Genomic DNA, 72,089 nt, shown 5'->3' with positions numbered 1-72,089 from the left:
ATTGTTTCAATTTTTAAATATAGCAGTGGTTAGTTCAAGTTCACTTCTAATACAATTGTCAATGACCGATTAAAGGTAACATCATATAAAGTTATCCAGAAAGTAGTGATAATTGTCAGTAAATCATGCACAATTATAAATATAGGTAACATCTGAATGAATATTCAAAAAGAGGTCAAAATTACTGAAAATGTTTCAATTTTTAAATATAGCAGTGGTTGGTTCAAGTTTACTTCAAATACAATTGTCAATAACCGATTTTAGGTAACATCATATAAAACTATCCAAAAAGTAGTCCAAATTGTCAGTTAATCGCGGAAAATTATTAATATAGGTAACATCTGAATGAATATACAATAAGAGGTCAAATTTACTGAAAATAATTCAATTTTTAAATATAGCAGTGGTTGGTTCAAGTTTGCTTCTAATACATTTGTCGATACATTCGAAAAAAATTATCATGTTCAAATGACCGATTAAAGGTAACACCATATAAAATTATCCAAAAAGTAGTCAAAATTGTCAGTAAATCGTGGAAAATTCTTATTATAGGTAACATCTGAATGAATATCCAAAAAGAGATCAAATTTACTGAAAATGTTTAAATTTTTAAATAAAGCAGTGGTTGGTTCAAGTTCACTTCTAATACAATTGTCAATGACCGATTAAATGTAGCATCATATAAAGTTATCCAGAAAGTAGTGATAATTGGCAGTAAATCATGCACAATTATAAATACAGGTAACATCTTAATGAATATTCAAAAAGAGGTCAAAATTACTGAAAATGTTTCAATTTTTAAATATAGCAGTGGTTGGTTCAAGTTTACTTCAAATACAATTGTCAATAACCGATTTTAGGTAACATCATATAAAACTATCCAAAAAGTAGTCCAAATTGTCAGTTAATCGGGGAAAATTAATAATATAGGTAACATCTGAATGAATATACAATAAGAGGTCAAATTTACTGAAAATTATTCAATTTTTAAATATAGCAGTGGTTGGTTAAAGTTTGCTTCTAATACATTTGTTGATACATTCGAAAAGATTATCATGATCAAATGACCGATTTAAGGCAATATCATAATAAATTATCCAAAAAGTAGTCAAAAATGTCAGTTAATCGTGGAAAATTATTAATATATGTATTATCTGAAAATTTATCCAAAAAAAAATCAAATTTACTGAAAATGTTTCAATTTTTAAAAATAGCAGTGGTTGGTTGTGTTTACTTCTTATACAATTGTCAATACATAAGATAAAATTATCATGATCAAATGATCGATTTAAGGTAACATCATAAAAAATTATCCAAAAAGATATATTTTTCAGTAGAATGTGGAAAAATTATCAATAAAGGTAACAACTGAATATTTCAAAAGTGGTAAAATTGATTTAAATTGTTTCAATTTTTAAATATAGCAGTGGTTGGTTCAAGTTCACTTCTAATACAATTGTCAATGACCGATTAAATGTAACATCATATAAAGTTATCCAGAAAGTAGTGATAATTGGCAGTAAATCATGCACAATTATAAATACAGGTAACATCTGAATGAATATTCAAAAAGAGGTCAAAATTACTGAAAATGTTTCAATTTTTAAATATAGCAGTGGTTGGTTCAAGTTTACTTCAAATACAATTGTCAATAACCGATTTTAGGTAACATCATATAAAACTATCCAAAAAGTAGTCCAAATTGTCAGTTAATCGCGGAAAATTATTAATATAAGTAACATCTGAATGAATATACAATAAGAGGTCAAATTTACTGAAAATAATTCAATTTTTAAATATAGCAGTGGTTGGTTCAAGTTTGCTTCTAATACATTTGTCGATACATTCGAAAAAATTAATCATGATCAAATGACCGATTTAAGGTAATATCATATAAAATTATCCAAAAAGTAGTCAAAATTGTCAGTTAATCGTGGAAAATTATTAATATATGTAACATCTGAATATTTATCCAAAAAGAGATCAAATTTACTGAAAATGCTTCAATTTTTAAAAAAAGCAGTGGTTGGTTGTGTTTACTTCTTATACAATTGTCAATACATAAGATAAAATTATCATGATCAAATGATCGATTTAAGGTAACATCATAAAAAATTATCCAAAAAGATATATTTTTCAGTAGAATGTGGAAAAATTATCAATAAAGGTAAAAACTGAATATTTCAAAAGTGGTAAAATTTATTTAAATTGTTTCAATTTTTAAATATAGCAGTGGTTGGTTCAAGTTCACTTCTAATACAATTGTCAATGACCGATTAAATGCAACATCATGTAAAGTTATCCAGAAAGTAGTGATAATTGTCAGTAAATCATGCACAATTATAAATATAGGTAACATCTGAATGAATATTCAAAAAGAGGTCAAAATTACTGAAAATGTTTCAATTTTTAAATATAGCAGTGGTTGGTTCAAGTTTACTTCAAATACAATTGTCAATAACCGATTTTAGGTAACATCATATAAAACTATCCAAAAAGTAGTCCAAATTGTCAGTTAATCGCGGAAAATTATCAATAAAGGTAACATCTGAATGAATATACAAAAAGAGGTCAAATTCACTGAAAATAATTCAATTTTTAAATATAGCAGTGGTTGGTTCAAGTTTGCTTCTAATACATTTGTCGATACATTCGAAAAAATTTATCATGATCAAATGACCGATTAAAGGTAATATCATATAAAATTATCCAAAAAGTAGTCAAAATTGTCAGTTAATCGTGGAAAATTATTAATATATGTAACATCTGAATATTTATCCAAAAAGAGATCAAATTTACTGAAAATGTTTCAATTTTTAAAAAAAGCAGTGGTTGGTTGTGTTTACTTCTTATACAATTGTCAATACATAAGATAAAATTATCATGATCAAATGATCGATTTAAGGTAACATCATAAAAAATTATCCAAAAAGATATATTTTTCAGTAGAATGTGGAAAAATTATCAATAAAGGTAACAACTGAATATTTCAAAAGTGGTAAAATTTATTTAAATTGTTTCAATTTTTAAATATAGCAGTGGTTAGTTCAAGTTCACTTCTAATACAATTGTCAATGACCGATTAAAGGTAACATCATATAAAGTTATCCAGAAAGTAGTGATAATTGTCAGTAAATCATGCACAATTATAAATATAGGTAACATCTGAATGAATATTCAAAAAGAGGTCAAAATTACTGAAAATGTTTCAATTTTTAAATATAGCAGTGGTTGGTTCAAGTTTACTTCAAATACAATTGTCAATAACCGATTTTAGGTAACATCATATAAAACTATCCAAAAAGTAGTCCAAATTGTCAGTTAATCGCGGAAAATTATTAATATAGGTAACATCTGAATGAATATACAATAAGAGGTCAAATTTACTGAAAATAATTCAATTTTTAAATATAGCAGTGGTTGGTTCAAGTTTGCTTCTAATACATTTGTCGATACATTCGAAAAAAATTATCATGTTCAAATGACCGATTAAAGGTAACACCATATAAAATTATCCAAAAAGTAGTCAAAATTGTCAGTAAATCGTGGAAAATTCTTATTATAGGTAACATCTGAATGAATATCCAAAAAGAGATCAAATTTACTGAAAATGTTTAAATTTTTAAATAAAGCAGTGGTTGGTTCAAGTTCACTTCTAATACAATTGTCAATGACCGATTAAATGTAGCATCATATAAAGTTATCCAGAAAGTAGTGATAATTGGCAGTAAATCATGCACAATTATAAATACAGGTAACATCTTAATGAATATTCAAAAAGAGGTCAAAATTACTGAAAATGTTTCAATTTTTAAATATAGCAGTGGTTGGTTCAAGTTTACTTCAAATACAATTGTCAATAACCGATTTTAGGTAACATCATATAAAACTATCCAAAAAGTAGTCCAAATTGTCAGTTAATCGGGGAAAATTAATAATATAGGTAACATCTGAATGAATATACAATAAGAGGTCAAATTTACTGAAAATTATTCAATTTTTAAATATAGCAGTGGTTGGTTAAAGTTTGCTTCTAATACATTTGTTGATACATTCGAAAAGATTATCATGATCAAATGACCGATTTAAGGCAATATCATAATAAATTATCCAAAAAGTAGTCAAAAATGTCAGTTAATCGTGGAAAATTATTAATATATGTATTATCTGAAAATTTATCCAAAAAAAAATCAAATTTACTGAAAATGTTTCAATTTTTAAAAATAGCAGTGGCTGGTTGTGTTTACTTCTTATACAATTGTCAATACATAAGATAAAATTATCATGATCAAATGATCGATTTAAGGTAACATCATAAAAAATTATCCAAAAAGATATATTTTTCAGTAGAATGTGGAAAAATTATCAATAAAGGTAACAACTGAATATTTCAAAAGTGGTAAAATTGATTTAAATTGTTTCAATTTTTAAATATAGCAGTGGTTGGTTCAAGTTCACTTCTAATACAATTGTCAATGACCGATTAAATGTAACATCATATAAAGTTATCCAGAAAGTAGTGATAATTGGCAGTAAATCATGCACAATTATAAATACAGGTAACATCTGAATGAATATTCAAAAAGAGGTCAAAATTACTGAAAATGTTTCAATTTTTAAATATAGCAGTGGTTGGTTCAAGTTTACTTCAAATACAATTGTCAATAACCGATTTTAGGTAACATCATATAAAACTATCCAAAAAGTAGTCCAAATTGTCAGTTAATCGCGGAAAATTAATAATATAGGTAACATCTGAATGAATATACAATAAGAGGTCAAATTTACTGAAAATAATTCAATTTTTAAATATAGCTGTGGTTGGTGCAAGTTTGCTTCTAATACATTTGTCGATACATTCGAAAAAATTTATCATGATCAAATGACCGATTAAAGGTAATATCATATAAAATTATCCAAAAAGTAGTCAAAATTGTCAGTTAATCGTGGAAAATTATTAATATATGTAACATCTGAATATTTATCCAAAAAGAGATCAAATTTACTGAAAATGTTTCAATTTTTAAAAAAAGCAGTGGTTGGTTGTGTTTACTTTTTATACAATTGTCAATACACAAGATAAAATTATCATGATCAAATGATCGATTTAAGGTAACATCATAAAAAATTAGCCAAAAAGATATATTTTTCAGTAGAATGTGGACAAATTATCAATAAAGGTAACAACTGAATATTTCAAAAGTGGTAAAATTGATTTAAATTGTTTCAATTTTTAAATATAGCAGTGGTTGGTTAAAGTTCACCTCTAATACAATTGTCAATGACCGATTAAATGTAACATCATATAAAGTTATCCAGAAAGTAGTGATAATTGTCAGTAAATCATGCACAATTATAAATATAGGTAACATCGGAATGAATATTCAAAAAGAGGTCAAAATTACTGAAAATGTTTCAATTTTTAAATATAGCAGTGGTTGGTTCAAGTTTACTTCAAATACAATTGTCAATAAACAATTTTAGGTAACATCATATAAAACTATCCAAAAAGTAGTCCAAATTGTCAGTTAATCGCGGAAAATTATTAATATAGGTAACATCTGAATGAATATACAATAAGAGGTCAAATTTACTGAAAATAATTCAATTTTTAAATATAGCAGTGGTTGGTTCAAGTTTGCTTCTAATACATTCATGACATTTGTCGATACATTCGAAAAAATTTATCATGATCAAATGACCGATTAAAGGTAATATCATATAAAATTATCCAAAAAGTAGTCAAAATTGTCAGTTAATCGTGGAAAATTATTAATATATGTAACATCTGAATATTTATCCAAAAAGAGATCAAATTTACTGAAAATGTTTCAATTTTAAAAAAAAGCAGTGGTTGGTTGTGTTTACTTCTCATACAATTGTCAATACATAAGATAAAATTATCATGATCAAATGATCGATTTAAGGTAACATCATAAAAAATTATCAAAAAAGATATATTTTTCAGTAGAATGTGGAAAAATTATCAATAAAGGTAACAACTGAATATTTCAAAAGTGGTAAAATTTATTTAAATTGTTTCAATTTTTAAATATAGCAGTGGTTGGTTCAAGTTCACTTCTAATACAATTGTCAATGACCGATTAAAGGTAACATCATATAAAGTTATCCAGAAAGTAGTGATAATTGTCAGTAAATCATGCACAATTATAAATATAGGTAACATCTGAATGAATTTTCAAAAAGAGGTCAAAATTACTGAAAATGTTTCAATTTTTAAATATAGCAGTGGTTGGTTCAAGTTTACTTCAAATACAATTGTCAATAACCGATTTTAGGTAACATCATATAAAACTATCCAAAAAGTAGTCCAAATTGTCAGTTCATCGCGGAAAATTATTAATATAGGTAACATCTGAATGAATATACAAAAAGAGGTCAAATTTACTGAAAATAATTCAATTTTTAAATATAGCAGTGGTTGGTTCAAGTTTGCTTCTAATACATTTGTCGATACATTCGAAAAAATGTATCATGATCAAATGACCGATTAAAGGTAATATCATATAAAATTATCCAAAAAGTAGTCAAAATTGTCAGTTAATCGTGGAAAATTATTAATATATGTAACATCTGAATATTTATCCAAAAAGAGATCAAATTTACTGAAAATGTTTCAATTTTTAAAAAAAGCAGTGGTTGGTTGTGTTTACTTCTTATACAATTGTCAATACATAAGATAAAATTATCATGATCAAATGATCGATTTAAGGTAACATCATAAAAAATTATCCAAAAAGATATATTTTTCAGTAGAATGTGGAAACATTATCAATAAAGGTAACAACTGAATATTTCAAAAGTGGTAAAATTTATTTAAATTGTTTCAATTTTTAAATATAGCAGTGGTTGGTTCAAGTTTACTTCAAATACAATTGTCAATAACCGATTTTAGGTAACATCATATAAAACTATCCAAAAAGTAGTCCAAATTGTCAGTTAATCGTGGAAAATTATTAATATATGTAACATCTGAATATTTATCCAAAAAGAGATCAAATTTACTGAAAATGTTTCAATTTTTAAAAAAAGCAGTGGTTGGTTGTGTTTACTTCTTATACAATTGTCAATACATAAGATAAAATTATCATGATCAAATGATCGATTTAAGGTAACATCATAAAAAATTATCCAAAAAGATATATTTTTCAGTAGAATGTGGAAAAATTATCAATAAAGGTAACAACTGAATATTTCAAAAGTGGTAAAATTTATTTAAATTGTTTCATTTTTTAAATATAGCCGTGGTTAGTTCAAGTTCACTTCTAATACAATTGTCAATGACCGATTAAAGGTAACATCATATAAAGTTATCCAGAAAGTAGTGATAATTGTCAGTAAATCATGCACAATTATAAATATAGGTAACATCTGAATGAATTTTCAAAAAGAGGTCAAAATTACTGAAAATGTTTCAATTTTTAAATATAGCAGTGGTTGGTTCAAGTTTACTTCAAATACAATTGTCAATAACCGATTTTAGGTAACATCATATAAAACTATCCAAAAAGTAGTCCAAATTGTCAGTTAATCGCGGAAAATTATTAATATAGGTAACATCTGAATGAATATACAATATAAGGTCAAATTTACTGAAAATAATTCAATTTTTAAATATAGCAGTGGTTGGTTCAAGTTTGCTTCTAATACATTTGTCGATACATTCGAAAAAATTTATCATGATCAAATGACCGATTAAAGGTAATATCATATAAAATTATCCAAAAAGTAGTCAAAATTGTCAGTTAATCGTGGAAAATTATTAATATATGTAACATCTGAATATTTATCCAAAAAGAGATCAAATTTACTGAAAATGTTTCAATTTTAAAAAAAAGCAGTGGTTGGTTGTGTTTACTTCTTATACAATTGTCAATACATAAGATAAAATTATCATGATCAAATGATCGATTTAAGGTAACATCATAAAAAATTATCCAAAAAGATATATTTTTCAGTAGAATGTGGAAAAATTATCAATAAAGGTAACAACTGAATATTTCAAAAGTGGTAAAATTTATTTAAATTGTTTCAATTTTTAAATATAGCAGTGGTTGGTTCAAGTTCACTTCTAATACAATTGTCAATGACCGATTAAATGTAACATCATATAAAGTTATCCAGAAAGTAGTGATAATTGTCAGTAAATCATGCACAATTATAAATATAGGTAACATCTGAATGGATATTCAAAAAGAGGTCAAAATTACTGAAAATGTTTCAATTTTTAAATATAGCAGTGGTTGGTTCAAGTTTACTTCAAATACAATTGTCAATAACCGATTTTAGGTAACATCATATAAAACTATCCAAAAAGTAGTCCAAATTGTCAGTTAATCGCGGAAAATTATTAATATAGGTAACATCTGAATGAATATACAAAAAGAGGTCAAATTTACTGAAAATAATTCAATTTTTAAATATAGCAGTGGTTGGCTCAAGTTTGCTTCTAATACATTTGTCGATACATTCGAAAAAATTTATCATGATCAAATGACCGATTAAAGGTAATATCATATAAAATTATCCAAAAAGTAGTCAAAATTGTCAGTTAATCGTGGAAAATTATTAATATATGTAACATCTGAATATTTATCCAAAAAGAGATCAAATTTACTGAAAATGTTTCAATTTTAAAAAAAAAGCAGTGGTTGGTTGTGTTTACTTCTTATACAATTGTCAATACATAAGATAAAATTATCATGATCAAATGATCGATTTAAGGTAACATCATAAAAAATTATCCAAAAAGATATATTTTTCAGTAGAATGTGGAAAAATTATCAATCAAGGTAACAACTGAATATTTCAAAAGTGGTAAAATTTATTTAAATTGTTGCAATATATAAATAAAGCAGTGGTTGGGTCTGGATTACTTCTAATACAATTGTCAATACATATGAGAACATTATCATGGTCAAATGACCAAGTTAAGGTAACATCATATAAAATTACCCAAAAAGTAGTCAAAATTGTTAAGTAAATTGTGGAAAATTATTAATATTGATAACATCCGAATAGATATCTAACAAGAGGTCAAATTTACTGAAAATGTTTCAATTTTTAGATATAGCAGTGGTTGATTCAAGTTTACTTCTAATACAATTGTCATTACTTATGAGAACATTATCATGATCAAATGACCGATTTGAGGTAACATCATATAAAATTATCCAAAAAGTAGTCCAAATTGTCAGTTAATCGTGAAAATATATTAATATATGTAACATCTAAATGAATATCCAAAAAGAGGTCAAATTTACTGAAAATGTTTCAATTTTTAAAAATAGCAGTGGTTGGTTGTGTTAACTTCTAACACAATTGTCAATACATATGATAAAATTATCATGATCAAATGATCGATTTAAGGTAACATCATATAAAATTATTCAAAAAGAAATTTTTCAGTAGAATGTGGACAAATTATTAATAAAGGTAACAACTGAATATTTCAAAAGTGGTAAAATTTATTTAATTTGTTGCAATATATAAATAAAGCAGTGGTTGGTTCAAGATAACTTCTAATACAATTGTCAATACATATGAGAACATTATCATGGTCAAATGACCGATTTAAGGTAACATATAAAATTACCCCAAAAGTAATCAAAATTGTTAGTAAATTGTGGAAAATTATTAATATAGATAACTTCTGAATGCATATCTAACAAGAGGTCACATTTACTGAAAATGTTTCAATTTTAAGATATATTGATTGATTGATTGATTGTTGGTTGCTTTACGCCGCATTAGCACAAAAAGGCTATATCGCGGTGAGAGCTAATTGGAATATTTTTACAATTTAAAGCATATTTTTAAAATAAGACAAAAGGTCCTTCAATATACTAAAATTTTTAGATATAGCAGTGGTTGATTCAAGTTTACTTCTAATACAAATGTCAATACATATGAGAACATTATCATGATCAAATGACCGATTTGAGGTAACATCAGATAAAATTACCCAAAAAGTATTCAAAATTGTCAGTAAATCGTGGAAAATTATTAATATCGGTAATATCTGAATGAATATCCACGAGGACATTACAGAGATTCCCTCTGCACCATCTCCACCTATAGAACACTGCCATATTCAGGAGACAACAAAACTTGTTTGTTTTGACTTTGAAACTACAAGTTTAGGTAAACATATAATTCATATTCAAATAATAAGTGATCAATGTTGGTAGAGTTTGCAAGTGTTTTGATTAACATCATTATTTCATCTTTAATATGCAACATTTGTACATGCAATCAGCATAAACAAGTTTAAAAAATCAGTGATAATTGAATGATACAAAAAATAAAACTAATAAAAAAAGAAAAACATTGTTGAAATAGTTATCAAGTACCAGGATTATAAAACTTGTTTATATTGACATAATCATATATGTCATATATGTAGTGAGAAATGTGCTTTCATGCAAAACTTTTAACTAATAACAATTTCAATAATCATAAAGAGCAAACTCCATTATCTTTGGTGCATGATTAACAAGAACAACACAAAGAATTAAAATAAAAAAACTGCTTGAACACACTGCAACAGTCACATTGTTATCTCGAACTAACATTAGTACGGACGCATTATGTTTTCCAGTCTGTGTGTCCCTCAATCAGCATGTTTATCCATCCTGTGTCAGGTTAGAGTTATTTTGTTAAAGTTTTTGGTCATAAATTTTTTGCTGAATTAGTTAATCAGTAAATCTACCCGAAACTAAGTACATATGTGGCCTATGATATGATCTTTCTAAATTCAATGCAAAATTAAAGAAATGATAGGTGGAATGGGGCATCACTGATCTATGCACTACTATTCTATTAATATGTCTCTTTTCAAATACAACATTTGATAAAGGAACAATCACAATTCTATTTACTTAAAAGTTCTTTTTTTTTTTACAGCACGTGACTCACACATCACTCAAATAGCTGCTGTCAGTGGGGACAATCATTAGAGCTTTTACGTAACTCCAAAGATTCCAATGTCAAATCAAGCTAGTAATATTACTGGCATTTCTGTAAAGAATGGCAGAGTTTTTAATCAAGGGAAACCTGTTGACTCTCCTTCTATTTCCAGGTTAGGAAGATTTTTTCAAGTTCATCAAAGGAGAAGGTGAAAATATATACCTTGGAGGTCATAACATTAAAACATTTGATTGTCATGTTCTGATCAATACTTTCAAATGTATTGGAAAATCCAACATTCTAAATACACATGTTCGAGGATTCTTGGACACCAGACTTCTTTCAAAATTAATACTCCAGACCTCAAATCTTTCTCACAAATAAATTTACTCAAATCTCTACTGAACTGTGATTATGCTGCACATGATACATTACAGGATGTGACTTTCCTTCAAAAACTTATGGAATCCTCCAAAATTGACTTTACTGATGCCATATTTTCTTCTGCAACTTTTACTGTTCCAGCAGCATTCCATTCCTTTGACCAATCAGCTTTATGCAAGTTAAATATTACCTTTGATAACCAATTAAATCTACCTACACTACTGGAAATTGTTGACAATAAAGTGTAAATCATTGGAACGGCATGGAAAATTGCAGCTTCGAACCTTAATAAGGCTTCACTTCTTATAGCATTTTCAAGAGGTCAGGAGAATGGATTACAACAAATTTTCTCTGAGGAATGTGGCAAAGGACCAAGAGTAACAAGATCTTCTAAAATATTCCATGTTGTTTCCAAGTATATTTCAGAACACTTAATTGAAAGTTTATATATTATAACTACATATGTATTTACAATCAACTTATTCATTCACTGTAACATACTGATATTATCAATATTTTGTGTTTGTCAACACTGGTCATCGCCATCAATCCAAGCATCACCACCCTTGCCAGTAACGGAAACAAATATCGTTGAGGAAATTTTCCAGGAAAACCAGGCTGCACTTGGAGTTGACCTTAAGTTTGATCTGCCAGAATCTCCGTTAGTATCAAACACCAGAACTTGCCTCACCAGTGAAGAACATTATAATGAGAGACCGGGGTATTGAGGAAGAGGAAAATTTGCTGCCCCAGCTGTTAGGTGCCATTAATCCTCCTGTTACACCTTCAACAAACCTGCCAGCAACGGAGTGGAATAGTGTTCTATTGAGCCAGGGTCCTGCACCTAATTCTTTGTCATCGTCATCTGGATGTTCTGCTCTAGGAGAGGTTAAGCAGTTGATATCAACCTTGCTGGAGAACACAGCTGCAGAGCACCCGAGGACGAGAGAGAGTATTGGCAAGTTGCACACAGTGATCGACAGTCTGGTATCTCAAGTACAGGGTTAACGAACTGTGGTGACGGAACAGGGAGATGAGACCTTGATACAGACTAATGAACGACCTAACAGAACAACAATAGTCAACCGATCGAGGATACAGCAAAGGCGCCGGACGCCTACACTCAGCTGACCATCTTCTAGCACCTGCAAAGAGGAGATAAACTTTATATATATGGTAGTATTAAATTTTTGGGTAAATATTTAGAGTGAAATGTGGAATATCATGAAATTAATTTGAAACTATATAAGGGAGAGTTTAAATGTTATCCAGTTAGGTAATGGTTTTATTAAGATTTATGTTATGTTATTGTAGACTGGAGCTTGCAGCAAAAGATGCTGGCAAAGAAGTCAACATGGCCAAAAAGTGTGACCTCTTCATGCTAAACTTGTATTTGTTCTATAGGTTTTTAGCATGAGTCAATTTAAAATTTGATTGAAAAAAAAAATTCAAAGAAAAATATTTATCTGATTGCTTTTCAAAAATATCAGAGAAATGGATTTTTAAAAAGATCGGATATGGGTCAATGGCACTATTAAAGACAACACCAACTCAATTAAAGATGTTTATGACTATTTTCAACCACACACGCAAAACAAAAAAAGAGCAATCTGGTGGAGCTGAAACTGGTTTTTGAAGGATCCAAAAACACACACACCTATATGCTTGTCAGAAAATGCATTACCAAGATATCAAAGTTATATACAATAAATACATTATCATTATTATCTAGTATTTGCCCTATAATTGTTTTAAGTCTTTTCAGTCACCGTTAGTGTATTTATTTGCTTTATATTAAGATATAGTCCATTGAACCGGTTCAACCTTAAGATAGCATTTAAAAGTATGGATAAAAAAATCAAGATACCAACACGTGTTGGTGGCACAAAATGGCTGCCACATACAGAGAAGGCATTAAAAACTCTACTATCCAGCTATGATGCTATAGTATGTCATATAAAACTGACATCCATACCAACAGGATCTGATATTAACTGGACTATAATGGTCAAAACATACAATTTGCAAATCAACGGTAAGTTTCCTGCCAATGCTGGTCAAGTAATTTTAGAATACGCAAAGAGCCGGGCATCAACACACAGACTCACAATAAAGAAAAAAGGAAAAGCTCGCGAGACTATCTACGAAGTATTAGAAGGGCAAATAACACGATATATAAGGAGACTAGTTAGTTTGGGACATTTCTCGATAAGAACTAAAATTATATCGTCTGTGAGTTCACTACTCTCTGTTATTACGAATTTTTCTAAAGGAAGTGGTAAACTTTTTGTACCGATAGATGTCAACAAGGCATCGGACACCCCATGTAATTCAATGTTGTTTTAAGACAGATATGGATAGTGATGGAATAAATCTAAGAACGTTTTATCTCTTATCCTCTCTCTCGTACCGATTGAAACTTTACGTAATCCAGTCTGACTTTAAAGGAACAAATTCAACGTAAGCCAGTCTGACTTTTAAGGAACACATTCAAAAACTCATCAAAATCAATCAGCGGAAAGCTATGAAACGGAAACATCCTCAGACTAAATGACTTCAATTTCAAATCTTTAATCCAACTTATCCCTCACACAGTTAGTAACAATTTTGTCCAAAAGGAACAAGTTTAGTGTCAAAATATCTGGGGACTACTTAGCATAGGTCAATAATGCTTGATATGATATTGCATTAGCATATGTTATTTTCATTCAGGTTGGTGAAACACTTCAAATAATATTTCTAATAATTCAGTCATCAAAAGTTTGAAAATTGTGTTGGTTTATGGCAAATACATAAGGGGTTTTATAGTGAAACACACATGTATAATGTCTACTGTTTGTCTTGCAATGTCTGGAATATTGTTTTTCAGAAATACTTTTTTTTGCCGCTTTACAGTTAAACATTCGTTACAGTACCCTTTTATCTTTCTCGGCCTTCAACCGAAAGTCTGTGCTATGCATTCTGTTACATGACCGTTTTGTCTCGCCTGCGATAATGGATATCAAATGTTAAGGCAAGGCTAATTTGAGTCTAGCTCTTTGGATTTCATTTACCTATTTGAAATGCTGCTCCATTTTAATTACTTTAAAATGATTTTAACTAAAAAAAAAAAAATCACCAGTTGAAAAGAGGATTTTTTTAAGCAACACTCAAAATAGAAAAATGTTAATAAAATTAAAAGATTTGCTTGTTTGACACTATTTTTTGTCTGAGAAAATGATCAAGTTGGCCTAACAATGAATTTGAAAGAAACTCAAATTAATTGAATTTCTAGAATGGAAGATCCTCCTTCACTTGTTATGTTCAGGAAATGTTAGATTATAAATAGTCCCTTAGTAAAGTGTTTCTTCATTTTAGCTCAACTCAAGAAGAAACTGTTGACATTGAGGAGAACCTATATGCGGAAGAGGCAGAAAAGGAGGAAGAGATGAAAGAAGACTTCGTGAGGGAGAAGTGCAAATTGCAAAAAAGGTTACCAGGAAAAGATGGACAGATGCTGAAGTAAAAGAACTAAAATGATATTTTTAATGAAATTTAGCAGTCAGACACAACACCCAAGATCTGCCTTTATAGACGAAGTGGAGAAAAAAAAAAAACCCAAAAGAATCATGGATGCATCCACTTGAGAGAAAATTATCTAATTATCAAAAAGATTTCTAATATGAATCATGATAAACGCTAGTTTTTGCATTGAATACTACTGACATACCTATTAGAAGAAAACTGTTTTATTTTCACAAGTGAGTGATATAGACTCTGTTAAGCATTTTGTTTTTATACGACTGCAAAATTTTGCCATATCTTTTTCTCAAATGTAAACCATCTGAAGTCCGTGTTAATGGTTACATAAAAACTGTGTTGGTAGCTTGGCAAGCAAATCATGATTTACAGTTTGTTATAGATGCATTTGCATGTGCAGTGTATATTGTTTCATACATAAGCAAGTCACAAAGAGGTATGAGTGCATTATTGGACCAAGCAGCAAAAGAAGCACGACGGGGAAATTTAGACTTGAAGCATCATGTAAGGCACATTGGTAATTACTTTACAAATTATGTTGAAACAAGTGCACAAGAAGCAACATACTTAACACTACAGATGCCTTTAACAAAAGCTACAAGACAAGTTGTATTCATTACAGGCATTCGAAAATAGTGGAATAAATTACTTTTGGAGTGTCAAGATGTTTTGATTTTTCTACCCTGTATACCACATTGCCTCACATTCTCATTAAGAAAACATTCACACACCTAATTAAATGGGCATTCAAAAAATCAGAATGTGAATATATATGTTCACACTCTTTTAGGTCATTTTTTAGTAAGAATAAACAAAAAAAACTATGTTAATTGGACATGCTTTGATACTATATATGCCCTTGAATTTTTACTAGATAACATTTTTGTTCGCTTTGAGGATTCCGTATATAGTCAGATTATCGGAATTCCAATGGTGACTAACCACTTATTGCAGACTTTTTTTGTATTGTTATGAGTTTCAATTTATGACAAAAATAAGCAAAGACCCATCAAAACAACATCTGATAAACAAATTTAATAATAATTTTAGATATTTGGATGATATTTTGGATCTCAATAATGACGACTTCAGTATGTATATTAATGAAATTTATCCTGCTGAACTTACTTCAAATAAACTAACAATGACCACTGCCCTTTCCTCGATCTTGATATCTATATCACTAAGGGAAAGCTGAATACTAAAATTTATGGTAAAAGGGGTGATTTTTCATTTCCTATCATTAATTATCCGTTTTTAGATGGTGACGTTCCATTGTCACCATCTTACGGTGTTTATATATCTTAACTTGTACGATTCGCTCGTGTATATAACAATGTTTTAGATTTTAACGAGAGAAATTTATGTATTACTCAAAAATATTCACATATACCAAGGTGAGCGACACAGGCTCTTTAGAGCCTCTAGTTTATGTGTTTTGTCATTTGAATGCAATGTGATTAGTGACTTTCCTCTGGGGTCAGTATTTTAGTGATTTTACTTTTCCCCGAGTCTCCAATATTTAAAAGCTATTCCCCAAGCTGCGTTCGGTGCAGTTCGTGTGTTTTGCAATTCATTGATGCCGAATATATATTGAAATTTGACAAAGATTTACCTGAACTTGTAGAATTGTGATTAATGAGATACATTTGGCGTTTCCGCGATTCTACTGGTATTACAATTTGATCGGTCTTTAAGAAATTAATTCGCCTCTCATGTTAACCCTAAAACATTCTGTTATAGCGAGTTTACTGCCGATGCTTATTTTGACACAATTCCACTCAGAAGAGAATTTGTCATTACATGGCGTGTTTTTATTATTATTTCTTGTGTTTGGTGTATCGTGGGATTGCGGATCCGCGTTTTCCAATGGCAATGAATGATGATATACCGCACTACCTAGCAATTTTCAAGTAATTTATGATTATAGACTGCATATTGTTTTTCTTTTTCCTAATCGGACCTACTGCGTTTATGCATAAGTATTCACGAAATGTTCTAACGCAAAATAGGTGAATGAATAAATAAACAGACAGACCGGAATGCTTTAAGGAGTTTTGGTCCGTATTGCTATTCAACTTCGAACTTTACCTGGCCCTTTTACCTTTTTGAATTCGAGCGTCACTGATGAGTCTTTTGTAGATGAACCGCGTGTCTGGCGTATTAACCAAATTTATTCCTTGAATTTATGATGAATTTATTTCTGTAATAAATAAAAAAACCACCAAAATATTAAATAGCACATATCGTATGGACGAAGACTATCGCAGTACAAACACGTGGATTGTTTCAAGTTTATTCCATTATCCTTTTCCTGATTTTGTTTTCATTACACGGGATATCTTATTTGAGTTCATAATAAAGTAAGATTCAGCCAACACTTATAGCTTTACTACCGGATTTTAAATTGCAAAGAACACAGAAAATTAATGAAGATAATTAGCGGAGGAAAATAATATTTAGCGAAGATATATAGATCTATAAAGTTCATAAAAATTAAAATAAAAAAAAATCGCTATTCGCGACCGACACATTGTAGGTTTGTTAAAAACTAATTCATAAACAACAATAAAACCTTTTATGATGAACTGGCATCTTAAAGCGAGCTTGTTTATGTGAAAGGAGAATATACTTGTATGGTAATTATTTTGTTGTCATGGCTTTAATAGATAACTGTCTGCTTGATAGAATACTATTTCATATCCTTCAAGATGTAGATAATAGAAGGCCACGGAGAAAACTTCCACTGCGGATGAAAGATTACGAACGGTAAAATGTTTATTTTGAGCAAGATTGGCCGGTAAATACTACCCCCGGTATTTACCAGTGGTATTACCGCCCCGGAAAATATTCCCAAAGTAGTCAATACTGGCAAATACTGGTCAATTGAAATTTTCGTGGTTGTTTTTTTTACTATAAATTGAAGTAAAAAATTGATAAAAAGTAAAATATACCTTAACTTTAATCTTTGTGCATGTGTCAGCTTATATAATTAATTTTCCCTCCAGTTTATATGATCCGTTCATCCTAAAGAGTTTATCTAAAAATAAGGGTACTTTTATGTGGCCTTCCAAGTACCGATTCAATCCCTAACATCACTGAAGAGACATTTATTGTCGAAATCCGGATCTGGTGTACTAAAATATATTGACACCGTATGTGGCATAACATCGCGGCCACAAGTTAAAAAAGTTTATTAAATGAAAAACCAAAATTAAGATTGATGTGATAATGTTTGTGGAGTATAGTGAGTGCCACACACTGTGTGTGGGTTCACCTGTGGGTTCTTCATATACTATTACATCCATCTCAACAAGTTGGGGTGTTGTATAACTAGGTTGAGGCAATATGAAATTCTCATTTAATTTTTCCAGCACTTTGGATAAAAAATATAACGCTTTTAATTTTTTATTTCAAAGTAAAATGTAGGCAAATAAGGTATTTTTTTAATTTGAAATATTTGCCACTGGACGTTAAGCAACCATCAATCAATCAATCACTTAAAACAAATTTCTTGATCAAATGACCGATTTAAGGTACCACATAAATGAATAATCAATTATGTGGTATAATTTACTAAAAATGTTACAATTTCATATAATGGTGTCTTTGGTTTTAAGTTTACTCCTAATACAATTATAAATACACATAAAACAAATTTCTTGATCAAATGACCGATTTAAGGTAACATCAAATACAATTATCAAAATTGTGGTCAAATTTACAGTGAAATGCAGAAAAATATCAAAATATCGATGGCAGGTTTGGTGTTACATTCCATACAATTATCTTAAGAATATAGTCGATTTAAGGTACCATCTGAATGAATTATTAAATATGTGGTACAATATACTGAAAATGTTGCAATTTCATATTATGGTGTCGTTGGTTCAAGGTTTACTTCTAATATAATTGTCAATACATACGAGACCGATTTCTTGATCAAATGACAAATTTACTACTCTTTGGGTTAAGCGAACCCCAAATTTCAGAGCAATATAAAGAAATAGGTTTGATCATGTGATCAAATAGATGTAGACTGGCAATAATTTTTGGATGTGAACGAGTAACATCTTTGCATAGTTAATAATAGCCTTTTATACTCTTTTTGTTCCATCCTGTCTCCCATGGGAGAAGACCCCTGAACAACAAATGGAAGTTTTTAACGACCTTGACTACCTATACTGGCACGGTCGGTAGAAGACCCCTGAAGCAGAAAATATAAGGCCTAAATACTTGTAGTCTGTACACATTCCAGTTGAACTGGAACTTTTTATATTTTACGAATTAAAAATCAAAGAATATTTGTATAACAATTGTCAATACATAATTACAGGGACGTATATAGTCCTTGATAATTATTAGAATCATTTCTTAAGCAAATGACCGATTTAAGGTAACATCAAATATAATTATCAAAAATGTGGTCAAATTTATCCTAGTACCTTTGATAACTATTTACAGTGAAATGCAGAAATATAGTAAAATACCGATGGCAGTTTGGCGATACATTCCATACAATTATCTTAAGAATATGATCGATTTAAGGTACAATCTAAATGAATAATCAAATATGTGGTATAATTTACTAAAAATGTTGCAATTTCATGTAATGGTGTCTTTGGTTCTAAGTTAACTTCTAATACAATTATACATACATATAAAACAAATTTCTATTTATATTTTACAAATTAAAAATCAATATTTTGATATTTTTCAACAATTATATTATGCTATTTAGCTATCGTCAACAAAAAATTTGTCGACGAGGCAAAAATATTTGCTGGTGCCACACAATGTATACTACTTATATATGTATCTGTTTGATTTGTTTTAAACTAGAAATTATAATGCCATTTATAGTTTGTTGTTCAGTGATTCAAGTGGACTTTTTTAAACTTATTGTTTTCAGCTTATGGCAGTATGAATACAAGTTTTAACCTTTTATACTTATTAGTTTTGTTTTACTAAAACAAAGTTCCATATTTAAAATTTTAAACCTAACATAATTAAATTGATAATATTTTATAAAAATACGCATTTTTAAAAATTATCTGAAATTATAATATTTTTGATGGAGTGACCCTGCTAATAGGGTGGACTTCCGAAAAAGTTTCAATATTTCGTGTTCAAGGTCGTAATTTGTAGTTGTCTACTTTTAATATACAAATTCTGAATTGAATGGAGAGTTGTCCAATTGGCACTTAAACCACATTTTTTTTTTCGAAAATATATATATAGAGAGAGAAATTTGAAATGGATCAATGAAAATTATATGATATTCAGGAGTAAGCCAATTTGACAAGTAAATTGCTTCAGGGAATTCTAAAAACGTATTATTTACCTGTTGAACATAAATACTTTGTGGGTTTACAGAATCAATTAACATTATGAAGCTTCTAAATTATTATAATAGTAGGATTTTTAATGTGTCTACTATCGATAATTTTCAGCATGAGCAAATGACTTTTGGAAATTAACGTAATGTATTTTTTGTACAATTCATTTCTAGTACTGAAAGTGTTATTAATAAAACCATACAAGTACAAGTACAAATACTTTAATGGAACAATGACAAGGTTGTTTATAGTGTCTGTCTTGGGATTTATGTGTCTAATTGTGTTACCATCCCCTGCAACATCTCAACTATTTTTAAATGCTTTTTCTCCAGTTGCATTATTATATGTCTTAACTGTTTTACCTGGGAGAATCTCCTCTCAACACCTTGGTTGAATCTTTTCCACGTGCCTATCCAATTATTCTCTGAAAAACAAATAATATAAATATATGATTTAAACAGACATATGCAAAGTAACACTTATCCAAGAAAACAGTTATATCGGTGTGTATGTATTTATGAAAGAAAACGCATATAAAATAACAATAAAAAATAATAGATGAATGACAATTATGTGATGTTCAGAAGTAAGCTAATTTGACAGGTGAAGTGACTCGGGGAATAATAAATTAATATTGTTTAAAAATATTCATCCAGGTTTCGGGATTTTGCGGATTGTCAACTTTAAAATTTTCAATCTTTAAGATGGAAGACATCTTAGATATATTCATACAAGGTATTGTCCTTGCTGAGATTTCTAATGCTGCGGTTGTTGCATATGTCATTGAAACTGGTGTAGAAGATGGGTCTGGAACCGTTGTTGCTGATGGCAAAATTTAAATTGCCGTTGCAGTTTTGGCCGGAAAGTGAGGCAATGTCTGAAAAACAGGTATTGGGAAAGTTATTTATGTAACCCTACAGTAGCAAAGAACTCGGGAGCGGTATCAAACAAACGTCGACTGAGCAACAAGGTGAAACGACTAGGTCCGATGGAAAGTTTTTAATTGATCGAAACTACAAACATGTTCATATGTATATCATTGTATAACAATGTGAATTAAAGTTATAATATGAATTGTAATGATCCAATTTACAAATCAAATTCGCCTTTACTTCCGTTATCAGAATTAAATCAGTTAAAGGAAAAGTTCAACTGGACATAATTTAGATAATCACATATTGATTAAAATAATTGTGGTCATCCGTATTTAACTGGGCATAATTTTGAATAAGTAGTTAATTGCAACATAAATTTTACATAGTCATTAAATCTCTCGCTGTAGTCTATAATTTATTTATATTTAAAATGATTATAATATGTATCATCCTTCTGGAACACGATAGTGTTACACTTACCGTCAACGGAGTTCCAAAAATAGAAAAAGATTAACAGTCAAAATGTTCAATTTTAAAAAGGCAGTATCTAAATTGTAAAGTAGTGCCTTTTTGCTGTAATTCAGAGGTGGTTTATCAGGATTTGTTGATTTCCATGTTGGTTGAAACATCCTCACACCATTCAATAATTTCCAGACTTTGGATAATGAAATAGATGGATAGATGATGAGATGGACACATGAACATTCTATGATATTCAGGAGTAGGCCTATTTGACAAGTTAAATGCCTTGGGGAACAATACAATTATAGCTTACCTGTACGAAGTCCATGATGTCACTTGGTTGCCGGAACGTTTGAAGACATAGTTGATTGCATATATCCTCTATACTCCGACATTCATAGTTCGTGATAATAAATACACTACGATATTGTACAGTGTAATTTATTTGTGAATATTTGTGAAATAAATTAGGTATGCATATATTTTTTTTCTTTTGGTGTTTTTCTTTAAAACTTTATTTAGTTACTAATAATCCCCATTACATGTTATAAAGTTAAATGAGATTAGATATTATTTTCAGGTATAACATTTTATAAAAACTCTTTATATAGCATGTCAAGATAACTTTATTTATATAAAGACATCAAATAATGGAAACTTGTGCATTTTATTACACAAATGTATTAAACAAGATGAATACAACAACAAATGTCTTTAGATATTTCAAAAAACATCCAACAACATAGACAATCATTGTTTAAATCCCATATATAGGTGTAATACCACCAAATCTTGGTGCAATGAAATGTTATGTGAAACTTTTTCTATAGAACTGGACAGGATAAAACTTTACTCATGCCAAGTATTTCTTTATTTGAAATAAAGATAAATTCTGCACAATTTTTTGAAAAGTGCAAATTTAACAAAGACTAATAGGGGGAAATCAATGGTGGTATTACACCTAATATGGGAAGCTGTACATGCACATATGGCCTTGTGAGTAATCTCATGTGTTAAAATTTCTTGCTATTTAAGTGAAATAATACAAAAAATGAAATATTCTGAGTGGATTGAGTCTCCAAAACACATTTTATGAGAAAATTGTCTTGAAATAGGACTGTACCATGAATATTCAGTTGACAGAACAAGCCATACTAAGTGCATATATTTTTATTTGTTTAGGGGGGTTCGCTTTTTCTCCTTATTTCTTATATTTTGCTATGATATAACATTTTCCTAGGTAATACTTAAATAAATATATAGTTATAAGTGCATGAAATTATTTATAAAGTTGTAACGACAAGTTATTCACTAAAAGAGAAGCATTTTATGTCCCTCCTTAATTTGGAATGCGGCGTAAATTTAATTTTTACGTTAGGACTTATTGAAACCTCCATGGAGACAGTAAACTTTTATATGGATTGTTAATTCTGCTAAAATGCTTCAATTACTCATTTCTTATAACAGTTCTACCACAAATGAGTGAAAGTTACCCCAATATTTTTATTTATCGGCCTGAAAAGTTGAAATTTTGAGGAAATGAGAGGTATAAATTGACCCAAACACACCTAATAAAGAAGACAAAGAGGTTTATAAGTGGTATTTTATCTTCCTAAAATCATCTTGTGTATCATTTTCAACTGTTTGTAGGCAGATAAGATAGATATTTGATCATTTATTTGTCCACACTCTATTCTATCTTGATGCGGCTTGCTTTGGATTTATCGAAGAAATTTTGCTCGAATCGCTGTAGTTGTCGTCATTCAATATACTAGATATTTCTCAAACTATTGAACTGATTATGACAAAACTTGACAGAAATGCTTGAAATAACCAGTATTTCAAAGGGAAAAAGTCACATTCAGTTTATTGAACAAAAAGGTCTTCTTTAGGTGTAATACCACCAAATCTTGGTACGTCACATCCGGTTGCATACGAAAGTAGGTCTAAAAAAAATATTCCCTTGAATTTGACCGTTGTAGGTAATTAATCCTACATTTTATTGCAGTAAAACTATTTCTGTGTCATAAACATATGTCTTTGGTATTTCAAAACACCATTATTTTTTATTTGTGATTTCTATAGAAAATTTTGTAATCTTGAGGTTACATGGTGACTAAACCTTGTACACAGATAGAATAAGGGGAGAAATTTAAAAGGTTAACTTCCAATGATGGTTATTTTCTTATATGCAATGAAATGTTATGTGAAACTTTTTCTATAGAACTGGACAGGATAAAACTTTACTAATGCCAAGTATTTCTTTATTTGAAATAAAGATAAATTCTGCACAATTTTTTGAAAAGTGCAAATTTAACAAAGACTAATAGGGGAAAATCAATGGTGGTATTACACCTATATGGTTTCTCAATTTTTAGCTCACCTGGCCCAATGGGCAAAGTGAGCTTTTCCCATCACTTGGCGCCCGGCGTTTATCGTAATCCGGCATCGTTAACTTTTTAAAAAATCTTCTCCTCTGAAACTACTGGACCAAATTAAACCAAACATGGTCACAATCATCATTAGGGTATCTTGTTTAAAAAGCGTGTCTAGTGGCCGCCATTGCTAAAAATAGAACATAGTGGTTAAATGTAGTTTTTGGCTTATAACTCAAAAACCAAAGCATTTAAAGCAAATCTGGCATGGGGTTTAATGTTAATTAGGTCAATATCTATCCGTCAGACGAATCGGACAACTCTTTGTTGGGTTGCTGCCCCTGATTTGGTAATTTTAAGGAAATTTTGCTGTTTTTGGTTATTTATGGAAGCTTCATTTTGTTCTAATGGTATTGTGCAAGATGTGTCTATATCGGAAATGGTTGCTAAAATAGTATTATATCTGATAAAATTTCACTGTCAGTAGGATTACAAAGTTTGAACATAGCTCTTCCTCGTTTAACTTTTACTAAACCCCTTTGTGCCATTAAATTCGCAGTTTCTAATTGTTTTACTGGTTTCAATAATATAACTTGATTTTCAACACATTTTGAAATTTTTACTGGAACATCAATCTGATTTAAGGCTTTATCTTTAGGTTCTTTTGTGATCTTGCCAAACCTTTGTTTTCATTTATGGTACATACTGTAGCTGTTCCGCAATATACTAATTTCTTTTTGAAAAATTCAATGAAACATCATATTTTTCCATAACATCAATTCCTATTATGAATGAATGGTTCAAGCCTTGTACAATGTGAACAGGAAATGTAAACTTTTTATCAGCAATAGCAATTGGTAGAACTATTTTTCCCAACAAAACTAATTGACGACCTCCTACTCCAGTGTCTATCAAAGCTGAGGTTTTTGAATTGCCTATTTTAATGTTTATCTTATTCTTTGCCTCAATTGATGATGTAAGATTTACATCCGCGACTCTGACTTTGTGCCTACCCCGAAAATTATTATCTAGGATAGGCTCGTACCCTTAGCGTGAATTATGTTGATTTTGATAATTCGGGTCATATGAAATAGCTGGGTATGATTGTTGTTGAATAGGATAAGTTTGTTGATAATGCTTTTGATTTCTTTGATACGCATTATTTGTATTTCTTGAACTCATGTTTTGTTGACCTCTATTTGATCGTTGCCCTAATCTACATGCCGAATCAAAATGACATATCCTATTACAATTATAACAAATCTTATTTTTAGCTGGACACCTGCTGAGATCGCAATTTCGTCTATAACATCTAAAGCAAATAAAATTTTAATTGGTATTTCTTGGCTGACTTTGAAAATTATTTTGTCTGTGTGAAGTGCCAGAATATCCTCTATTAATTGTTGAAATTGAAAAATGCCACGCTTAATTTTTCAGATAAATTTGCGATTTCAGCTTGCATCCCTACAATAGTTGCTGAATCATCATCAATATGCAATATCATCTGGTGATTCAGTACAATTAATAGTTTTTTTTCCAGCCAACAAAGTCGTTTCTCGCAACTCTGACTTTTAACAGTTGGAAAATTATAATTCACTTTTGGTGGTACATTGGTAACATTAGGTATAAAATTAAATTGATATTTACTTTAGAGTCTTGCTTCCAAACTCTACTCCTGCACCTTCTGTTACTGTTTCTGTTGTTTTCGGCACTGGCGCTGCAGCTCCCTGTTCTTCTGGTTGATCCAAGTTTTCACTAGTATCTGGATGTGCTTCCTCCGTTTCTTTTTCTGTTATACTTTTGAGTTTCTTTGCTATCGTCCCTTCTCCAACTTTTGTTCCGGTGCTGGTGATAGTGAGTGGAATCCTTGGAGGTTATTCGTCTTGTTTTTCCGTGATCGTCTGGGTGTCTTGCCACTTCAAAGCTTCATCCACCGGAAATGTTTCTTGCTCTGCACCACTTTTTATAGTTGGTTTCGGTGTTGTTTTGGGGTTTGACTAACTCGACTTGGTTTAGTGAGAGGTTGGATGAAACTTTGTATGATAGGCAGATAACCAGTACTTTTTATGCTGTTCGTGTTTATGACTTTATCATACCACAAGGGTTTCAGAAATAGTACCTTTAAATAAAAACACAAAGTTCTGTTCAGCTGGAATTTACAGATCTTGTTTAATTTTAATGGAATGTTTGAAATTTTCCTTGCTATAAACACAATTTGTTTATTGTATAATTCTTATTTTCCTTTCTCTTCTTTTGTAGGGTAATTACTACAAGGATTTCTCTTAATGAGGCTGAATATCTAAACATCGGATCCACCATTTCAATAATCAATAAAAAGTTGATGAGCGCTGATGTAAAAATCAAATATTTCCAACAAAGTTTAAAGGTGTTGCAAACACAAATGCTGAAAGACATGAGATTCAACGAGCTTCTTGATCAAAGAAAACAAGAACTTGTAAAACATCACGAGTCATTAATGCTACTGGTGACACAATTAGCACCTTAATAATTCTATTGAAGGACTGATTTTTCAAACATACGACCCTTAATCCAACGCTTCGTCGTCTATGTGCTCCTCCACTATGGGTTTCTTGATTTTTTTTACTATTCTTCTTTTCTTTAGTGGTAGTTGCGTTTCCTCCTCCTCCGACAATAAAGCAGGAAGATCCTCGTCTGTTTACAGCTCTTCTATTATTGTCGGCGACGCCGGCACATCTTTTGGTATCGTCGGGGGTGTTGTTGTCGACACATTCTTCTTTCCCTCTACCATCTGCAAAGCTTTCTCTTCCTTTGCTAATTGAGTTCTGCTCTGCTCTGAAAAAAGTGTTTTAATTTTAAATTGGATCAAGAAATCAAAGATGTTAAATCATATATTTTTTTAGAATAATAAACATTACAATAGACATAATCACTTAAAACAAGTTTGTATTAATATATATTATGACATACCAGAATACCGAAAGACTGACAAGAACCTACTTCTTAAAGGTTATATTTTATATTCTGACATATTGTGAAACTACTAGTAACTGTCATGGTGTCTTAACTTAAAGGTGGGTCTACAAATTGAAGATGTAAAAACACCAAGGTGAACATTCTACATTGTGAATGGTCGGATTTCGAACAGACTGCAAAGAATGTATAATCCATGATAGTAGTGCGTATTATCAATTACTTACAAGACAAACAAAATATGTTGTTACGAGGATGGTAGAGAGTTATGTTCGTGCAACGTTTTAAGCATTTCATTATGCGCGTACTCCTGTATTTTGATTTTTTTTTAAATTTCGTTGTCTTATGATTGCAGGGATACACGTGATACATATTTCATTTAATTCATCGATTGTGTTTCAGTTTATTTCTCGTGCATTAGAAATGATAGTTTAGTATAAAACAATAACTTTGTTAAAATTCTCGACTATACCATTTTGTTATATGAAAAATTAAAAACTTAATGCTTACCTGTGTTTCAAAATTGGAAGCCATCCCTTTCAATTTATCCAAATCAATCAACGTCACCATGTTGTAATATTCCTTTTGCGACATTGAAAAAGTTTTAAACCCTCCAAATTGGTTAGGTCTTTTACGGTGGAAGTATATGGTGCCACCATATGAGTTGATTCTTGTCCAGAAGTTAATGGGTTTGTTTGAAACTATTATAGAGCATGTCCCTTACTAATCTTGATGCTTGTTAAGCCAGAAATATTCTCTTCTAAAATCTCTAACGTGGTGTCCGGTAAAATTCTATAAATCTTGATTCTGCTGACTCCTTCTCCGAACAAAACATAGTAATTTGGTGTTCTAAATTTACAACTCTAAATTTCCGATGGGAAAGTTCTGATACATTCATGTGGAACATCAAATTGAACAAACCCGTCTATGGGAATAAATAGCATAACCAACAAGATAAACATTTTTTTTTATTTTCCAATCTTCTTCAATCGTCACAAAATGAGCATGTGCAAAGGTCAATAAATATGATACAGGATAAATTAATGATATATTGTTTCCGATCGAAATATCAAGTCGTTTAAATTTTTAAATATCTAAATGTTTGGTAAATAAAAGTGTTGCTTGGATTGTATTAGGATATATTAAAAAAAAAAGGAAGACTTTACAGATATGAGTAGATTTTCATTAAACTGAATTCTATTTTTCAGAATGATATATCCAAGACTACAACACAGAAAAGGAAGCAAGAATATGACATGACAAGCAGTGTCACTACTGAACAGATAGAAAAAACAGAGGTAAATAGTTTACAATTATGTTTAGACTTAGTATGAAACAACATAATACAAGATAAGTATATTGATTATGAGTATCTTATTACTATGTTTTATCATGTAAGATATGTTGGATAGGTTTATGTGTTGAAATTATCGATAACTTAATAAGTATCTCCACTATAAAATTAATTCTAAATCTGAATTCTATTTTTCAAAATGATGTATCCAAGGCCACAACACAGGAAAGGAAGCGAAAATATGACTTGACAAGCAGTGTCACCACTAAACAGATAAAAAAACAGAGATAAATAGTTTACAATTATGTTTAGACTTAGTATAAAACAACATAACATAAGAATATTGGTTATGAGTATTTTATTACTATGTTTTACCATGTAAGATATGTTGTGAAGGTTTAACTATTTGGAAAGGGGTTGTTTGATAAGATTTGTCTAGATATTTTTCATTAAAAAAATTATTCTACATCTTCTATTTTTTAGAATGATGTATCTAAGGTCACAACACAGGAGAGGAAGACGGGAGATGACATAACAAGCATTCTAATGCAGTCTTAACGTTTTTCTTAATTCTCATTGGTTAATCCCATAATTTGCATAGCATCAATTCCACGGTTGAAATGTCATCGGGTATTTGAAGCCGTATCACATATATTCCTACGCGTTTATTTACAAACAAAATGGAAGACCAATCTGAGTATTTGTACGATAGCGAGGAAATTGAACTTTTAGGGCAGTTGATTATGCCAGACTTTGAGCTGAAGTCAGATGTGTTGGAAGAAATGGAAATTGAAGCATCCCAAAGCGATGAGGAACTGGCCGAGGCAATTCATGCCATTGAGGAGACCGAAAGTCATGAATCTCCCGAAACAACAGCACTGTCAGCAGACGACGTACATGTATCTGTACCAGCCATGGAAATACAACAAGAAGTAACAAGCAGATTCGCAAAACTTGACGATGATGCGTTGGAAAAAATCATTTGTGAAACAGAGAGTACTTCAACAAAAAGACAGACAAAATATGGCGTCAAAATATTCAAGCGTAGGTGTCAATTCTAAAAAAGCAGAATCGTACAGTGTATGATCTGCACAGCTTTATCCCAAATTCCATATCCTATATCTTTTTCTTTTTATATAGCAAACACCTTTCTTTTCAGTCTCTCCAAAATAACACACATATAAATATACAAACCTAAAACATTTATTTCATAACAAGGCAAATAAAGAATAATAATTTTGTTGGACAGAGCAGTTTCTGAATATTTTTTTTAAAGACTGACATAAATACACATCTTGAGTTCTAAGTACTAGTACATGTACCTTCAATAGATTTTTGTATCAAGAAGGAAAGTTTTTACATGCAAAAATTCAAATTAAAACAAAAATTTTATGTATATCCAAATCTCGACAGAAAAATGGTTGTGCAGGGCCACTAAGCAATCTGCCCATTTTGCACCAGCAAAACCATATAACGCTTAGGCGGGGAATCGAACCCCGGTACACAACCTTTTTTCTGCATATCTTTTATATCTTTCAGTCTTCAAGGAACATAAAATCAGTTCTTTACAATACTGTAAATTCAGAAATTATTGCGACAAGTGCGACAGGGTTATAATCATAATAATTTAAAATTGGATTTTGAAATTCTTTATATGATCTCAACAGGTTTTTTTTCAATATCGCAAAAATAAGAAATGCATTTTAGTCTTAAATGATAAAATCGCAATTTTAAATAAACGCAATAATTTCTGAATTTACTTTATTCCAATATTGCCTTAGAGTTATAAGAAATAACAGGATTGTACTTTGAAAATTACTGCTGTTCAATTGCCACTTACACAGTCTTAAATTTAGGAGATAACTGTATTGTATTTTCAAGATCTGACGGCATCAATTGGGGATTTGATGGTCGCAAATTATGTTTACTGGCGAAGCGTTAGCGCAGACAGTAAACAGGTATTTGCGACCACCAAATACCAAATTCATGCCGTCGGAGCTTTAAATTTAGGAGATAACTGTATTGTATTTTAAGCTCTGACGGCATCCATTGGGGATTTGATGGTTGCAAATTAAGTTTACTGGCGACGCGTAAGCGGAGACAGTAAACGGGTATTTGCGACCATCAAATCCCCAATTGATGACGCCTGAGCTTAAAATACAATTAATTAATTATCGGTTGATAATTGTCTCATAATCATTAGCAATCATACTCGTTTTCTTATTTTTATATTAAAAGTGGCCATCAATTTGCAAAACAACATTGTAAAAAACTAGACACAGATATTATATAAACAGTGCTTAGGAGATAAAAAAGAGGGACGAAAGATATCAAAGGGACAGTCAAACTCATGAATCTAAAACAAACTGACAACGCCATGGTTAAAAATTAAAAAGACAAACAATAGTACACATGGCACAACATAGAAAAACAAAGAATAAACACAAACCCCACCAAAAGCTAGGGGTAATCTCATGTGCTCAATAAGGGTAAGCAGAACTGCTCCATACATGGCACCCGTTCTGATATCAAATCTGATAAATAGTCTTACTCGGTAGGTCACATTCATGAAAGGGAAGGGAATTGTAGTTACGACGTAAGGAACATATCTGATATCATTTGTGAAACTGTATTTTAATCACCAATTCATGCTGTCAGATTTTCTAAAAAAATTGTTATGTTTATTCTAATAAAACTTGCAGACAGAAAACAAAGTCAAATCAAGCACTTAAAATTTAAAAATACTGTTCTGAATATCAAGCTCTGACGGCATTAATTGGTAATTTGATGGTCGCAAATTAGGTGTACTGGCGATGCCTTGACAGAGACAGTAAACCGGTATTTGCGACCATCAAATCACAAATTGATGCCATCGCAGCTTGAAATACAAAGATCATTTTGATTGGATAACATCACAAATTTTGATGGCATCAATTAGGAGATAACTGTATTGTATTTTAAGCTCCCACAGCATCAATTGGGGATTTGATGGTCGCAAATTAAGTTAACTAGCGATGCATTATCAGAGAGTTAGCAGATATTTTCGACCATCAAATCCCCAATTGATGCCGTCGCAGCTTATATTGTCATCTCCACTCTAAAACTGACAAAAACAATGTTAAAACATGTATTTAAAACTTGTCATATGCTGTCTGTGGTTGCGTTCCATAGCATCAATTGTGTAAATAAGTGTTGTTATCCAAGCAAAATGAATTTTACAAATGTTGTTGCATTATAATTAAAATGGAATTAACAAACGACAATGTTGCACTAGTATACATGTAAATAACTATTAAATTAAAAATAGAATGATATATTTATCATTAAAAATCTTTTTTTTTCTTCTTACAGAATGGTTGACTGAAACAAAACAAGACTCAAACTTTGAGCAATTTTCAACAGAACAGCTTGATCATATTCTTAGAAATTTTTATGCAGAGGTTCGAAACACAGATGGTCAACTATATGCAAAGAGCACTTTTGTAGGCATAAGAGCGCAGTATGGTTAATGACTTTGTTCGCGCCAAATAGTAAAAACAGTTTTGCAACAGTTACGTCCCTTTATCGCCGTTGTTATGCCAGTGTCAAAATGGCCGCGTCTATCTAAAAATCTATCGATTTGTTATATTCCTGTGTTCATTTGAACATGAATCGTTGCTTATATGATGTAATATTTTATTTAATCAACATTTGGTGTAAGATTGTTAACCGATGTTTGAGTTGAATTGATATTTAACTGATAAATCTTCAGCGGTCGGCGATTAAGCCCCGCCCATCGATGCCCATATTTGGCAAATCATTGTCTCGAAAAAGCTTTCGGATGTTCACCAAGCACCTGTCGAAAATGTTATGCAACAACAAGTTTGCATTGAAAACAGTGCCTGTTTCTGCCGGGAAAGGCGAACGATTAGTGAATTATTCAACAGAACAGAACTCGGAAGAGCATTAATAGTTATACAAAAGGGTTTTCGATATAACAGAAATCTGCATTTGTTAAATTTAAACATTTAATGTGAGAAGTTACCTGTTTGGCCTGTTACTTTTTACCTGTCTGGTAGGTTCATCCTTCTCACATTGTAAAAAATATTTACCAAATCATGAATCAATTTGAACTTACACATCAAGTAAGATTAGTGGAAATTAATAAGTTTACCCTCTTTAAATAAATAAAGAATAATTAATATATTATTATTATTATACAAGCAGAGGCTTTGAGTAAGACTTGTATAAATAGTAAGACTCATTGGCAGTCATACCACATTTCTTTATTTTTATACTGTAACCTAAGTTATGGCAGACTGCTGTATCTTATCAGATACTTGTACAATTTTCCTCACTTAAGATTGTGTTATTTTTCTTAATAAGACCTATATACATTGTATATCAAAGTCAAAACTGGTTTTCCTGTTAAAACAGTAAGTATAGAAAATCAGTTGCCTGCCTACATGTTCCTGTCCTATTTTGTCAGCATGTTAGCAGAAACACAGGTATTTTTAGGCATTGGTCATGTCTACTGTGAGCCTGTACTTTACTCATAGCTTAGTCCGAGAATCCTCGGACGTAACAAATGTTTTGCCAAACAAGCTGGGGCCACACTTTTTTCATCATGCTTGAAAAGATATTGATTGATAATTGGTATGTAAGTTTTATCATGACAAGTTCCAGATCAAGTTCAAATTTTTGTTTTGATCTGAAAATTTTCTGCATGTTATGGTCCTTTGACTTAAAAATTCACTTATATAATCAGTTATTTACACTGTTTTAGTAACGCCGTTTTTTATTTCACGTTCAACATGTTTTTACTTTTTTATTTGACGTTCAGTCGTGCAAGACGGGTGCCTCGTTTAACGTGTTCTGCGTATTTAATTTTACGTGCATCATGATTTTCAAAGTCTTATTTTGTGTGCTCGGTATTTTTCAAATAAAATTCAAACAATTGGCAGGGATCTTCAAGAAATACTTTTTTAAACGCCGTAAACCAATTATAACATTAATGTGTATACTAAATCAGGAAAATCAAGTAAAATAAAGAGTTAATATATACAAGAAGACAGTGATTCAGTCATAAAAGGTTCACATAAAAGTATTTATTTTTCGTGCAACGTTCATTACAGAAATCATTTCACGTTCAACGTGAAATTATGTCTTATTTCACGTTTTTTTCGTGCAAGCAACCCCCCTTTACCACCCTCTAACATGATAATTTAATTTTTACCCGTAGAGGACTATGTATTGCCATAGATTGCAATATACTCTCAGAATGCTTGTTAATTTTTAATTTACTAAACATAATTTTGATAGGCCTTTAGGCACCCTTTGGCTTTTAGTCGCCCTCTGATGCATGCTTATCTGCCTGTAACATAGCTTCAAGGTGAATGGTGTTGTACAGTTCATCATATAAGTCATTAACCAGGCAACCTTACTACAAAGGACCTGGGGGTTCAGATAAAGAGGGCTAATACACTTTGTTGCATTGATCATGTTGATGAAGGAAATTTCCAAAACATGTATTGTATAAATTGTACATTATGTATGTACATGTACAAAGTCAGGAGCGTTTTATTCAGTGGTTGTTGTTTGTTGATATACAATGTATATTGTATTTGTGTTTAGTTTATTGTTTTGTACATAAATAAGACTATTAGTTTTCTTGATTGCATTCTTTTACATTTGTTATGTCAGGGTCTGATATGGTATAGATTTTTTTCATTGTTGAAGGACACCTGGTGACCTATAGTTGCTTCCTTCCATTTCATTACGTCTCCGGCAGAGTTGTCTTTTTGGCAATTATGCATCTTCAAATTTTTCATATGGTACATTTTGTACAATGTTTTATAAAATATGTTAAACAACAACAAGCATTTATATAATTAGCAACCATGCAGTTTATTTCCTGGTACTTTAAAACTACATAAATGTACATGTGACATATTGCAATATTAATACTAGCTTGGGTGAATTAAAGATATATATAAAACCAGAGCTGCTCTATCATGTTCCTATCCATAAAATTAAGGGCCGCAGGGGCACAGGGTGCCACCTGGCTTGCATACATATATATACATTCATGAGAAATTTTGTATCATTCAATAATGCGTCATTTATATGCATATAATGGTATATCTACTTTGAATATCATGTGTACCTTCTTTTCTCTGTGTATTTTCTCCAGCTAGCTTAGTACATGTACATATATACATTGTATGTACATGTATGTTTACATTCAATGTTTTTAAAACTATCAAACATTTTCCAGGTCTTGATGTTAAAAATAAAAGTTAGTTTAAATAACTTATTACCATGATGAAAGTATCAACAAGTTACATGTACATGACTGCTTAAATTATAAAAATAGAAAATTACCTTAAACATGTTAAAGATAAAAACAAGATAAAAGTTAACATTCTTGAACAAAAAATAGGATGCATTGTTGTAGGTAAGAGTTTTTTTTATGTTCCCTATTTTATTTTGACGTAAAGAGTATACAATTATTTTGAACGTCACAGAGTCAATAGTAAATCTTCAATACTAAATATATAGAACAATACATATTTTATTTGACCTAATAAACTGCAAGAATAGAAGCTATACACCTACATGTACATGGTGTAACAGGGAACACACTGTTTTAATTAACCAAACTGATTTCTTTCAACAAACATTGTCTCATAAAAAGGCTTTACCTTCACCAATTTGTCCATAAATATCCAAGTTCCAAATTGAAAATCCTTGATAGAATTGCAACAGTTTGAGACAATTTTAATGGAGTCTTTTTTCATACAAACTGAGTACGCAAACTCAGTAGAAACTCATTTCTCATATATATATATATATCAATTTTAGTTCTGAACTGTATATGGGTTTAGTAATGTTATTGGGTGCTTATATTCCATCTGCTTAATTGTATATCAATTTGTTTCAGTAGTTCCTTCTGTTTTGAGTCCCGATTCCTTTTTAATTGGCTGAACTTGCCAAGCAGTTTAAAACCAACTACTGCCTTGGCTTTTTCATAGCTCTTTCTAAATGATTGATCAAAGGAATGTTCTTGAACAAGTCTCCTGTATCGCTTGAAAGTCTTTACATCTGCAGTGTCAGCACCTAGCACTTTATCTAGAAGTTCAAGTGTAGACATTTTCAAGCTCACTGTAAAAACAGATTACAATATTATTAGTTTAAATAAACAATGAAGAAATTCAAAAGAATATGAAAAACTTTTAGCTGAATATAACTTTAAAACTTAATCCATAAATTTCTGAATTATGTCATGTTTTTCATTATTTTTTTTTTAACTTTTTAGTCCTCATAGCCATTTATCATATACAGTTGTACATGTATCTTCCCAATATGTTTGTTATATTCATTATTTTTCATAGAAACAATTTTTTGTACCTGGCATTGCAGTCATTACTTCTAGTTTACTGTTTGCTTTATTTTTACTTTCACCATCCTTCATCACATCAAAGGGATCTACAATTATAAACAATTCACAGGTAAAGGGTTAATATAAGCAACTGTATTCATGTTAAAATCTTTTAACAAACATGAACTGTACCACTTTAAAAGTTTTGTCACCATACTCAACAATCTTGAATTAATGAATGCATCACGTAACTTGAATTGGATTTTACATGGTGCATGTAAAGTAAAAATCAATACTTATATATATCAAGTACCTATATCTTCCTTATTGTCAGCTGATACATTTCTCTTTTTTTTAACTTTTCCTTTGGTGTGACCCATCATGAATTGGTCTGGGAAGGATTCTTTGGCATGCTTTGCTTGCTTGTCTGTTCAATATAAATTAAAGCCATATCATTGATTATATTCAAGTATGCTAGAACAAGGAATATGTTCATTTTCCTACATGTAATAACTATATATCACTTATCCATGCATCAAGAAAGTATAGAAATGCTTTGAATTTTATTGGGGGGGGGGGGGGGCAAGATCTTTCTGATAATGTGTTTGTTTTGTTTTTTTAACTTTTCATGTACTTGATGTACTTTCTTCTTGCCCCCTGAGTCTCCCTTCAGTCTGTTTATTATTACTTGGAAATAGCTATTTCTATATTTAAAAATCTTCCAAATTATTTATCATGTTTTATTCTTTACATGTTTTATATTTATGATATTAATAATGATTAATCTATTACAATTTTTAAATTCAATTTTACAGTAATTATATAATTAATTGAATTTTGTACCAGAATATCATGAATATATACCTGTTTAATAGTATTTAAAAGGAAATTTTGAAAGAATATATGAACATGATGAATTAATTCCTACTGTATATTTGATAGAAAATAGACAGATAGTTAACATGGTTAATGAAATGTTACCTTCAATGTAAGAACGATATACCAGTTTAAACTTCTCATTTTCTAAGTGTTTGAATCCTGTAATTTGAAAAATATTGCATTGTTTCACAAATTATAAAGACTCACATGTACACAACTCTTTTTTTTCATAGATGTTAGATCTCTATACAAGAATATATAAAATATCGCCTGTTACCTTCTCATTTGTCGGGTTGTTGTCTCTTTGACCTATCCCCATTTCCATTTTCAGTTTCATTTTTATTATCTTTATTGATACAAATATCCAATGAAATGTATACATATAAGTTCCATTTCTTTAATATTTATTCTTCTAATTTTAATTCAAATGTATACCATGATCATATACAAATTATTTTAAATCTGAGAGACAGTACTAAACTAAATTGAAAATACAAATAACAATTACTGTTTTGTTTTTCAGGTAGAGATTCTGTCATATCATTGGTGTAGCATCTGTTGTCACTACTGAATGGAATTGGTAATGTCTGAATAACTTCATCTAAAAAAAGATAGCTCTAGATACAGGTACTACATTACTGAATACACTTATCATGTATATTATTGCGATTGATGAACAATGAACAGAAATGCAAATTTGGTTATTACAATTGTAGAAAATACTGCAAAACAAATGAATTTTTGCATTATAAAAATAAATCTGAAATTGCATTATATTGTCTACTTGATTTTAAAGTTATAAAAAGGGAAAACTCTACCACCTGTTTATAATTACCAGAGGTGGATTTAGGGGGGGGCCTTTTGGGAAAATTTTTGGATGATTATATAGGAAATCACTGAAGTGTGACGAGACCCAGTCCCCTATTAGGCAGCCAGTGGGCCCCACTTATGAAAATTTCTATATCTGCCACTGATAACAATTTATAATTAAAAACATTTAATAACATCATTAATGGATTATCATCTTCATTTGTACTTTTGTACCAACAGGACTTACGAGGTTGGTTGATGTGATCAAGTGGCATCAGCTCAGTGGATGGATCACTGTTATTCTTTGATATTGGTATGGTATTTGTGTCTACAAAAGAAATTTTAATAAGTAAGATTTAAAACATAGACAAAACTGAAGTTTTAAATACATGATAAAGCTAAAAAACATGAAACTGTGTTTGAAAAAAACAGATGAGTGCTGTTTTTTTTTTAATCACACAAAACAAATTAAATTGAGAATGGAAATGGGGAATGTGCAAAAGAGACAACAACCCGACCATTGAAAAAAACAACAGCAGAAGGTCACCAACAGGTCTTCAATGTAGCGAGAAATTCCCGCACCCGGAGGCGTCCTTCAGCTTGCCCCTAAACAAATATATACTAGTACAGTGATAATGAACGCCATACTAATTTCCAAATTGTACACAAGAAACTAAAATTAAAATAATACAAGACTAACAAAGGCCAGAGGCTCCTGACTTGGGACAGGCGCAAAAATGCGGCGGGGTTAAACATGTTTGTGAGATCTCAACCCTCCCCCTATACCTCTAGCCAATGTAGAAAAGTAAACGCATAACAATACGCACATTAAAATTCAGTCCAAGAGAAGTCCGAGTCTGATGTCAGAAGATGTAACCAATACATTTAAATCTCACACGCCATGGCGCCAAGAGAATATCCAAGAAAATAACAAACAATAACGCAATCTGATTCCTTTTACAATGTATCATTAGTACTAGTTTAAATGAGTATATTATCTTCATACATTAGTCAACTTACTAATTGTCAGTTTTGAACTTGCTCCTCTGTCTGGTGTGGATTTCCCTTGAATATTGACACTATCTGAAAAGGAAATAAAAAATGGAATGCATGCTGTTTACTAAGATGAAATTTCATACATTTATTCTATAAAAAGACAAAAATAGAAAGAAAAATCTCACAATTAAATTGCATCTAGATCAAAGATTTGTTGAAAATCCTTTTATTTTTCAGTGCAACTTACCATGTTGTTTCTCAATGTCCTGTGGTGCAGACCCCTCACTGTCATTACTGCTGTTGGATGGAATGTTCTCCTCATCTAAAAATATGTAATGTAGAACTTTGTGAATTTTTATGGCAATGGCAACTCTTTTATTTTGTTAAATGTTCGTTAGAGTATCCATGATGTCTGATCTCAACTTACAATATAAAATCACTGTTGAACAATAGATATTTAAGTTCAGCCAGTATTCCATTTTTTCAAATAAGATTACCTCCCCTTATAAAGTACAGTTTAATTAAAATAATCAGTAAATACTTTTTTTCTATCTTCGTAAAAAATGTATTGTTCCAAAGTGAAGTTACATACATGAATTCATTTGAAAGAAAAGTCTCATGAATAAATTGCATCCAAAGATCAAATATTTGCTTATTTCATCAAATATATAAGCCAACCATTGATGTCGTTTTCACCAGATACCCAAATGACTTTGTTTAAATCAAATCTGAAATAATTGATCGGGAAATGTTCAAAAGAATATATAAATAAAAAAAGAACATAATTGAACTTTTTAATATGTTTTAGCTTACCAGGCGGCTTGTCGTGATTAGATGTCTTCTCTACAGATGGATTTCCATTAATGTTGAGTACAGGATTAACATCTGAAGAATAAAAGTATGAATTGTAAATTTTAATTGTAGATTCGCTTTGTTTAATACAGAATTTAAAACATTCATCACAAGATCAACTGCAAACAAACTATTATTCTGATATGTTGTAAAAATACCTCATGAAGCACACTATTTCTCATGTCTTCATGTGACTGTTAAATTACGATTATTGACATTTTGTGGCTAAATTTATTCAAATGTGTACCCTAGTTAATGCAATTTTTTTCAAGAATTTCAGCCCTCAAAATTAACTAAGATAGGAACACTTCAAATCCAACCATATTTTCAGCACACATAAGCAAATAGTTTTAAACACATATTATTATCGCTCAACAATCATTAGACAATAACAAAATATAGATATGAATTGAAAGGAAAAGTCAACATTTTCAAATTCTGTTAACTACACTTTAGCATTAAATTTGTATTGCATATTGCGTTTGTGCCAATGATAGAATAATGTATGGCCTTAACCAGCTGATTTATGATTTTGATTTATGGGTAAATTAAAAAAATAGCATGTCATTATATTTTGTATACGATTAACAATTGCTAAAAAAAACTATTTTTTTTCAGTGCAACTTACCATGCTGTTTCTCAATGTCCTGTGGTGTAGACCCCTCACTGCCATTACTGATGTTGGATGGAATGGTCTCTTCATCTAAAAATATGTAATGTAGTTGTAAATTATTATGGCAATTCCCTTTTAAAATTATATTACCTCCCCTCATAAAGCAGGTTTTTTTTTTTTGAATCCGTGAAATTCAGTCTTTGTAAAAAAGGTATTGTACTAAGATGAAAGTATACATACATTTATTCTTTTAAAAGGAAAGTCTCACAAAAAATTGCATTCCTAAATCAAATATATATCTATATTTTTATGCCCCACCTACGATAGTAGAGGGGCATTATGTTTTCTGGTCTGTGCGTCCGTCCGTCTGTTACACTTCAGGTTAAAGTTTTTGGTCAAGTTAGTTTTTGATGAAGTTGAAGTCCAATCAACTTGAAACTTAGTATACATGTTCCCTTTGATAAGATCATTCTAATTTTAATGCCAAATTAGAGAATTTATTCCAATTTCACGGTCCAGTAAACATAGAAAATGATAGTGCGAGTTGGGCATAGTGTACTGTGGACACATTCTTGTTAGATATAAATATATATATCTGTTTTTCAAATTACAAATCCAGGAAAGACAAAAACTGGTATAAATGAAACTATGGTGTTTATGTTACTTTTCTCATTACTTTTTTAACTTGTGACCAACAATGTACTTTTTCATGCAAATGCATCCAATGGTTAATTTCAACAAATTTCAATGCATATAGACTGCGGGTAGTTTTATTGTGACCTTAATTTTTACACAATTAAAATCTAAACATTTACTTTAAATACTTTTAATGATCATATTAGATCAGATTTTCCAGGTACTTTATGCTTTTCACCTTAATATATTTGAATGATCACAGTTGTTAAAAAAAATAAAGTATAAATGTTTTCTAATATAGGGACCTACAAGATTCAGTTTCTTCTTCCAGATCCAGATCCGTATTCACTACTTTTGACAACTGCCCTTCCTTGTATATTTTAACTTTAACACATGGTAGTTGGAAATTGCCTTCTGATATCTTGTTGACACATTTCTCCCAATTTATATTTAAGTGCTCATATTCTGTTTTCAGGTTGGAAGTGCTGAAGTGATGCAGAGTTGGGCCACTAGAATGATATTCCTCCTCATCTGGACCATCTAAAAACTCGATATTACCATCATTCACCTGCCACCAAACATGTTTTCCACAGACAAGAAAATCGGATATTCTCTCATAATGTGCTTGGATTAAGGTTGATCTTGTTGTGACTAATTGAGCAGGAATTATTGTGTTTCCTCTTTGTGGAAGTAAATGTGCCTGCTTACTTATAATAGATTCCTGACGTTTGAAGGAATCCAATCTATCATCATCATCAATTTTTTCTCTTGCCTTTAACCGAAGCATACAGTTGTCTACAATATATTTTGCCTGCCTGTTAGTGGTCCTTAAAGATATATTCCTCAAATCACCGAATGTTCTCTCTTCAGCTTCTGGTATCAAGGAACGCAGACAAAATATTCGATACATTTCTGGGAAATGAACCACAAGGCTATGGAAATGTGAACCATAAAATTTTCTGCTTGTCATTTTTTTAGGATTTCCTATGACATATATTACCAGTACACCAAAAAGAAAGCATTGGTTATATAAGCGAAGTACCTGTCTTGGAGATCTTTGACTTGCTGAACTGTAACATATGCTGATGATTTCCACTAAACTATTACATATTGCAACAAGGTCAGCATTAACCAGTCCATTTTCATACTTCGTCTGTGTGAAATGAGCAAGTTTAACAGCATACAATCGGGCATCACTTCCTTTTATTTGATTTTTGTCCCCTATTGTTACTTCAAAAAATTTTTGGTATTCTTTTTGGACTACAGCTGGTTCAAGATGGCAGGGAAGTTCTGTTAATAAATTTTGAACAACGTTGGTTATGTCATGTAATGGTTCACAGTTTGATACTTCATAATTTTCAACAAGTTTGTAGGAGTTTGAATGAAAGGAGGGACATATTAAAGCAGGCGGTCTCTGTATTCCCTGTAAAGTTTCAGAAAGTAAGTCCTGTAGATCTTTTTTGTTCATTTTTCTATGGTCAATATCTATCCTCCTTGTGTCTAATTCGGTTTCAATTTCTTCTTTTTTTAATTCGTTAAATGGATTTATGTTAGTTTCCATATCAAAATCTTTCCAAACTACCCCATTTTTTAATATTGTCATACGTTCTTGTATTGATGGCGTTTGCTTTCTTAAGCAGCAGTCAATGCTCATGTGGTTTTTGGCCATAATACCACACAGACATGTATAATTTCCCCCTCTTTTATGGCCAGCTTCAAATTGTCTAGCGGGATTGTCTCCAGTAAAAATTCTAAGAATATCATGTATTTCTGTTTTACAATTACTTATTGTTGGTGTTTCCAAGGACTGTAGATCATCTGCTCTTGTTTTGCTGTATGATAACTGGTCAATGTCTTTACTTTTTGATTGTCCAAAGATATACATTTTTGGTTTTTCTACCAAACCTTGGACATCAACAGATTTTCTCTCAGGAAATTTTTCTGCATACTCCTCATTTGTTAAATATAAATCTTTATCGTATAAGCATTGAACCATAACAGAAAAGTAGGTTCTGTTCAGAATGTCTGAGTGGTCATGCCAGAATTTCAAATGGCGGTACACTTTGTTTTTATTTGTATTTACCCTGAAAACATCCATATTGTCTTGTTCTTTTGTGAATTCCTTTGAAATTTGTTTCATTGGAATCATACGTCCATATATTTTAACTGTATTTGTTTCTAGTTTGCCATCTTGAGTGATTTTGTTTTGGTCGAATACTTTGGGAGCAATGGCAACACCAATGTCCAATTCAAAATTTTCAATTTTCTGTTTTATATTTCTGTTTAATTTTTTTGCAGACTTAGGAACTGGGACTCTAAGGCGTTTTGTTATGAGATGCCGTGAGCGTCTAACCCGTCTAAAATAGTCTCTGCCACTCATTCTTTTTTCAGTATTGTAGTTGAAAACATCTATGCCTTGTGACTTGGCAAATTCTATCAGGACCTGTCCACCATTTGCAGGTTGAATACCCTGTACATTTTTTACTCTATATTTCCTAGACCATTCATTCCAGTTTATTGGGACTGTTTTAGGATGATTTTTTAATTCATTAAGGAATTCCTCTTTGTTGAATGTATACTTTGATAAGTTTCCAACGCTAGATCTTTTTTTTAGTTTTCTTTCTGACTCATCTTTAAATCGCTTAGCTAGATTTTTTTTGGCCTTTGATTTTGACTCAAAAAAGGTGTGGAGCCTTTCCCTCTCATATTCATTATAAGATTTATTTGAAGCTAAAAAGTTTATTTCTTCATTTTCTTTGTTCAAAATTTTGGCTATTCTCTCCGTACTTTTGGAGACAATAGTGTGGATTCTCTTTTGTTTTTCATCTGATGTTAACTTTTTTGTCAAGTCATATAATTTACATGCTGTTTCTTTTATATTCATGTCAAGTTTGGCCTCTATGTATGGTTCAAGAGTATGCAAAATCTTTGTTGCTTTTGTTACATTTTTGGCTTTTGAGTTTTCACAGACTTTTTTTGTGAGTTCTTCACACAAATGGCTTACTTCTATTGTAGAAGGTGTCGTATATTTGTGCAGTGATGCATAAAAGATTTCGGACGTGCATTTTTCACAATTTTCTTTTTTATGGCGTTTTTTTTCTGCTTCAGACAGCTTGCACCAATTAAGCAAATTGTGCTTTTCAAGAAATATACTTTTTTCTCCTGTTTTATTATTGTTTTTCCAGTACTTGGCATTACTTAAGTAGTTTTGCAATCTTGGGATACGGGATTTAAATTCTTGGAGTGGAATATGCATCTTTGGATAGCTATGCATAAAAGCATGGTAATTTTCATATCTTGCTCTGACATTGATGTTTTGGCTGTGATTTGGAACATGGACTAGGATTTTGTTTTCTTTATTTGGTTGATCATTCCACCATTTTAAAGTTTCTGGTTCTTTAGTTGACCTTGCCAAGATCACTTTTGCGTAATTACACAAGTTCATTTTTCTTAATTTTATCACATATTAGCTAAAATGTTCAACTGCTCAGATGACCTTGCAATTATGTTATGTCCTCCATTGTTTGTTTATTTTGTATGTTTAAAGATTACTTAATTTTTGTATTTGTTGTAGCAAAAATAATATGTGTAAATTCAATTGAATAAAAAAAAGTAGTAAGTAAAATGTACTTTGTTATTTGATTCTATTTTGTACTTTGAAAGATGTGTAGAGGCTAACACAGTCAGATCATATATTATTTATTTTATTAAAAAAAATTTGGACAATATATATACATGTGATATATGCAGGAACAATTGTAAATTATTTTTGTAATTTATTTCATTTAACTAAATTATTCCTATTTTATTTTTTTTGCACACTAAGCAATACTATTGAAAGGGAGGTAATTACTTTTATTATCTCCCTTTGTTATTAATGAACAAATCCATAGTCTTTTTGTATTTTTTTTATTACAAATTTTATGTACAGTTTGATTTTTAAATTATACCATTGAAATATATGTTAGAAAGAATGAAAGTTTTTAGACTGTGTGGGGCCACTAGGCTATCTGCCCACTTTGCACCAGCAAAGAATTATTTACATACATGTATGTATTTGCCTAGGGAGGGAATCGAACCCTCATACACAGTTAAAGAGAGAAAAAAGCAATTTAAAGAGTATTTTCATTTGAATTAAATATCAACAGGAGATGTATGTAGGACATTTTCTCCCCCTTTTTGTTTAAAAAATCTTATATTAATATTTATATTTTAAGAAAAGGAGATAATTTCCATGATATATATTCAACTGATAATAAACACTAAGAAAAGCAAGATTATTCTGCCCTAGTTAAATGATTTATATTATGTAATATTTGAGTTCAAAATACATGTATTAAGTCGACTGTAATTGATGTTTAATTGAAGACTCCTATAGAGATGTGATAGAGAAAAAAGTGGCATAATTTTTGATTTTTAGAAAAATGGATAATTACCACATGAATCACTGTTTACTTTACTCGGAATAAATTGTTCCGAGTATTCCTTATTTTAATTGGTTAATTTTTACCTGGATTCAGAACCCTCTTATACATTTCTTTGTTTCAGGATTCACGGTACATTTGAAATTTATTGTTGAAATTATTTACTCTCCCATCCACCGCATACAACTGTGTAAGTTATGAATTTTATTGTATTCTATGTACTTATTATAAGATGTGCTTGTTTATACTGTGGCTAGCTCATATGTTTATTCTATCTGTTTGGATGATTATATTTATTATTTCTTATGTCTTGACGTTATATTGCTCATTAACATAAACTTTATATGTTGATGTGACTGTCAGTGGTATAGTAGAGTGTTTATTCTGTGCTGTAAAATTTATTAGTTTGTCTTGTGTGTATATTGTGCTGTAATAAAATTGAGTAACTTTAATTTCGTTTGTAGCAGTGTAATTTCAAAAGATCTAGAGCTGTTAAACCACTATGCATCAATACAAAATTAAGATGTTGTATGATTGCCAATGAGACAGCTCTGTGTATCCATCAAAGACCAAATGTATATAGATGTTAGCAACTATAGATCATCGTATGCTTATCAACTATGAGCAAAACATGTAGTAAGCTATACATTACATCATGACAGTGAAAAAAGTTATAGGACTGTGAGAGCTTATAGGTATCTGCCCCCTTCGCACCACAAGTATGAAACTGTAAATTCAGAAATTATTGCGTGCATTTATTATTGCAATTTTGCCTCCCCTGCGACAAAAGTCACAGAGTGAACATAGGTATTACTATCCAGCTGCAGTGTAAACTATTGTATCAAGCTTTATATTTATGAAGGTATGTAGATGGATTGTATATTTCATACTTTGTATACAGATACTTATGTTATGAACTTTCTGTCTGTCATACAATGTATGTCAAATGTCCCTTTCATGGTTCAGTGACTGCAGTAAACATTCCCAGAGTCACTAATTCACATGGCCTAAAGATATCCTGGAAAAGTATCCCCTTGTCAATCAGTTTAAAATACTTTGACTCCAAAATAAAAAGAATATTCTTATTTAATTGTTTAATTTTCTTATTACATTGTACTGAGTTGGTTTTCAAGAGAATTCATATTTTCATGAAAGTTTACTATAGTGTTTGAAAGAAAAAAGTTAAAGATCTGTGCGGGGCCACTAGGCTATCTGCCCACTTTGCACCAGCAAAGAAATTACATACATGTATGTATTTGCCTAGGGAGGGAATCGAACCCTCTTACACAGTGATAGAGAAAAAGAAATTAGTGAGATTGTTTCTTGAATTTAGACATGAAATGTATATACTAATAACAAAGGGAGACTATACATCAGTAGATATCACTCATTTATGACATCACTTGGCCAAAAAGACCATTGTCAGCGCCTGGTATTGTCTTAAATCGGGAACAACTTAGCTTCTAGCAAGTAATACATGGAGTTCACACACAAAACATCAACATGATCAAGATTCAAAAGTCAATACCAGTTATTCAACATAGAATTTCAACTAAGTGTGTCTCAGATAACCAAAGATGTCTTCCTGTTGTAAGGCGTCAAAGAAAAAACTAAAAACTATAATAGCCCTTGAAGATGTCATAACTATTTGGACTACTAGAAGACTATATAAACATGATAAAGACATATGATTTCCAAGATGTCTTGATTATTTAGACTCTTTTTGTAGTTCTAAATGCTGAATTTATGTATTGCATTATGACAGGACTAATGTTTATAATCAAGTCTTAACATGTTGACGTTATCTTTGATGCATAATGTCATTCCTAAAGTTTGTCACCCCCCTTTTTTCCCCGAAGGCTTCTGAAGTGGTCGATATAGGTACAAACTCTATATATTTCCATAAACTCGGCATCCAGTATTAATATTACAAATTTATTACATAGCATGTGTGATAGGAAAACAGAATAAATGAAGAAACGTTAAAAAGACCATGTTGCTCAAAGTTCGAACTTGTACTGTTTACAAGGGGAAGTAATTCATCTGATGTCTGGATCGCCCGAATGTTTTAAATGCCTCATTTCACGTTCTTCTTGTGCTACACCCAATACAAAAGACGTTGGCACAGGCCGTTAACCATAACAAATCGTAAAAAAATTTCAACTGATGAAAAACAAAATATTAATCTTGTTAAAACTTGCTGTTTCTTTGTTTTTTGTATTTGATTTTAAAAATGAACTGACGTCAAAATCACCGATTGCAGTATTCTAGCACATCCGCCTCATTGTTTATCAAATTCAGAACTTGTAGTAGCGTACTATCTTTAAGAAACACTTGTTTCACGAAAAATCAGTTTCTTCCGATTAGATTGAATACTACATCATCGGTTTTCGTGGAGATCTTCGGGGTGTGCCATTACCATTTTACTTCGGTCCGTTTACATTTTCATTATGGTGGTCAGGTTACCATAGTAACCAAGTAAACAATAAAATTACACATGAAAAAAAAAGTCGTTGGTATATATATGAATAAAAACTCATGACTATATTGAAATTTATTTCTTATAAGTAGTAAACTGGAGTCCGACTACAAGTACACTTTATATAGCGCGGATATGCCAATTTGCCTTAAGACAGCATTAACGTAGCTGCGAGCGTCAATAAATAGATATTTACGAGGACCACCACACAACAAATCATTCTCTCTACTTGAAGATAAACAGGATTTTCATAAATCTAACCAAATGTTTACAGCTATGATAAAAAAATTGCAAAGGGAAGGCCTTGATGTCACAAAGCATCACTCGTCAATCTCAGATGGAGACCTTGAAAAGCTAAGGTTGTCAGGTGTTCTCTCCATCAAAAATCCTAAAGCACTACTACGTAAGGTGTGGTTCGACATTTTGCTTGGTTTTGGAAGACGCGGTCGTGAAAACCAAAGAACTTTTACTGACAAAACGTTTGCTATTAACCAAGATGACAGAGGTTTTAAGTATATTGAAATGGTTGTAAGTGAAACAACAAAAAATCACAGAGGGGGACTTGGGGATGATAATTTTGAGAAGTCACCCCGAGTATACGCAACGTATAAGCAAGGCTGTCCAGTGGAATCTTTTGAATTTTATATGGACAAGCGTAACCCCAAGTCTGATTGCTTCTTTCAGCTACCAAGAATCAAGATTTTAGATTCTGACAATACATGGTACACCAGTAGGCCCTATGGAATACGGATGTTGAATGACATGATGAAATCCATTTCAAAAGATGCCGGATTATCAAAGGTGTACACAAATCATTGTGTCCGGGCTACCACAATTAACGTTTTGGCACACTCAGGTGTCTCTGACAGGGAAATTATGAAGATAACTGGCCACAAATGTGAGAGAAGCTTAAACTCTTATCATTCTGATTCCAGCGACAAACAAAAAAGGGATTACTCTGCCATTCTCCAGGGTGATTCTAGTGATACCCCAAACGCCATTGTCCCAGCTGTTTCATCTGGTTCTATCTCTAGTCCCCTCTCTAGCGTACAGCAAAATTTCGCCATTGCTAATGAGACGAGGATGCCGTTGACACAAATCAACAACACGAGTCATAACGTAATGCAACAGATTAATAACTTACCCCGAGCTCCGATGTATCAAAAACAATTTGAGGTTAATAATTCCACTGTACATGTCTACAATTACCACATGACTCATCCAGGAAACCAGTAAATTTGACAACTTTGTGATGACATCTTCTTTCCACAATTTTCGGCGCCATCTTTCCCAGGATCCAGTTGATTGAACTTTGAAAAAATATAATTCTAGAACTGCAACTGTTGTTTTCTAAAAATTTATCTTTTTAAAATGAACTTTAAAAGATCATCTTTCATTATTGTTATTTTTGTAAAGCCAAATTTATTAAAATGAGGTTGACACAAGTTCGAACTATTTCTTGCGTATGAAAGCTGTTATCGGCCCTCAGGTAATCGATGTGTACTGACAAGTGTGTACTATTAAGCACACAATAAGTGTTAGGAGAAAATGAACTTCTTTAGAATGGAGATAACTGTATTGTATTTTAAGCTCCGACGGCATCAATTGGGGATTTGATGGTCGCAAATACCCGTTTACTGTCTCCGCTAACGCGTCGCCAGTAAACTTAATTTGCGACCATCAAATCCCCAATTGATGCCGTCGGAGCTTAAAATACAATACAGTTATCTCCTAAGTGTCACTACTGTTAAACGGTTAGAAACAACAGAGATAAACATTGAAATGTAAATATAGTTCTCGCAGTAAGGGAGCTACCATTTTTTAGCTGTGATCTCTGTCCTGCCTTTTTATTTTTCACTCTGTTCGGTCCTGCCTTTTTTCTTTTTAGTTTATCCTGACTTTTATTTTTCTAAACTGTCGTCCTGACTTCTTTTTTTTGCAATTTTCTCATCCTGCCTTTTTTTACTCAAAACTCCTGTCCTGCCTATTTTTCAAATTTCATCCCCCCCCCCTTAAAATAAAATGGTAGCTCCCTCACACATAATACATTTTTTTACATGTTAACCATAAGTATTTAAAATTCAGAATTTATACTTGGAGATCTTCATAAGATGCTCAGTAGGGATAGAAATCTTCTTGTGAAGATATAGCATAGCTTGAAAAATTTCATAGGTTTCCCTTTCATAATTTATCATATTTTTTACTCATACTATGTATATTTTTGTTGTAGGATCAGGATACCACTCCCTGGATAGTCAGCACTGCAGTTTTGATTACAGGTACAAGTTCCAAATTAGATATTAACCCTTTTAATTTATCATCATTAGGAAAGTTATTTTGTTGACTGCAACAGTTGTTTTTATAGTTAGTATTACATATGTGATAAAACATAAATTTGCATACAGAAACATTCAATACTCTAATACTTATACCAATGAAAAGGAAATGGAATGTATGTATAATGTAACTTTATTTTTGATATATGCTGTTATCAAAAGAGGTGTAAAAAAAGGGTTAATGCAGGGTTGAAAATGGAGGAGGGGGAATCTTTCACTCTTAAAGATTTTTGATTCAAAGTCTCATTTCGAGAAACCTTTGAAAATGGAATAATACACAGTTTAATTTTCATTTCTTTTTTCTTTTCCAGTATTAACTATAATTCTGATATTTGTGCTATACATCCAGGGGGGAAGAATAACTCATCTAAGTAGGAGAAATTCTAATTCATCTACAAGTTTTGAAATTTATGCCTGCACCATTGTACATCTGCAATTACCTGTAAAACTATTAAGTTGAATGTATGATTGTTGTCTGCTTCTTGTCTATTATATGGGTATATGACACAGCTTTGGCCGTTTGCTTCTGCAACAAGGAAGACTATGTGAGGGGAGTGGTGATAGTGCAAGTTATGTCAGAAAATTGTAATTGCATAATCTATCTGGTAGATTTCAATGAGCACCCTACTGTAGCAAACATGTTTAACAGAGCTTGTAGTTAGACATGCACAAATGAGACATGTGGTAGGTTTGACATTAACACAGTAGTTTACATGAAGTATAATATGAAGTAAAAATTATGCTGTCTGTTATTAATCTTTGACCAAGAAAATATTACCCCTTGACCCTTTCAAAAATTACCCCTTGACCCATTCAAATCAAAATTTAAATGTTCAATTTCAAAGTTTAAAAGAAATTAAGCACATCATACGTATAATACATATTTACAGATTCGAATAAAACATATTGTGCCTTATTTACACATCAAAGACCCCTTGATTGATTATAACATGTATTTCATAAAGATTATAACATGTATTTCACAAATTCACTATTTTATTTAATAATTTTATTAACCAGCAATTGTCGATTGGTTTATAATTCATTAAGAATTAATAATATTCATTGTAACAAATTGTTTGTAATTATACTGCTCTTTTAGGGCGTCCCTGATTGGCAATAAAAAATATTGTATTATTGTATTGTATTTATATTTCATTTAAGATATATCTATATATATCATTGTTTTTGTTAATTTTGTGTCAATGGTAGCTTCATTAACATCTTCCAAAAGTATCTAAGATAACTCTATTAATGCTTTGAGCTAATCTGGTGGATTTGTATTCCGAACAGCGATTATACCTGAAATAAATAAACTGTTGTTTACATTCTTCTGTACTTACAATGTCAATGTTATTTTTTCTTATTTTCAATGTACTTTTGAGAACCTACCTGTGTGACGTGGCATATCAGGTATGACATAAAATAATTTTGACGTTTTAGTATTGATACCTTGCAGTACTATCAATTGTTTTCCTTTAATGGAATTCCTGAGACTTGTTATGTATATAGTCTAGTAGATTTAACAAGGGTGTCGATGTTTGCCGTACATTGTAGGACGAAAGGGAAACATGGTGAATACGATCTCCATTTACAGTCATGTATACTATATACGACAAAGTTATTTTTGGTAACATGTATGTGACGTAGCATAGTAACCTGGGATCCACCTTTTGTTGACAGGTTGATCTGTCAGAGGAATGGAATACCTTACTGAAACTGATAAATGCAATATTATACTGTACTGCTCTTATCTCCTGACGGTAAAAAGCGCGTCGTGTACATTTAATCTGTCATAACTATGTCAACGATATTTTTCTAATCTCAATGTACCTGTGTGACGTGGCTTCCCAAGAATGCCATAACACAATTATGTTATTTCACCGATGATACCATTTGGTACGTTAAATTATTTTCGTTTGATGTAACTGGTGAGACTTAAAACCAATGGAGTCGGGATGATTTAACAAGGGTGTCCTGAAAATTTTGGAACGAAAGGGAATTATGGTAAAATACGATCTCCATTTCCATTCATGGATACCACAACCGACAATGTTATTTTTTGGTTACCTGTATGTGACGTAGCCTAGTAACTTACCTGGGACCTACCATATGTTGACACGTAAACATGTTGGCAACATGTTATAAGTAGGATTTATTTCAAAGAGAAACTCATCCTTCTATTCAGCAAAGCCATGTAGAGGCTTTTCATTTCTCTTACGATTACATTGGTAGACCTACACCGTGCTCGCTGTTCCATTATAAATGTTGCGATCACCATCGGAGAGCCTCTCGTCTTCAGTACAACCTGTTATATCATATGGAACGGTCAAGGCGGATTGATTATTTATTTCAATATTATTATTAAAGACAATATCTTATCGAACTGGGAATCCTGTACATAGCTCTTTCATATTGTATTCAGTTATAAGAACTATTAACGTCAAAATTATTTTTATTTACCTGTGTATTGATTACTTGAGGACAAACTTTGATCATTTGACATTTGAACTGTACGCAATGTCAATTATATGAATTCATTTAGGCTTAAATCGTAATTTTTAGAATTTCTGCCACAACTTCGGTGCCTATTTCGAAACACTATATTTAAAGAAGTTTTTCCTTGTCGTGAACGATCCGTTCCAGATGTTTATCTCTGTGCGAACTATGTATTTAACTCTAACAAGGCGGATTGATGATTTTATCTAAATATTATTAGTAGTATAGACTTAATATCTTTACGAAATGAAAATCCCGCATTTAACGTTTCAAATTGTGTTCTTATTAAAGAAATGTGAATGTCAAAATTATTTTTATTTACCTGTATAATAATTACCTGGAACATTCTTTGATAATTTGACATTATACCTATACGCAATGTCAATTATCAGTTAAATTTCTTTATTAATGATGTCTACTTGATGAAACCGGAACGGCATAGACAATATAACTGGGTTTCTAGATTAATCCTCATTTAATATTAATGGAACTGTTTAACCTTAAAGGGCCTCGAAGGCTCTTTTAAAGATTAATACCTGCTTTTTTCATGTGATCAATTAAGCCTTGATAATTAACATTTAATTTTATATAACTACCAAGTATACATTACTTGGGACCATCTTTATACCTGTTAACATTTCTTGTAATCTAGATCTTCATTGATATCGATTGCATACATTTTAAATGCAACAGGATCACATGCATGAACATTTCTAATCTTCAAGACAATTAAACGGATTTAGTTCCTATCCAGAAATCGACAGTTCTGTGTTCATTTGTATCGAGTATAATGAAACCCTATTCGAATTCTTGAATAACTTCATAAAAACTTCAGTATTGTTTTAAGCCTTTTTAAAAGTTTTTCTTAAAATTGTTGGACATGTAATGCAATACGATTTGTGAAATGAAAATAAACATTTTGTTTCTTACCTGAAAATTTTAAGTTGAAAAAATTAGATTTTATCAATAAGCGTTTGATGTACAAGTTTTATGAAAATATATGTTTACAATTAAAATACATAACAATAGCAACTTAGTTATTAGAGAGTTATTAATGTCTCTGATGTTGATAGTAGTTCTTGGTTCTTAGAAAAAAAAATGCATTATAATGTAGTATAAATGTACAATTGTGTATTCTGATAAAGTCACAATAAATCATTCACTGGAAACAGATTAGTCCGAAAGGTATAAACATAATGTTCAACTGTAAATATTCCGGTTTGAATTGTCGAAACACTGTCTTTGTCTTTGGCATGTTGTAATGTCTAGATGATGATGTTTGATGTCGGCTTGTAAAGGTCGTACAACATTTATTGACGGGCCTCAACCAAATATAACAAAAAAGATCCCTTTCCTTTCTTTTTGGATACTCTCAAGTGGATGCCGATGAACTTATTAATTTTGTTTTTATAAATGAATAATGTTTTTAACTCGGTTATAATTGTAGAGATGTTAATCCAGAAAACGCTTTCTGTTCTATTGAGGTAAACTCATTATTCCATAGATAAAAAAAACAGTCTACTGTTCTTGAATATCCTTTAAATATTTTGACATTTCAGAACATATATTTAAATTTTAATCTTTTTTGGGAATGTAGGTTTTTCAATTAAATGTTTCTATTATATCGATACTGTATCAGTTTTACAATGTCTATAGCGATGTTAATCCTTCAAACGCATTTTGTTCTATTGAGGTAATCTCATTAATTCCCGATTTTTTTGGAAACCTAACAAAAAAAAACAATGTTTAAACTTTCACCAGTCCAGACATATAAATCCATGTACAGGTATATTATATAATTTGTTTAAATTTAAAAATACAGTCTATTGTTCTAGAACATTTTGACATTTCAGAACCTATATTTAAAGTGGGTTTTTTTGTGTGGAATGTATGTTTTTCAATTAAATGGTTCAATGGCATTGCCTCATCTATCATCTGAACTAGTAATAATTGTTTATAAATTCATGTATTTGGTTTTGATGTTATATATATATGTTATATTTGTTATTCTCGTGGGATTTTGTCTATATGTGTTACATTTTAGTGTTATGTCGTTGTTCTCCTCTTATATTTAATGCGTTTCCCTCGGTTTTAGTTTGTTATCCCGATTTTGTTTTTTGTCCATGGATTTATGAGTTTTGAACAGCGGTATACTACTGTTGCCTTTATTTATATGATTAAATATGTTTTTTAGTCTGTTTCTCTAAAATTGGTTACGATATCTTATTTATTTTTGTACGATTATTATTGTTCAAATCTAATATATTGATACTGTATCAGTTTTACAATGTCTTTAGAGATGTTAATCCTTCAAACGCATTTTGTTCTATTGAGGTAATCTCATTATTTCCCGGATTTTTGGGGGAAAAAATAAAAAAATGTTAAAACCTTCACCAGTCCAGACTGACAAATCCATGTGCAGGTATCTCAAATATATTATTTAATTTATTTAATTTAAAAAATACAATCTATTGTTCTAGAATATCTATCATCTGAACTAATAGTAATTGTTTATATGATAAAATATGTTTTTACGTCTGATTCTCAAAAATTAGTTGCGATATCGTATTTATTTTTGTACGATTATTATTGTTCAAATATATTATATCGATACTTAATCAGTTTTACAATGTCTATAGAGATGTTAATCCTTGAAACGCATTTTGTTCTATTGTGGTAATATTATTATTTCCCGGATTTCTGGAATCAAAATAAAAAAAAAAGATGTTAAAACCTTGGAACAGTCCAACCTGACAAATCCACGTACAGGTATTTTGTGCACTGTAACTTATAACTGAAGAGGGTGATGTATCCCTTTATTATTCAATTTTCAAAATTGATGACATGTTATAAATGTACGTAGGAGGTTGTATTGTCCTACCTGTTAAAGTTGTTGACACAGCTGCTGTTACTCCTGCTACAATTCCTGCAGCTGTTTTTGATGATCCTATTGTGGATGTGATAGCAGTCACAGTTGAAGCAATTGGTGTCGTTGTAGAAGCTGTAGCTGAAATTGGTAACTTAGGATAATGAGATGAAAAATGTTGTGGAGTTTGTAGTCGATTTGTAACAGATGCCGGTCTTTTAGCAAACGTGGATGGAAAGGATGGCCGGTGTACAATTTACGGTCTTAAAGGAGTTATATGGCAGGGTAGGTTGTCCTGTATACAATGAAAGAAAGTGATTTTTGGTTGAATGAATGGGCAATGACTTGAAGAAAGGCTGGTCTTCGACGTAATGTATTGTGGTGTCGTTATCACAATTATCAACTAGATACGACGGTGGATGATCGGCTTTGAAGCTGACATCCGTTGTCTGATTTGGTAAAAAGGTCTAGATAATCGAATGCCGACTCAATTTTGCACTGGATTTCCTGGTAATAACTGGATGGTGTCTTCCCTGGTTTTAGTGGTTTCTTTCCATTATTAAACATTGTCCTCTACCATTCTACAATTATATGAAGAATTTATATTGTGTTACGATTTGTTGTGTTTTGGTGTTGTGGTATATTAACCCGACAATTGTAATGCCCTTTGGCGCAATCTGGGGGAGGCTCAAGGTAGTAGGCCGGGACAACAATGGCAAAGAAAAACCAAACTAAAATATCAAGTACTTCGCTATTAACATTATAGCGGCTTGATTACTTTATATACTAATTTGTGCGTGTCATGAGCCCTAAGTTATCTTTTATCTTTATCTGTAATTGATAATGCCTACATGTAATTGACCATTGTCCATAGTTTATGACCTAGTTTGTTAACCTTTATCAAAAAAAATTAAGTAACATTTGTACTCTCAGAAAGTCACTTAGAACAGCGTGACATTTACTTGAAACAAAAGTCTATTTGATGTATCTTATGTTCACCAATTAAACATGAAAGTTTGGCTTTAAAGTATATAGCAGTTAAACAATAATTGACTATAAAATATTTTTCACAGAAGATTTTACATGTATAAATTAGTAACTATATGAAATCAAATAAAGTACATTTTTCTATTATAATAATCGCTCTCCCTTTGAAAAGGAGATTGTTCCACCAATCTTAATTACTAACACCATGAAATAACAAACAATAATAAAACAATATTTTTCTTTGTTTAGTTTTGTTTTCATATTTTTTTTAATTTTTTTTTTATAATATATATAGATATGTAATACAATAAAATACACAATGAAAAAAATAAAACATAAAATACAATTAAATGGATATATAACATAAATCAATGATTAAAAGGCCTTCAAATATTTACAGATGTACTTAAAGATACTTAATTAAATGACTATTTTAGGAACAATGATCATTATAATATATCATTCAATTAAGATCTAGTTAACTTTCCATGACGTTAACGATTTTCCCTTTCATGCTTAAACAAGGGACATTTTTTTCTTTTTGTATAATCTATACACATACCACAATGGCAGCGATGATTGCATTTTATTTGTATACAAGTATTTCGCGTTTTTTCGCGCACTTGAAGATAGGAAATTTGAGGATAGTCTTAAATGAAGGGGGAATCTATATGAATGTTATACTCTGTTGCAATATTGTAAAAAAAAATAATATATGAGAAACTTTGAATAAATAGTAAATATAATATACTTATCGATTGACAGAATTTAAATTTAACGAAAGTATCTAAGTTGTCTGATGTATTGCTTGTGTAACATTTCATAATAGGAAATATATAAACTCATAAAGGGGGTAAATCATTATATGGTATATCCAACTCTTCATTTTTAAATAAAATTTCTAAACAGTCAGTTTGAAGAGATGAATAATTGAATGGATCAAAATTGATATCAGCTAAATAATTTGTGGCTTCTAAATAATATATATCAGTATGGTTATTACATAATTTGTACCAGAGCTGGGACGGCGAAAAGGTGGTAACGTCTTTTACCATATCAATATCTGAGAACATAGAAAAAAAAACAATATTAGTATAAGGTAGAAGGGTATACATTAGTGTTGCCATTGTTTGGTTGACCTGGGTTATCACTATTTGTTGCGAATCTATTGTCATTTTTAATAGGACATTTAATGTTATGATGAAGTAGTATGACATAAACAGAGAAAGGATGTTTAAGTATTGACCTTAGTGTGCATGCTTGGAAAATGTTCAGATCGATAATTTCAGGTACCTGAATGGATAGATAAGTATTTTTATTTCGAACTGTAAAATTTGGATAAGAAATATGTAATTTTGGCTTAATGTAATTTACAACAGATAAATTATCAATAATGTTTGGAAGTTGAATATCCCAGTATGTTGGACATAGAGGCATGGAATAAATTGGAATACAAACACAATTGAAACCTGTTGTTATTTCTAAACATAATTTAGTATTCATATTTGTTCTTTAAGACCAATACTTTCAACAGAAGAATGACTCTGTGAGAGTTGGTCTTGGATCTTTACATGTTGTGGGGGAACTAGTCGTGGACAATGCCTTGGATGGTACATGGCATTGCTGCCGCTGTAAAGGCAAGCCGCCGGGCTTTGTTGCCGATGTAGAGGCAGGCCGGGATCGACTGACACCTATAAGTTTCAAAATTCAAACTTTGACGTCTCAAAGCAGAATTTCTACTTATATAGCAATCATTTAACTGATGTTATGCCAACGTGGCTTTCTTTGTCACGATTTATTTAGATAATACCTACTATGATTACTGTCCGAAATAAGGTCAAAATGTTGCATAATTAAATGTTCCATATATAATAGAAAGGTCAATTTGACTTTAGTGATAATGAATAATCTTTAAATGACCAGAGAACTGTTTGCGTTATTCTACTGTAGACATAGTTATTAACAAAATCATTACCTTTCTTATTTAAATAAAATTTAATTAATATTTGTAACTTCAGCTCTGTCCAAAATGTGTGTCAAATATCCACAATATTTATATAAAAAAATAAATAAACATACATTAACAATAACACAAAAAAAACACTTTTTAAAAGTACAAACAGAATGAAAAAAAAAACATTTCCCTTATAATATAAAAGTTAGGATGTACTGTGGAAATTCATGGTTCGTGGTTTGAGCAAAATTTGCATGTTCGTGGGTTTCTACAACACTATGAAAAACATAATTTTATAACTTATTTATAGTCTTAAACAAGTTTTTCTTAAAATTTTAAGACCGCAATGCAATACGATTTGTGAAATGAAAATAACAAAAGATGTTGTTTATCTTTAAAACGATCTCTAAAAGCAGCGATCAAAACTCAAAACGGTGTACTTTGAATCGGCTACTGTGTCATACCAAATTTTGGCATGACCTTCTAAATGAAAAGGAAATGACTCTGCACTCTTTTTCTTTGACAAATCATAAAAACTACAATATTGATTAAAATCTGTTAACCAAGTTTCCGGATTTTGAGTATTGTCACCTTTAAATTTTTCAATTTTCATAATTGATGACATGTTATAAATGTTCGTACGAGGTTGTATTGTCCTACCTGTTAAAGTTGTTGACACAGCTGCTGTTACTCCTGCTCCTGTTCCTGCAGCTGTCGTTACTGGAACTGTTGTTGATGATATTGTGGATGTGGTAGCAGTCACAGTTGAAGTAATTGGTGTCGTTGTAGAAGCTGTAGCTGAAATTGGTAACTTAGGATAAAGAGATGAAAAATGTTGTGGAGTTTGTAGTCGATTTGTAACAGGTGCCGGTCTTTTAGCAAACGTGGATGGAAAGGATGGCCGGTGTACAATTTACGGTCTGAAAGGAGTTATATGGCAGGGTAGGTTGTCCTGTATACAATGAAAGAAAGTGATTTTTGGTTGAATGAATGGGCGATGACTTGAAGAAAGGCTGGTCTTCGACGTAATGTATTGTGGTGTCGTTATCACAATTATCAACTAGATACGACGGTGGATGATCGGCTATGAAGCTGAAATCGTTGTCTGATTTGGTAAAAAGGTCTAGATAATCGAATGCCGACTCAATTTTGCACTGGATTTCCTGGTAATAACTGGATGGTGTCTTCCCTGGTTTTAGTGGTTTCTTTCCATTATTAAACATTGTCCTCTACCATTCTACAATTATATGAAGAATTTATATTGTGTTACGATTTGTTGTGTTTTGGTGTTGTGGTATATTAACCCGACAATTGTAATGCCCTTTGGCGCAATCTGGAGGAGGCTCAAAGTAGTAGGCCGGGACAACAATGGCAAAGAAAAACCAAACTAAAATATCAAGTAATTCGCTATTAACATTATAGCTTGATTACTTTATGTACTAATTTGTGCGTGTCATGAGCCCTAAGTTATCTTTATCTTTATCTGTAATTGATAATGCCTACATGTAGTTGACCATTGTCCATAGTTTATGACCTAATTTGTTAACCTTTATCAAAAAAATTAAACATGAAAATTTGGCTTTAAAGTATATAGCAGTTAAACAATAATTGACTATAAAATAGTTTTCACAGAAGATTTTACATGTATTAATTAGTAACTATATGAAATCAAATAAAGTACATTTTTCCATTACAATAATCGCTCTCCCTTTGAAAAGGAGATTGTTCCACCAATCTTAATTACTAACACCATGAAATAACAAACAATAATAAAACAATATTTTTCTTTGTTTAGTTTTGTTTTCAAATTTGTTTTTTTTATATTATATATAGATATGTAATACAATAAAATACACAATGAAAAAAATAAAACATAAAATACAATTAAATGGATATATAACATAAATCAATGATTAAAAGGCCTTCAAATATTTACAGATGTACATAAAGATACTTAATTAAATGACTATTTTAGAAACAATGATCATTATAATATATCATTCAATTAAGATCTAGTTAACTTTCCATGACGTTAACGATTTTCCCTTTCATGCTTAAACAAGGAACATTTTTTTTCTTTTTGTATAATCTATACACATATCACAATGCCAGCGATGATTGCATTTTATTTGTATACAAGTATTTCGCGTTTATTCGCGATCTTGAAGGTAGGAAATTTGAGGATAGTCTTAAATGAAGGGGGAATCTATATGAATGTTATACTCTGTTGCAATATTGTAAAAAAAATTAATATATGAGAAACTTTGAATAAATAGTAAATATAATATACTTATCGATTGACAGAATTTAAATTTAACGAAAGTATCTAAGTTGTCTGATGTATTGCTTGTGTAACATTTCATAATAGGAAATATATAAACTCATAAAGGGGGTAAATCATTATATGGTATATCCAACTCTTCATTTTTAAATAAAATTTCTAAACAGTCAGTTTGAAGAGATGAATAATTGAATGGATCAAAATTGATATCAGCTAAATAATTTGTGGCTTCTAAATAATCTATATCAGTATGGTTATTACATAATTTGTACCAGAGCTGGGACGGCGAAAAGGTGGTAACGTCTTTTAGCATATCAATATCTGAGAAAATAGAAAAAAATAATATTAGTATAAGGTAGAAGGGTATACATTAGTGTTGCGATTGTTTGGTTGATCTGGGTTATCACTATTTGTTGCGAATCTATTGTCATTTTTAATAGGACATTTAATGTTATGATGAAGTAGTATGACATAAACAGAGAAAGGATGTTTAAGTATTGACCTTAGTGTGCATGCTTGGAAAATGTTCAGATCGACAATTTCAGGTACCTGAATGGATAGATAAGTATTTTTATTTCGAACTGTAAAATTTAGATAAGACATATGTAATTTTGGCCTAATGTAATTTACAACAGATAAATTATCAATAATGTTTGGAAGTTGAATATCCCAGTATGTTGGACATAGAGGCATGGAATAAATTGGAATACAAACACAATTGAAACCTGTTGTTATTTCTAAACATAATTTAGTATTCATATTTGTTCTTTAAGACCAATACTTTCAACAGAAGAATGACTCTGTGAGAGTTGGTCTTGGATCTTTACATGTTGTGGGGGAACTAGTCGTGGACAATGCCTTGGATGGTACATGGCATTGCTGCCGCTGTAAAGGCAAGCCGCCGGGCTTTGTTGCCGATGTAGAGGCAGGCCGGGATCGACTGACACCTATAAGTTTCAAAATTCAAACTTTGACGTCTCAAAGCAGAATTTCTACTTATATAGCAATCATTTAACTGATGTTATGCCAACGTGGCTTTCTTTGTCACGATTTACTTAGATAATACCTACTATGATTACTGTCCGAAATAAGGTCAAAATGTTTAATGCATAATTAAATGTTCCATATATAATAGAGAGGTCAACTTAACTTTAAGTGATAATGAATAATCTTTAAATGACCAGAGAACTGTTTGCGATATTCTACTGTATACATTGTTATTAACAAAATCATTACCTTTCTTATTTATATAAAATTTAATTAATATTTGTAACTTCAGCTCTGTCCAAAATGTGTGTCAAATATCTGTCACAATATTTATATAAAAAAATAAATAAACATACATTAACAATAACACAAAAAACACTTTTTATAAGTACAAACAGAATAAAAAAAACCCATTTCCCTTATAATATAAAAGTTATGATGTACTGTGAAAATTCATGGTTCGTGGTTTGAGCAAAATTTTCATGTTCGTGGGTTTTTAAATTCTTTGAATATTTTTACAGATAAAAAATAAGCTTTTGATGTACTAACAGTTTCATGAAAATATATGTTTACAAATATAAATACACAATAATATAAATTCAATATTTATGTCACTGATGTTGATAAAAGTTTTTTCTCGTATAATAATATGTTCTTTGATATTCAGCTGGTATCGTTGTTCAATAGTGTATTCTGATTATTCACAAATAAATCATTTACTGGAAATATATATAATAAAATAGTCCGAACGGTAAAAAAATAATGTTCAACTGTAAATCTTTTGGTTCGAATTATCGAAACACTGTGTTAGTCCCTTGCATGCTGTAAAGGTCTAGATGTTAAAGTTGGTGTCAGCTTTGAAAAGGTCCTCACCATATATTATAATAAAATTAATTGGCTGATATTCGTATTGTAGATGTTATTGTTGTAGTTTGTTTGTCTGCAGAGTTATTTGTTCTTTGTAGACCCATACTCTCAACAGAAGAAGGACTCTGTGAGAGTTGGTTATTTGTTGTTACATGCCGGGAAAAACTAGCCCGACATAGATGCCGCTGTCAAGGCAGGCCGGGATCGACTGACACAAATTAGTTTCAAAATTCAAACTTTTTAAATAAAATAAATAAAAACAAAAACGATTCAAAACAGTTACAAACTACAATAAAATAGAACAGATATTTTCAATTATTTCCCTAACAGAAAACAATAAATAATTTGATAAACTTTATTTATGATTACTATTTATTATCTTTATTCTATTTAAACTTATTTAAAATATTTTACTTTACATCTTAATACTTTTTAAATCATGACTTACCTATAAGTTTCAAAATTCAAACTTTGACGTCTCAAAGCAGAATTTCTACTTATATAGCAATCACTTAATTGATGTTATGCCAACGTGGTTTTTTGTCGCTATTTATTTAGAAAAACCTACTATGGTTACAGTCCGAAATAAGGTCAAAATGTGGCATAAGTAAATGTTCCATATATAATGGAGAGGTCACTTTTAATAACTGTTTGCATTATTCCACACTATACCTATTGGTAAACAAAAATCATTACCTTTCTTGTTTAAATAAAATTTAATTAATAATTGTAACGTTAGCTATGTCCAAATGTATGTCAAATATCTGTCACAATACATTTGTAAAAGTGAATTTTGTCAAAAGCGTGTATCTGCGTCCGTTAACTTGATCTGTAACATCAAAAGTAAGTTGAATACTTGTTCAAAGGTCTGATATTACATTCATATTTTGAAGAGTAACTTAATAAAATAAAGCTCGAAAATCAATTACAAATTCTTGGGAAATTAGCTTTTATTTCTTGCTTTGCCTTTTTTTTTAGTTTAAATAGTTTTAAAATTCGGTTTTAAAGCGGAATTACATGTTGAGTTAAAACGGGTTAAATTTTTGTTCCAAATTTGAAAAGGTGTTTTAAAAATGCTCCTTTCCATGTCGTTTATACCGTCTCAAAGCAGTTTTGTGCTAATTCGGAGGATTTTACCATGTTATGGGATATTCTGTTCAAAAATCCTTTAAAAGGTTTTAAATTAATTATGAAAGTTACCAACCATTTCGACCTCGAGGTGGTAACAGTATTTACTTTGTGAAAGTGCAGCCGTCTGTCCAACATCCTACAATTAAACAAAATACGTAATTTTCTTGTCTCATTATAAAACCATAAAATAATTTTGCTGTACACGCTAACACTAACTGTCAAAAAAGGTTAATACGAATCCCTAAAAATTGTCCCAATCATTCTATTCTCGTGAAATAATCTGGCCATTTAGGACCAGGTTTTATAAATTTGATTAATTATAGAGGGAAGCATCCCCTTTTCAGCCAACGATTCGGTGCAGCCCGAGTATGCTCTAAAAGCGAATTCCGTCAATATCAAATTGAACTTCTGTTCCACCGTCTCCATATTCTTCCCTTCTTCGTCTATTCCTCTGAACTGCATCTTATATTGTATTATAAATATATAAGTATTATTATATAAGGTGCATTGAAATACTTGTATATTTTTAAAACAGCTATTGTTCGAGAATATCCTTTAAACAAATATCTCTTACAGTCAATACTTTAGTTACATTTTAGATACTCTTCATGACTTAAGTAGTTAACCAAGAATTCTCAATATCTGATTTCTTACAAGTTTACACACCCTACTTGTACTCATTTTATTTTGTTATTTATGTATTTGTAATTTGATCCGCATAAGACTGTATTAAATCATAGTTGTACTTTATTGTATGCCCCGATGGGATCATGATCAGACATTAAAATATTCTATTCTATTATATCATATTCAATGTGTCCCTTCATAGTTAAATGAGGCAAATATATTGTAAATATAATGGATATTGTTACATATCCAGATGCCATATCAAATACATATTATGGTCAAGGAAACATGTACTATGTTACTGTCACATGTATGACAGATGGTGAAAAATAACAATACTCACATTTAATAAAATTAATGTTTTGTTAACATGAATATATAGTTTCTCTTTAAATGCTCATTTTTAAACTTCAGATGTCTTCAAATGTGGATATTCAACATGCACATCAACAAGGTTATGCCTTAATCCGTAAATATTATATTATAATGAAACATTAAAACAACTAAAAAACAATATTTAATAAACTCGAATTTATTTAAACTGAACTAATCTTCTCAATGTAACATGTAATGGAAGATGAATTTGATGTTTTAAATATGGTTTATGTCTATCTTGTCGTCAATTAAATACGTCTTGGTTACGCTTTAAGTCCGAATGAAAACAACAAACAAAATGGTAAAAGTAAATAACATAGTGTTGATTGTTTTGATAACATGTATAACAATTCATGTCCAGTGCCAAAATGACACTGCAATAGCTAGTTGAACTAATATCGGAATCATGATTTTTTTTTCGGATAACGCCCTAGTAATTACAAATATTTTTGACAGATCATTTTTTTTACTTATAGTGCATCAATCTTCATACCTCATTAATTCAATACTATGTAAGGTTGGGGCAGTTAATATAAATTTTTACCTGTTTTTTTGGAGGGATTCTTTTATTTTCCTAAGCTAACCTGATTTTACAAATTTGCATGTGTTATTAATTTTATATCCCATTGTATTTTGTCCGAAAATGTATAGTCTTACCTTTAATAAAAGTGAACAAACAGAAAATGGAGTGAAGTTAAAAGAAAATGACAAAGGGTGTTTCAAAATGTGTTATTAAAAAATCTTTGCGACATGATATGTATAAATATTGTTTATTCAATGAAAGTGAAACTGTAAATTCAATGCAATACATTCGTTCACACAACCATGAACTATATATAGATGAGGAAGGGAACAATCTCTTTCACGATAAAAGGTTTTGGAAAGATTCCGTGAACAGTTATCCATTTGGACACTATAAGAATAAGAAGAATATCTAATTATTATTAAATTATATAAAATTTACTATCCATGTCAGATATAATTTAATTTATGTGAAATTATTGAAAAATAAATAAAATTGATCTACACTTTCTTATTAACTAAGTCATATTATCACTTTCATAATTGTTATATATACAGTCATAATGGAGCAAACATTTCTGGAAGTATGTCTTCACAGTCCTCATACGAAACTGGTGGTGGAGTAATGGCTTCATACTGCTCTGAGAATCTTAATTGTTTACTCCATACTTGGTCATCTGCTGCTGAGGTTTTCGGCCTTTTAAAGGGAGTTCCTGTATGTTTATATCCTCTAACCTGGGAAGGGGAAAACATTGAAGTTGATTCTAGTTGATACATGGATAACTCCCCCCCCCCTTTTTTCCATTGGTTTTTGTGGATAATTTACGACTTCCTGACTTTGCAGTAAATGCAACACTTGCATTGGTGCCCCCATTGGTAAACAGGGTGAAGATTTAGTAGTGCAACACCTGCACAAACAACTCCTCAATAGGCTTTAATTACTGTAAACCAACTTTTTTTCGCGGATACTTTATTTCGCGTTTATACACAGCTAGTCAACTTCACGGCGATTTAATTTCGCGATTTTCTTATTTTCTTTATGTAGTGGAAGGGAAAGATCCAAGTTATTAATTTTCGCGTCTATTTAATTTTGCGTTTTTTTTCTACTCGCGAAAATAAATCGCTCGCGAAATTTAGTTGGTTTACAGTATGCAAAGGTACACATTAAGACTTTAAACACTTGACGTGTGTTTTAACTTCTTGTGTCACACATTATTTTGATACCAAATTTTATATTTCAAACCGTCTAAATATATTGATTTAGTGGTTATTGATTGTACCTATTAGCTTTTCTACACACTTGTTCAAAATGACCCTTAACTTTACAAAACCGCCAAATTGAAATTTGTGCAGGACATGATTGTCTAATTAAACAGTACCTACCACATCCTTGACACGATGAACTCGGTGGACGCTGGTAGTTCCGTTGCTGTAAAGTAGTCTTCGGTCGTTGTTGGTAGTTTTGCCTTTGGTACGGTCCATTCGACTGGTTGTTGTTGTGGGCCTGTATGGCTGACATTTCGGCGACGCTACGACTGAGTTTGTCTGTCAACATGGCCGACAGTCTGTCCTCCATACTTGCTATGTTGGCTACCTGCAAAGTTAGATTTTCGATAGGTTTTGCCGTCGTCATCTGGACCGTTTTCTCCGCAATCGAGGCTGCAGCCTAACACTGTTGATGGGTCTTTGGTACCCGAGACATAACTATTGCTGCTAGATCTGGCCTCAATCCTCCAACTAGCATGCTAACCAGGATGGCTTCTGGGACATTGCTTTCGGAAGTTTGCGCCAGAATTCTGTTTATGTAGTCATTGACCGATTCCGACTGGTTTTGTTTGATGTGCTGGAGGCTGTATTCGAGGTTTCGTCTCTTGAATCGCTCCTTCAGACGCTGCAGGTTCCTACGAACGCCTTCCTCCAGCGAATAGAACCAGTCTTGCACAGTGCTGGATACATACAGTTGGAACACGCCCACTGTTTCGCTCTCCGTGAACCTGAACAAAGGGCAATATTGCATGAATAGACTCCAAAACTTGATTGGATTTTCGTCTCTACCCTCGAACTTCTGCAAGGTCACGTTTCCCATGTGTTTTGATCCCCGAGATTCAGGCTGGGACGCCTATGGTACTTGCGGCTGCAACTGGTTAAGCTGCATTTGTAGTTTGAGCTGCCGTTCCAAGTTTTGAACATGCAACTTTAACTGCTGCTTTTCCGGGTCCTCTTTTTGTTGACGCATAGGCACTTGGCCAGGCGTGGACTGGCTTGGCGGCTGTGCCAACGGCTGAAATAACCTGTCCGTCAATGTGCGGTTCTTATCAGTCGGGGACGTGCTTGTGGCAGGTGTAGTCCCCCCTGAAGCTTCATTTTCCAAGGTTGTTTTTGCCGCCGATAACAGACTAGGGTTAATGGATTCCGGTATCGTTGATTTCACCGGTGTTACTGGGATTTTTGACAAATCTTTTTCCGTTTTCTTACTCCTAAGAATATAGTCATTCATCGTATCTTTGTTTTTGTAGTTAATAGGAGTAGACATCTTTATTGGTTATTAAAAATTTCGGGACTTTCAAGCCTCCACCAAAATTATCAGGACTTATTTTACTGTCTCGTAGTTTTTAAGACTGACCTGTAACTCTGCCGTAGTGTGGCTTTTGGTGGGATGTTTTGGCTGGGAATAATAGAAAGAAGTTTCTATATTTTAATATGCCGCAACACCTAAGTCCTGGGAATAATAGAAATGAAGTTTCTATATTTTAATATGCCGCAACATCGAAGTCATGTATTACAATTAACAATACATAATAATGTATACAAACATAACAAATATAGATAAAGAATAATTGAAGAAGTTTCCATAATATGTATATAAATAAGCGGTTGACCTTATTTTATCATTTTTAGTAATGTCATCCCGCTTGCTCACAAGTTTTCCAATACAATGATTTACTGACATTACCTCGTCTTTAGACCAGTTAGCTTCTGAACTGATAGATCTTGATGCCATTTGGGAAATCAAAGCTACTTGTCTTTAGAGATTTTCGGCGATAAGATATTTCATACAATTGTTCTATGGCATCATATCCAAAAGCAGAGGTCATAATAAACTACACAAGGATTCATAATGAGCACTACTTCCTATGTGAAACTTCAATACTTTTGGGTAATTCCACGATTATTTAAGGTTTTTCTGATCAAATGTTTTGTAATCCAGAATAAAAAGTATTAAAAAAGTGTTCAATTAGTTATATATAGCATAGTGGCCAGCTAGATGATAACACTGGCAAGTACTTCAGCATTTTTGGGGTGGAACACAAATCTAGGGTGCTCGCACATAATGCAGCTTAACTGTATGAAAAGATGTGCTTTTATTTCCAATCAGACAACTTTCGACAAGAGACCAAATGAAACAGAAATTAACAACTGTATGTCACCGTATGCCCTTCAACAATGAGCAAAGCCCATACTGCATAGTGTTCTGTAACATGTCTTTGAATAACAATGTAAATCAATTCAAACGAGAAAACTAAAGATCTAATTTAATATGCATTACTCTCACGACACTAGTATAGTAATATATAGTGATCAGGAAAATACAATATTTTTTGCACTGTATGAGACAACACTTAAATGGAGACCAAAGTTAGACTTTCAAATGAGTTTCCTTATAGAATAACATATATGGATGGTGAAAAAATAGATTGATTGATTGTTGGTTGCTTAAAGTCCATGAAAAAAGACACTTTACATATAAAAGAATGTATGTAGTATGAATGCAAATGTTCAAGTTAGCGCAAGAAAATAATGACAGAATTTGTTCCAAAACTTACTAATGCTGTCAAATGTGAAGATACCCACAATAATGAAATCGGAAAGTTGACATGCTCTGAATAATCACCGTTCCTAGAAGAAGAAGAAAAGTAATCTCAAATTAAGAAGAAACTCTTAACAATCGCCACAGAAGAAGTAAACCTAAACCAAGCAGATACTCTGGAACTCTCAACAACAATGATGCAGTTGAATGAAGTGTTATTAGAAAACAGTGTTTGACATTATACACAAAAAAAAGTTTGTATTGATTTTGGCTTCACATACCCCACTGATTATAACACTAATATGTAAACATTGTACTCAATTTATCAACAACAAACAATTAAACATAAAGAATAAAACTATTTTCATTATTTGTTGTTTTTTTTACAAATATAAACAGGTTGACAATGTTATTCATTAAGTTTTTCTTGCACTATTATAAGGTAGTGTAGTCTTTGCCTCATCATCTTTTTATGTTGAATTTCTCTCTCAACTTTTTTATTTTTAAGATTCCCAATCATCACATGATTATCTATTTTGACAAACATGTCCTCTATTTTTGTATTCAAAATCCTTTGAATATGTTGGAGATGTATAATCTCTTCATGGTTTACATTGCTGAAAAAATATTAACGTTAAGAAACCATAACAATCACATGTGCATTAATGGGTCAAATACATACACTAAATATCAAACATAATGTTGTGAAACCATATTCGTATGCTTGAATAACTTCATAAAAACTTCAGTATTGTTTTAGTCTTTTTTTAAAGTTTTTCTTAAAATTGTTGGACATGTAATGCAATACGATTTGTGAAATGAAAATAAACATTTTGTTTCTTACCTGAAAATTTTCAGTTGAAAAAATTAGATTTTATCAATAAGCGTTTGATGTACAAGTTTCATGAAAATATATATATATAGGAAGATGTGGTGTGAGTGCCAATGAGACAACTCTCCATCCAAAAAAAGGAACTCTTGCAACAACTCTTTGAGGGGTCCGTAGGTGGACTGTTGCAAGGCAAAATTTCTGTCCCTATCCAATTTACCCTCCTTTTCCGGTGGAAATTTCTCCGATTATAATCCCAGATGGCCTCTATTGTATCAACCTACCTATTGTATTTATTGTGAACTTGTTCTCGTCCTGAATATGCATGAAATATTTGCCACTGGACGTTAAGCAACCAACAATCAATCAAATCTCCATCCAAATAACAATTTAAAAAGTAAACCATTACAGGTTAAAGTACGGCCTTCAACACGGAGCCTTGGCTCACACCGAACAACAAGCTATGAAGGGCCCCAAAATTACAAGTGTAAAACCATTCAAACGGGAAAACCAACGGTCTAATCTATAAAAACGAAACGAGAAACACGGATTAAACGTTTTAATGGATCCAAACCCTCTCTCTTTTTATGAAACAATAGCATAACATCACAACATAGAAAAACATACGATAAAATATCAATTGTCAGACTTAACTATATGTTTACAATTAAAATACACAACAATAGCAACTAAGTTATTAGAGAGTTATTAATGTCTCTGGTGTTGATAGTAGTTCTTGGTTCTAAGGGGAAAAAAATGCATTATAATGTAGTATAAATGTACAATTGTGTATTCTGATAAAGTCACAAATAAATCATTCACTGGAAACAGATTAGTCCGAAAGGTATAAACATAATTTTCAACTGTTAATATTCCGGTTCGAATTGTCTTTGGCATGTTGTAATGTCGAGATGTTGATGTTTGATGTCTGCTTGTAAAGGTCGTCCAACATTTATTGACGGGCCTCAACTAAATATTATAACAAAAAAGATCCCTTTCCTTTCTTTTTGAATACTCTCAAGTGGATGCCGATGATTTATTAATTTTGTTTTTATAAATGAATAATGATTTTAACTTTGTTTCTGTGTTATTGATATATATATCACTGTATACCTATTTGTATTAATCTATAATATTGACACTGTGTTAGTTTAACAATGTATGTAGAGATGTTAATCCAGAAAACGCTTTTTGTTCTATTGAGGTAAACTCATTATTTCCATAGATAAAAAATAGTCTACTGTTCTAGAATATCCTTTAAACATTTTGACATTTCAGAACATATATTTAGATATTAATCATTTTTGGGAATGTAGGTTTTTCAATTAAATGTTACTATTATATCGATACTGTATCAGTTTTACAATATCTATAGAGATGTTAATCCTTCAAACGCATTTTGTTCTATTGATGTAATCTGACTATTTCCCAGATTTCTGGAAACAAAACAAAAAAAAAAGTAGATGTTAAAACCTTAACCAGTCGAGACTGACAAATCCATGTACAGGTATATCATATATATTATATAATTTGTTATTTAAAAAATACCGTCTATTGTTCTAGAACATTTTGACATTTCAGAACCTATATTTAAAGGTTTTTTTTGGAATGTAGGTTTTTCAATTAAATGGTTCAATGGCATTGCCTCATCTATTATCTGAACTAGTAATAATTGTTTATATGATTAAATATGTTTTTAGTCTGTTTCTCTAAAATTGGTTACGATATCGTATTAATTTGTGTACGATTATTATTGTTCAAATCAATTATATCGATACTGTATCAGTTTTACAATGTCTATAGAGATGTTAATCCTTAAAACGCATTTTGTTCTATTGCGGTAATATTATTATTTCCCGGATTTCTGGAAACAAAATAAAAAAAAGATGTTAAAACCTTGAACAGTCCAAACTGACAAATCCACGTACAGGTATTTTGTGCACTGTAACTTATAACTGAAGAGGGTGAAGTATCCCTTTATTATTCAATTTTCAAAATTGATGACATGTTATAAATGTACGTAGGAGGTTGTATTGTCCTACCTGTTACAGTTGTTGCTGCTGTTACTCCTGCTCCAGTTCCTGCAGCTGTCGTGACTGGAACTGTTGTTGATGATCCTATTGTGGATGTGGTAGCAGTCACAGTTGAAGCAATTGGTGTCGTTGTAGAAGCTGTAGCTGCGATTGGTAACTTAGGATAAAGAGATGAAAAATGGAGTTTGTAGTCGATTTGTAATAGGTACCGGTCTTTTAGCAAACGTGGATGGAATTGATGGCCGGTGTACAATTGACGGTATTGAAGGAGTTATACTGGATGGCAGGGTAGGTTGTCCTGTCCACGATGAAAGAAAGTGATTTTTGGTTGGAAGAAAGGCTGGTCTTCGACGTAAGGTATTGTGGCGTCGTAATCACAATCATCAACTAGATACGACGGTGGATGATCGGCTTTGGTTGTTTAGCAAAAAGGTCTAGATTATCGAATGCCGACTCAATTTTGAACTGGATTTCTTGGTGATAATTGGATGGTGTCTTCCCTGGTTTTAGTGGTTTCTTTCCATTGTTAAACATTGTCCTCTACCATTCTACAATTAAATGAAGAGTTTATATAAAAAAAAAAAATAAACATACATTAACAATAACACAAAAGAAACTTTGTAAAAGTACAAACAGAAACAAAAATTCCCCATTTCCCTTATAATATAAAAGTTATGATGTACTGTGAAAATTCATGGTTCGTGGTTTGAGAAAAATTTTCATGTTCGTGGGTTTTTAAATTCTTTAAATATTTTTACAGATGAAAAATAAGCTTTTGATGTACTCACAGTTTCATGAAAATATATGTT

The 72,089-nt window shown here is 31.1% G+C and overlaps 1 protein-coding gene and 1 long non-coding RNA gene across 4 annotated transcripts; both read left to right on the top strand.

Annotated features, from left to right (window-relative positions):
• The first annotated feature begins 28,809 nt into the window (after positions 1-28,809).
• LOC139494354 (uncharacterized) lies at positions 28,810-31,638 on the top strand. Its single transcript, XM_071282521.1, has 2 exons — positions 28,810-29,173; positions 31,481-31,638. The coding sequence occupies exons 1-2, from the start codon at positions 28,810-28,812 to the stop codon at positions 31,636-31,638; spliced, it is 522 nt and encodes a 173-aa protein (XP_071138622.1).
• Positions 31,639-31,644: 6 nt separating this feature from the next.
• Positions 31,645-45,145, top strand: LOC139495783 (uncharacterized). 3 transcript variants are annotated; one of them, XR_011657463.1, is made up of 7 exons: positions 31,645-32,187; positions 36,896-36,995; positions 37,419-37,527; positions 38,412-38,506; positions 38,983-39,072; positions 39,645-39,739; positions 40,751-45,145. It is a non-coding gene; the product is annotated as an uncharacterized lncRNA (long non-coding RNA). The 3 variants fall into 3 exon arrangements; XR_011657464.1 differs by lacking the exon at positions 31,645-32,187 and having other exon boundaries at positions 36,821-36,995; positions 39,645-39,744; XR_011657462.1 differs by lacking the exon at positions 31,645-32,187 and having other exon boundaries at positions 36,836-36,995.
• Positions 45,146-72,089: the final 26,944 nt, after the last annotated feature.

The sequence above is a fragment of the Mytilus edulis genome, chromosome 11 (genome assembly GCF_963676685.1).
Source record: "Mytilus edulis chromosome 11, xbMytEdul2.2, whole genome shotgun sequence".
Taxonomy (NCBI): Eukaryota; Metazoa; Mollusca; class Bivalvia; order Mytilida; family Mytilidae; genus Mytilus; species Mytilus edulis.
This window is presented reverse-complemented; position numbering and strand designations above follow the sequence as displayed.

Coding starts and splice junctions, on each gene's coding strand:
- LOC139494354 (XM_071282521.1), top strand. CDS start 28,810: ATGGAAGACCAATCTGAGTATTTGTACGATAGCGAGGAAATTGAACTT. Junction 29,174..31,480: donor TGGCGTCAAAATATTCAAGC/GTAGGTGTCAAT, acceptor TTCTTCTTACAG/AATGGTTGACTGAAACAAAA.